The following is a 70,280-nucleotide window of genomic DNA, read 5'->3' as shown; positions in this document are numbered from 1 at the left end:
GGTGGCTATATTACAACAGAAAAACTTCAAAAACAGACTCCAAAGAGAGACTGCAGAGCTAGACTTGATATGCAAACTAGACACAATCAACTCCGGTTTGAATAAGGACTGGGAATGGCTGAGCCATTACAAACGTTGACTCTATCTCCCCTTGTAAGTACTCTCACACTTCTTATCACACTGTCTGTACTCGGCTAGCTTGATTATCACTTCAAAAGTTTTTTTTCTCTTAATTAATTGGCCTCTCAGAGTTGGTAAGACAACTCCCACCTGTTTATGCTCTCTGTATGTGTGTGTATATATATCTCCTCATTATATGTTCCATTCTATATGCATCCGAAGAAGTGGGCTGTAGTCCACGAAAGCTTATGCTCTAATAAATTTGTTAGTCTCTAAGGTGCCACAAGTACTCCTGTTCTTCTTTTTGCGGATACAGACTAACACGGCTGTTACTCTGAAACTTAAGCAACACTCATGACCCAAAAATGGGTAAAGATGGCTTTGTTTGTTTCCTGACCCCGGGATGGGTGGTTCTCTGGCATAATTTAGAGCAAGGGTGGGCAAACTTTTTGGCCCAAGGGCCACATCTGGGTGGGGAAATTGTATGCAGGACCATGAACGTAGGGCTGGGGCAGGGGGCTGGGGTGCAGGAGGGAATGCGGGGTGTTGGAGGGGGTGCAGTGTGCAGGAAGGCGCTCAGGGCAAGGGGTTGGGCCGGAGGAGGGGTGCGGAGTGCAGGAGGGAGCTCAGGGCAGGGGGTTGGGGTGCAGGAGGGGTTCCAGAGTGCAGTGGGGCTCAGGGCAGGGGTGCAGGGAGGGGTGCGGGGTGTGGCAGGGGTTGGAGGGCAGGGGGCAGGAGGGGGTTCAGCGTGCGGGCTCCGGCCTGGCGCTACTTACCTGGAGTGGCTCTGGGGTGGTAGTGGTGCACAGTGAGGCTGAGGCAGGCTCCCTGCCTGCCCTGGCCCCGCGCCACTCCTGGAAGTGGCCAGCACTACGTCCCTGCAGCCCCTGGAGGACAGGGGGGCACAGGGCCCCGTGTGCTGCCCTCACCTGTAGGTACCTCCCCCAAAGCTCCCATTGGCCGCGGTTCCCCGTTCCCGGGTGGCAATCCCGCGGGCCGGATCCAAAGCCCTGACAGGCTGTAGTTTGCCCACTCTTGATTTAGAGCAACCTAAATGGTCCCGTTATTGTGGGGAACTTTCCTGGCTTATGCAATATCCCGGTGAAGTGAGCTAGCGAAAGGATCTGAGTCCTCGCTCCCACTTCCTTTACCAGAAGCCTGTCTGACCTAAAGGGCTCCCCTTCCACTCTCCTGTGTGGCAGAGTCCTCGTAACCCCAACAAGGCTGGGCCCAGGATTCCTAGGGTGCTCAACCCCCAACCTTGTTGTTGTCACTTAGGGCAGGGGCTAGGGTGACCCCACTCCGGGGTGCTCTCTGCACTGGATGCTTCCCTGACCCTAATCGTTAAATACAGTTCAAAGCAAATACAATTTATTAAGCAGCAATCCATTTAAAAAAATAAGGAAAAAATGGGAAAGGTTAAAGGAAAATACATCACCCCGCTCTGTGGCACAGAGGCACCACAACCAGCGTCTCTGGAATGTCAGGGAAGTTCAGTCTGTTCCTCACAAGTCCCAGGCCTCCTTCTCAGGCCCTGGCTGTGCCGCAGTGACGTTGCGGGTTGGACACTTGCTCTGGCCGTGGCCACACGCTCTCAGGCTCTAGGTGGCAGGACCCTTCTTCCCTGTGTCGTCTCCGCCCCATCGGAGTTACGATCCCCCTCCAAGTCTGGCCTGCAGGGCTCCTTGGCTGGGGGTGTCTCCCTGTGCTAGGCCCGCTGCCTAGGGTCCCCCTCGCTCTCCCAGCTGCTCACCGCACCCAGCTCCGGACTGCTCCAGCACCAGCTCCAGCTCCACACTGCCTTAGCACGGCTGCTGCTCTGCCTTCAGCTCCCTGGACTGCTTCTCTGGCCCTTCTGGCTCTGGTTGCTACAGCTCTGCTCCCAGGACAGGTCTGTTCTGTGGGCTGCTTCTGTGACTCTGCTCCCAGCACTGACTTGCTTCCTGGGCTGCTTTTCTGGCCCCTCTGGCTGGCACAGCTCTGCTCCCCAGCTCAGCTCGGGCCCCTGCTTTCTCCTTAGCTCGGCCCCACTCTGTCTGACCCAGGTAATTCCAGCTCAGGACCCCCTGGCCTCCTGATTAGCCTGCTCACCCTGTCAATCAGGCTGACCTGGAGCATTGGCCTCTCCCCATTGTTCCTGGGGACTGTCAGTCTCAGAGTACTGATTTCCCATCGACCCCTCCCCTTTCTTTTGGTACTGGGAGCTAGCCAACCAAAACACCCCCACTGAGTTTTAGTAAGGGGACAAGAGTCCCCTTACATAAAGACAGTGAACAACAGTAAATGGGATTTAAGGAAGAATCCAATAGAAAGATAGTATGTTCTGTGCCCTATTTACGTGATATACAGTATAGTATTTTGGGTAGGGGAAGGGAGCATTACATTTGCCATATTAAACTTATCATTTTTTATATATAGGACATGCTTTAAGCTAGTCACACTATGGACTATAGGCTGATCTAAATTATGCCAGAGAAACTAAAGGTTGGTGTAAATTACACCAGCTGCCAATGGTCACTTGGGGCCAGTATGGCAACCAGGGATCACGGAGAAGGAACCATTATGTCAGCTCTGAAACTGATGTCTTAGTGGCATAGAGCTGTGTGTGGCATAAAACACACAGTGGGGTGGCCATAGTGCTGCTATGACTCAGTGCCTATTACTTCAGTCACATCACACTTTTTTTAACTCTTTCTGAATCAACTGATTAATTCAGCCATGCCCAACTCACCTATTGATCTTAACCACACCCTGATATGAATACCAGTAAAAATTCTGGAAAACATTACAAAAAGCAACATACCACTTTCAGACCTTAGGAGGAAATCTGATCCCTAAGTGTATCTCCTGATTGTCTGTGGATCTCTCTATACCCAGAAAGTGGCAGATAGCGGTTCAAATTCCTCTCCACGTGGCAGGTGAATCTTGTTGATCTGAATGCATGGCCAAAATTTCAAGCGCTATGTGGCTCGACAACGTAGTTACTGTTCAGAAAATAGCTTGCTCCACAGGTGGTGCTAGACTTAAGTCTCTGTTGCCCTGCAGGCGTGGCTAGGTTAGACTGATACAAAGTGATACGTTTCATCTGGCAAACAGTGTTTTCTCCAACAAGATCCTTCCCAAATAATTATACTGTAAGTCACACATATAGGACAGAGAACATTATTCTATTCCTTATAAGTGCCATTTACTGCTGCCTATAGGTTACTTCCCAAAATGGAGCACCATGGATTCATTGCAGTGAAATGAAAAAACACAACAGAACAGACATTATCCAAAATGTGAGGGGGCTCTGCAGGGCCAAGAAGGCTAACAGCATTTTGGGCTGTATAAGTAGGGGCATTGCCAGCAGATCGAGGGACATGATCATTCCCCTCTATTCGACATTGGTGAGGCCTCATCTGGAGTACTGTGTCCAGTTTTGGGCCCTGCACTACAAGAAGGATGTGGAAAAATTGGAAAGAGTCCAATGGAAGGCAACAAAAATGATTAGGGGTCTGGAGCACATGACTTATGAGGAGAGGCTGAGGGAACTGGGATTGTTTAGTCTCCAGAAGAGAAGAATGAGGGGGGATTTGATAGCTGCTTTCAACTACCTGAAAGGGTGTTCCAAAGAGGATGGATCTGGACTGTTCTCAGTGGTACCAGATGACAGAACAAGGAGTAATGGTCTCAAGTTGCAGTGGGGAGGTTTAGGTTATATATTAGGAAAAACTTTTTCACTAGGAGGGAGGTGAAGCACTGGAATGGGTTACCTAGTGAGGCTGATATTCTATGACAGCTGGTCCGCAAATGGATTTTTCCATCTGGCAAAAACACCAAAAAAAAGAGGGGTGTTTTTTTTTTTTTTTTTTTTTTAAGAAACAGAACAATCCTGAATAGGAACAAGAAGCCAGAATCTAAAGTTTGCCACAAAACAAAATTCCACAAAAACACAAAGCAAAAAAAACCCCACATTCATTTCAGTCAATCAAAATATTTTGATTTGATAAAACCAGAATGAAATGTTTTGAATCTGACTATTTATTTTTAGATAAAGTAAATTTCAAAATGAAACTTTTCCATGTCGAGATGTTTCAATATTTTCAAAATGTTTTTCCATTTTTTCCCCTAAACAACATTTTGTCAAATGGATATTACTGCACAAAAAATTAGGTGTAATCTAAACAGCATTTTCTGACCAAAAACTGTTATGATGAAAATTTTTGATCAGTTTTACTCTGCAGCATTTTGATGTATGTATAAGGCTGAAGCAAAAAGCATGTAACACACCAACTTTTCAGTTGTGATACATCACCTACAGCTGTACTATAGATATTTTCTAGGTAGATATCTATTTAACACAGTGACATACAACATGTTGCAACCATAAGCTGGAATATGAAATGTTTTTCTCTTAACTTGGCATAAAGACCACAAAATGCTGCAACATCCTTTTACATTTTGGATACTTTACTTCCATTCTGTTGTGTTTTTTTCATACAGAATTACAAAACGCCCACTCTGCTCAGCTTGAAATTCTGAAAGATGATCCAAAGGACTATTGGACGTATTGCCCAAGTTGATGCATGCCAAGAGGTGTCTCTTTGAAATCTCCTTGTGCTGGTCCCAGCAATGTGGGCATGGCTTCCCTTTTAATTACATGATATAGTTAGGCTTCTATCTACCTCAAGGTGCCAAAATGGAATTGAAATCTTCCAGGGATTGTCCCAAATCCACATTTTGTCATTAATTTCAAATATCCCCGTTTGAGCACTCTTACCTTCATAGATTCTAAGGCCAGAAGAGACAACTGTGATCATCCATGTTGACCTCCTGTATAGCACGGGTAACTGAACGTCCCCCAAATAATTCCTAGAACATAACTTTTAGAAAAACATCCAATCTTGATTTTAAAATTGTCAGTGATGGAGAATCCATCATGACCCTTGTAAATTGTTCTGATGGTTAATTACTCTCATTCTTAAAAATGTATGCCTTGTTTCCATTTTAAATTTGTTTAGCTACAACTTCCAGCCATTGAATTGTGTTAATACCTTTCTCTGCTAGATTGAAGAGCCCATTTGAAATATATGTTCTACGTTGTCCTGGGGGTATACCTGCCTTGCACTGGACAAGTTAACCCCATATTGTGGGCTGAGGAAGCCACACCCTGTCACCACTGCTGGGCATGCTCTGGCTGAAGCCTCAGTATAAAAGCAGCCCAGCTCAGTCTGGGCTGATCACTAAGGGGAAAGGACACACATTGCAGTCTCACTCTCAGGAGTGGTGGAGCCCCAAACCATGGAGGCCAGGTGCACTGAGACCCAGGCAGATACCTGGCTGCCCATGGAAGCCAAAGAGTGGATGGAGTCATCGGGAGCTTCACTAGCTGATGACCCTAGAAGACTGGTGGACAACTGCACGGGAAAACAGAGTAGGAAGTAGCCCAGGGGAATTAGACTTTTTCCGGTTGTAGAACTGGGGCAAAGTCAGCATGTTTCGGATGGATCCCTGCTGACCTAGTGGTGAATACAGTCACTGCTGACAGGGCCCTCCTCCTACCCTGGCTGCAGCCCACTTCCCCCCAGCCACTAGGCCACGCAGCCCTTCATAGGAGGGCTGCCATATTGACTCCAGCCACTGGGCCATGCAGCTTTGCAAAGGAGGGCCACTGTATTGACTCTGGTTACTGGGCCATGCAGTCCTCCATAGAAGGGCCATCTTACTGACTCTAGACATTAGGCCATACTGCCCAGAGGCTAAGGGCAGTTTCTTGGATTCAGACGTGGGGCTGTAACATCCCTTCCCTCTCCCCCTGCCCCGTGACACCCATTTCTTATAGACTACTTATAGACTGCAATCAAGTCACCCCTTAACCATCTCTTTGTTAGATTCAAGGGACTCAATCTATTTAGCTTATCACTATAATGCATGTTTTCTAATCCTTTAATCATTCTTCTGGCTCTTCTCTGAACTCTCTCCAGTTTATCAACACCCTTCTTGAATTGTGGGCACCAGAACTGGACACAGTATTTTAGCAGCAGTCACTCCAGTGCCAAATGCCGAGGTAAAATAACCTCTCTATTACTACTCAAGATTCCCCTGTTTATGCATCCCAGGATCACATTAGTGATCTTTTGGTGACAGCATCACATTGGGAGCTCCTGTTCAGCTGATTGTCCACTATGATCCCCAAATCTTTTTCAGAGCCATGGCTTCCCAGAATAGACAACCCAGTTCCAGTTTCTCTGTCCCCTCCCCCTGCAGAACCCAGCCAGATGCCCATACCCCTGGGTCCAGCAGCCCCTAGTGGTGGCAAGCAGCATTGCAGCCCATTACTGTGGGGGAAAAGAAAATTCTGCACAGAACATTAATTTCTGTGCAAACTCTGCATTGTGCAGTGGTGCAGAATTCCCTCAGGAGTAATCCTCATTTCAGCTGCTTATCTCAGCTTTGCCTACAGGAGTATTTTGCCCTTTAAAAGGGGATGGGAGGATAAAATGTTCTTTACTTTCAAGAGTAAGGCTTGTATTATAGCTATAAGGTTTATTTCTTTGTAGCAATATTCCCAACAAATGGCTTTATGACTGATTATTACTCACAGTGGTTGTTTATTGCTTTGTATACTACAAAGCAATAGAAATTGTCAGTCACTCAATGGTCAATCATCTAGCACATGCTGTCTAGCCTAATGATTAAAAAAATTAAATATATGGTTCATAATTGCAATAATCCCCATAGACTGTCTGTAACTGCAGTTAATAACTGGTTTGTCAGAGTTTAATGGTCTGAAACAAAATGGTTTTCAAGCCTGTTACTTAGCTGTCACTGCAAAAATCTGAATGATTCATTAAGCAAAAAGAAACATTTTGTTAACATATCATCTGTCCTTCCAATTATCCTCTAGCAATGCTGTATTCACCAAATTTAAGCCTGCTGATTACATAGCTTTGTTAATAAAGCATTACTTCTGTCACTGGAAATTACTGTATGGAGATAAATAGCATGCACCAAATTTCACCCAGTGAAATTCACCTGACCCACAAGCAATTTATGCAGGGAAATTGTGTGTGTGGGGAGGTGATGAAGTTGGGGAGGAAAATTCTCCCTCTAATGGACAACAAAGGTAGAAGACAGCAGTGCAGTCTCTCACTGACCACAGCTCCAGCTAGTAGTGTAGTCAGAGGTAAACAGAGTTACCAACTTCTCACTTGGGGAATATGGAGTGTGGTTTTGGTTAGTTTACATATTTTTTTTAACCACTAAACCATTGGCTTCAGCCTATAGGCAAGAGGGCTAGAGAAGCAGACAAGCTCTGTACTTGCATGGGGTTTAAGGGGTACTAGGTCTACATAAGCATGGATCCCATAGTCCCTCCCTGACTGTCCTCTACAATACTATGTGGGGCTGGTGTGGAAAAATCCCTTTCAGGTGCACAGGTCTCCCTCCATGCTTCCTCACGCTACCACAAGACAAGGCTGATGTAGCATGTATGGTGTTGTGCCAAACTACACACTACATCTCTCATGCACAACACCACATCTCCAAAATCTCTCACTGACATAGGAGATGAAGCTTTCCCAGGATTTAGAAAAAATATTTGCATCCATTGCTGTGAGGTACATATATATGGTATGGAGAAAGATAGGGGTTTTACAGGAGAAAATTCAAAGCAGAATCATAAAACTATTTAAGGGCTGGAAGGACAGATTTCTGAGCAAAGATTTAAGGAAATAAATATATATAACTTCGCTAAACAAACAGCTAAATAGAAGGAGGTGAAGGAAGGATGAAAACATAACTACCCACAAGTATCAATGGAGTACAAATATCAAGGAGGGAGAGGCATTGTTTAGAGTGATTCCAGGGGCTACAAGTGCTATGGGAAAGAGCAAAGGAAAAGTTAGGCTCATTATCAGGAGACAGGTCCTAGGAACAAGGCCTCCTAGACTGTGGAATAATCTACTGCCAGCTGGATCCATTTTAGAGCTGGTTGGAACATTTTTGACAAAATGAAACTTTGCCAAAAAATGCTGTTTCGTCAAAACTGAAATGTTGGGTGGAGAGATACCAGTTTAGACAATGTCTTCACTGAAGAGGGAGAGAGATCAACTCTCCCACTCTATAGCCTGGTGGTTAGGGCTAGTGGGAGGTGGGAGATCCAGGTTCAACTCTCTGCTTTGCCTGATTCGGAGTAATCTGGCTCTCCCACATGCTAGACCCGTGCTCTAGCAACCAGGCAATACGCATGCCCCTTACCAAATTGAACAGCTTAGGTTGAAATGTCCATATTCAGATCGAAATCTAACTCCATTTTCATGAAAACCTTCAAATGGGTTCGTTTCATTTCCAATGCAGAACAAAAACAACATTTAAAAACTTTCAAAAGTTTTCACAAAATGGAATTGTTGTCCTCTGGCCACCTCCAATCCACTCCAATGATTGGGACCTAGTGTTGCAGCAGTTGCTCTTTGCCTACAGGGCAGTACCACATCCCAGTTTCACCATTTGAACTTGTGTATGGCTGCGAGGTTAAGGGCCATTACAATTGGTGAAGCAGCAATAGGTGGGGTTTACGCCTTCTCCAGGAACTAACATTCTGGACTTTGTAAACAACCTACAAAACACCCTCCGAAACTCTTCAGCCCTTGCTAAAGAAAACCTAAAAGATGCTCAGGAAGAGCAAAAGGCCTGTGATAAACATGCCAGAGAGCATTCCTTCAAAGTAGGGGACCAGGTCATGGTCTTGAAGGCGCTCCAGGCCCATAAGATGGAAGCATTGTGGGACGGGCCATTTACAGTCCAAGAGCGTCTGGGAACTGTTAACTATCTCATAGCCTCAAACATAAAGCACTCCCCCACCTCAAACATAAAGCACTCCAATTCTCCAAAGACAAACCAACAGTCAAATCTGAAGCTTTTAAATCCACCATGATGTAACTCCATTGACTTCAATGGAAAGACACAGATGATGAATATGACCCTGGAATTTACTCAAAATGCTTTAAGACTGTTGTATTACACTCATTTTATATCAGATCCTACTGATGGGTGACCCTCAAATGTTTGCAGACCTGCCAGACTTGGATAAACATATCAAATCTCTGAATCTTATCCAAAGTTAATGAGATCTGGAAATAGGAAAAGAGGCTGTCTCATAAGAATTCCAGAGCTTCCTAATTTGAATCAGGCTTAAGTTGTCAGGCCAGTCTATTATATGGATTATTCCCTCCATTCCGGATCCAGCCTTAATCCTTAAATGACAGTCACACAAAAGTTTTGAGAAATTCACTAAAAAAGTTTACAGTTTTTTTTTAATTGGAAAAGATTGGGATTAGTTATTTTATCCCAGCTGGTTCGCCCCTCTATAATGAAGATCACAATAGGTGCAGAGAGAGTGACAGCAAAAGGATTCAAACATCACTGACCTTGAGAACAATATGAAATTTCCTTGATGGCAAAACACAGAGCTGTACTCACCTATAATTTCAGCAGTCATGAAGATGAGACAAATTATTGATGCTGCATAGAGCTTCCGCTTAGCTTGACATTGTTCTATTTTTCTGCTCTCATAGGCCATTGAGTGGCTATGGCAGTGGTAAAGTGGATTATCTTCAGCATCCTCTGATTCCTCCTGGCATTCTTCTTTGTTTAAATTATTCTGCTGCAGTCCCATCCTAGGAGATTGAAAGAACCAGAAGATTTCAAAGCTATTTCTATTCAGGGGTACACTCCTGAAATCCCACACATCTGTGCCTAATCACTGAAGTCAAAAGCCCCATTGAACCTCAGTTGGACTACTCACATGAGAGGTTTACTCACATGAGTAAGGGTATGCAGGGTCAGGTTCGAAGAAACCGTGGATCTTCAGTTTGTTCTTATGCCCCGCTTCAGTGCTCTCTTCATTACACACCTAAGTTAGACATGCACAGTGCAGCCTTCCTAAGATGTGCACATTATGAGCTGAGCAGAAACAAAACAAAAAGCTCCATGCAAATGTACAGCATGACTTGCAGAAAGTCAGAACTCGGGCAAATCCAAATCAAATTCAATGGAACATTTAAAGGCACTTCTCGACAAGGGCTAGTTCCATAGAAAATTTCAATGTTCTACTCCCAGCAATTTATTATTTTAGAAGGGGCCACAATTCCTTTTTTTATAATTGAAAAACTTCACTTATCCCACGCTCCTCATACTCAAAAATGGCTGAACTGTTTCTCAAACCTTCCATGTGTGCACACCCAAAAAAATCCAGCTTCAGGCAGAGACTAAGCATGGAAATTACCAGCCCAAAAGATGGAAAAAGCATGAGTCGCTATAAGCAGGGGACGCACGGTAGCCTGGTCCCCATCTATGCTACTCAAGTGGCATAAAAGGAGCAAACATTGAGCAGAACTTGCTGCTAGAGAATCCCCCCAACATACGACGGCTTCCTAGTAAATTTAGAGCTGCCAGAACACCTCAATCCTGTCCCCTCTCAAAGTCTCCAACATAGGGGATACCAGGGGATGGAAGGAAAGGGGTATGGTTAGGGTCCACTGTACTGCAGCTGTCCTCAGCTGCTGACTGGCCCCTGTGGCCCTTGTGCCAAGCATATTCTAGAGCAATCCTGAGACTGCTCTAATTTATGGTAGGGGCCAGGTGGCTCCAAGATGGTTTTGTAAGTGCCTTTGTTCTCTACTCCTTTATTCCTACACTGAGCAAAGCTTGGATGGAATAGACACTGGCCCAAGGGGGTTAGAATAGAATCCACTATGTAACTTCAACTACAGTATTTACTGCTGCAGCAGCTGCTTCTGGTGTAATAAATTCAACAATAAAACTCCCCTGCCATACTTCCTGAATTGCTATTGTAGGAGTGCAGTATGATAACCAACTATTTCTTCCCAATGCTACATATATAAAGTTTATAAAATCATTCGCTCTACCCATCTACAGTCTATGAATGTTGATGTGCCACATTACCGTCTTGGAATGTAATGTAATGAAAGTCTTGAAATGCAATGAACTGCCCTATTGTTTTGAGTCTGAAATTAGCTCAGAGATATGATGCAGACCTGGGTTTAACGGCACTCTGGTAATAACAGACTGTTTTCACATTCCCTGCACTGAAGGATTTGTCACTGGGATTAATATGTGTCTTGTAGATTGAGTTAAAGGGCCCCTAACTTCAGGAGGTACATAGATCTTACTGACTTTATACAGCTTTTCATGTGCTGTTTGTGAAACAGTAAGCCTGCTGTTCAGGACAAAACCCCTGAAACTAATTGTACTCATCATATGGATTATTTGATCAGATAACTTTTCCAGTAACAAGTGATCAAGGCAGAGGGACAGATTCTTTGCCCTGGTTCTTCCCCCTTTGTGTTGGCTGAGTGGTGCAGAGGGGCTGGAAACTGGCCATGCCACTTAAGAAGTGAGGTTTTTACTCACGAAAGCTTATGCCCAAATAAATCTGTTAGTCTTTAAGGTGCCACAAGACTCCTTGTTGTTTTTGTAGACATCTAATTGACAGTCATTATGCCTGCAATTATTTTGTTTAGTTAGGTTTTGTGGGCTGGCCACATATGAAACTTAACTCAGCTCATAAAATCCACCTAGTCATGGACCAGGATCTTATTGTGCTAGGCGCTGTACAAAGACAGAACAAAAAGACTATTCCTGCCCCCCACAACCTTACAATCTAAGTGTCAACCAAGAGACAACAGGTGGATACAGACAGACCGATGAACTTGTATTCGCCCTTTCTGGTTGCTGTAGCCCCCTGTTGTCTCTTGTTGTGTACTTGGATAGTAAATTCTTTGGAACAGAGGCTGTCTTTTCATTATATGTCTGCACGGTGAATATGCACAATGGGGCCACGATCCCTAATTGGGGCCTCTAGGTGGTACCACAATACAAGTAATAATAATAATAATTAATTAATTATAATAAATTAACTGCCAAGATTATAATCATAGACTTTATACCCACTAATAAAAAGATAAACTCCTCAAACTTTCCCCTCCCCAAAGCCAAGGAAAAGAGATGGGCTCTGAAGTAGTCCCTGATATCTGATTTTGGCCCAAAGAGGGAATGAGTTCCATGTTCAAGGGCTCCTGTAGAAGATGCACAATCACCTACAATGCTGCCTACTGGTTAGGCAGGTCTTTGGCAGGGTGTCTCCCTTTTGAAAAGCAGAGCCTGGTCCTTCACTGCCTCCATCCCAAAGGTTTCCAGTTCTCCCCTTTGGTGCAGAGATTTTACTGGGGGCTGAGCACTCAAACTGTCAAGGCCTTTTCCAGCTGGTCTTCCACCTCGGTGAACACTCTAGGTGTTGTAATGTCCTCTCTGAGTGGGTACAGGAACCCTGGCCCACTATCTCTCCACTAGCAGAAAGCTAGGATAGGAGGAACTAAACATACCCCACATCTTTGTTATTTAAAATGAGTCCATGTCTAAAAGAGTCATCTCACTAACTCTCCTCAGAGTCCTTAGGCCAGACCTTTGCACAGCGGTGTGAGCAGGGTGGGCAGGAATCAGTTACAAGCCTAAGGCCTATGGTGTTATTCAGGAACAGCTATAGCACTTTAAATTCACACCCCATATTAATCCAAAACAACTTTCAACTGTCAAGAAGCCCTAAGCTTTCTTCTCAGATCACCTGTTCTTAGGGTTGTCCCTCTTGTCACTGCTTCTGGTTTCCCCTACCTCTGAGAGCCACTTAAACCCTTTTATATTCTTTGGGTTGGCATTGATAAGATTCAGTTGTCCTGACAGCAAGATGAGTCCGCAAAAGCAACTCTGCAGCTCTATGCAAAGTTCTAGCACCTGATATCAGGGCAACTCAGCAGAAGAATTCTGCATTTCCACAGAGAATCTTAAAACTTACCGTCCATCACACACATTGAGTATTAGTCTACCCCTTAGGGGTGGATTTGCTCTTGCAACTCTAAATTTCAGACTTTCTCAGGGCAATCAAAACTTACTTTAATGTTGTCTCTTGATTTACTGTTCTTTGCATTTTAACAATAGAAAGAAACTAGATTGATGAAGCCTTGAGTCAAACGGCTAGAAAGCCATCCGAAATCCCATTGTAATCAATAGGATTTTGCACAGTGCAATAACTCTAATAAGCATATAAAATACATAACAGGAAACACATTCATCAGCACTGGATTGGGTCAACAAGTCATTGATATAACGAGTGTAACTGTTACACTCCTGCACAAATGACAGTATTACCGAGTAGGATATCAAATTGTTCCTGGGTACTCATTAACAGGGTGGATGCTCAGCACTTTGTGAAAAACAGCTTCCTTTAAAGTGTCTCAAGTTGGGCAAACAAAACCTGGGATCACTAGTGTCTGTTGAAAACCTGAGCCTATAGAAGCAGTTCTCAACCTGGGGTCCGCGGGCCACATGCAGCCCAATTACCCTGTTTCCCCGAAAATAAGACATCCTCCGAAAATAAGGCCTACTTACAGTTTTGCCTCTCGTTGTAATATAAGGCATCCCCCCGATAATAAGACCTCCCCGATAATAAGGCATCCACCGATAATAAGGCATTTTTCATTTCTGAAAAATAAGACATCCCCTGAAAATAAGACCTAGCGCATCTTTGGGAGCAAAAATTAATATAAGACACTGTCTTATTTTCGGGGAAACAGGGTAGCACACAGCTGTGGCCCAGCTATGTGCTAAAGGCCGCTGGACTGCATGGTGGGGTCCAGATTCCCAGATGCCTGCCCCACGTAGCGGGGGTCTGGGCTGCCGTTCAGTCCCGCGGGGTTGGGGTCCAGGCTACCACCCAGCTGCCCTACCACACGACCCCACACAGCAGGGTCCAGGGTCGGGACTGCCATCCAGCCCCACACAGCAGGGTCCAGGATACCTGATGCCCAGCCCCCCGCCCAGGGTTCTGTTCCTGGCCTCACTCTGTAAAAGGGTCTCTAGGAGGGAGGCATAGGGGTCTGTGGGAGGAGTTGGGGGTTCTCAACCTGCGGTCCAGGTAACACATTTTGGGCCGCATATGTGGCCCCCAATGATAAATAGGTTGAGATCCACTGGCCTATAGCAATACGTTCTCTCCAAAACATTGTGGAGAGAGAGGTTCAGGAAGCCAGACTTCCTAGTAACATGAGTATGATGACTAGGATTTTGTCATCAGAATAATATAATAATAATGACGGGGGGGGGGAGGGATAGCTCAGTAGTTTGCGCATTGGCCTGCCAAACCCAGCGTTTTGAGTTTAATCCTTGAGAGGGCCATTTAGGGATCTGGGGCAAAAACCTGTCAGGGACAGTATTTGGTCCTGCTGTGAAGGCAGGGGACTAGACTCAATGACCTTTCAAGGTCCCTTCCAGTTCTATGAGATAGGTATATCTCCATATATTTTTTTTAAAAAGGTGCTTACTAAAAAAAAAAAAAGTGTTGTAAAGAAGTAGCCAATTTGTCTGCAAAATAAATGCTTTTGAAAGCAATACAGCAGGGTTGTTTCTGCTAAACAAACACACAAAGAATTGAAAAATACAGTAATTTATCCCCAGGACTAAACTGAGATTACTACTACTAATCAGAAGTATTGGAGCATAAGCTTTCGTGGGTGAATGCCCACTTCATCAGACGCAGGCATTCACCCACGGAAGCTTATGCTCCAACATCTGTTAGTCTTAAAGGTGCCACAGAACCCTCTGTTGCTTTTTACAGATTCAGACTAACACGGCTACCCCTCGGATACTACTAATCAGTTTATTACACCTAGAAAACCATGCACACAGCCAGTCTATGCAAATATATGCTCATAATATTGTTACCCCATCCTCCCTGCACCTACATGTGTTTCTTTCCTCCAACTATTGTATGTTGTCACTGATCCCAATAGTAGACAGAGCTCAGTGTAGACAGCCCCCTGTGCCTCTGCTGAGCCCCACTGATTTCAGTACTTTACAGGATTAGGGTCAAAGATTATAAACTCTTCAGGGTATGGATTTTTCCTCCACTATAATAACAACAACGACTAGGTTTGTATATAGAGCTATTCAGCAGTTGATCTCAAAGGAGACTGGCATCATTATCCCCATTTTATACACAGGGAAACTGAGGCACGGAGCAATTAAGTGACTTGTCCAGGGTCACTCAGCAGGTTAGTGACAAAGCTAGGAATAGAACCCACATCTTCTGAGTCACAGTACTACTATATCCAATAAGATACACTGCCTTTCACAGCAGACCTGGGAGTCATTGTGGATAGTTCTCTGCAAACATCTGCTCAATGTGCAGCAGCAGTTAAAAAAGCTAAAAGAATGTTAGGAACCTTTAGGAAAGTGATAGATACTAAGACAGAAAATATCAATGCCACTGTATAAATCCAAGGTATGCCTACACCTCGAATACTGTGTGCAGTTCTGGTTGCCCCATCACAAAGAAAAATATTATAATTGAAAAAGGTACCTAAAAGGATAACAAAGATTATTAGGGGCATTGAACAGCTTCCATACAAGGAGAGATTAGAAAGACTGAGACTGTTCATCTTAGAAAAGAGTTGACTAAGGGGAGATCTGATAGCAGTCTATCAAATCATGAAGAGTGTGGCAAAAGTGAATAGGGAAGTGTTATTTACCCCTTCACATCACACAAGAGCTAGGGGTCACCCAACAAAATTAATAGGCAGCAGGTTTAAAACAAATATAAGGAAGAACTTCACACAATTCACAGTCAACCTGTGGAACTCGTTGCCATGTGATGTTGTGAAGGCCAAAAGTATAACTGGGTTCAAAAAAGAATTAGATAAATTCAGGGAGAATAGGTCTATCAATGGCTATTAGCCAAGGTGGTCATGGATACCCATCCTCTGGGTATCTCTAAACCTCCAACTGCCAGAAGCTGGGACTAGATGACATGGGATGGATCACTCAAAATTGCCGTGTTCTGTTTATTCCCTCTGAAGCATCTGGTACTGGCTACCCTCAGAGTAAGGATACTGGGCTAGATGGACTGTTGGTCTGACTCGGTATGGCCGTTCTTATGGGTTAATACAGCATCTAACACAATGGGGTCCCAAGCTGGTGGAGGTTTCTAGTTACTACTGTAATATAAGTAATAAGCACTTGTCCATGAAGAATTTTACAGATTAAAAAACAGGCGCAGCACAGAACTTACAGCACAGAGAGGGGAGCTTTGCTTTAAACCACCTCTATGTTGTCCTAATCCTGGGCTGTTCTGCAATTGTAGCACAATTTAAACAGCCCTGAGGATCTACGTCAATCTCCCAAGACCCCATGTGCTTTAATCCCACCCCCATCCATCCCCCAGCCCTGTCCTGGCACACCCCCGAACACCAGGGCTTGTGAGGGGGTGATGAGAAGGCAGCCTTATGGCTGTCTTCAGCAGTTCCTTTGCCAGAAAACTATTCCCTCAATCAGATTCAGGGCTTTTAGAGCCCCAGTGCAAAGCAGCCAGAGGGAGGGTGAAGCTCTTCCCCCAAGCTGTTTTAGCTGAATTGTAAACCACCACTGAGATTCCTTGGTAACTGATAATGAGTCCCATAACATGTGGGGAGTGTGATTTAATAGAAATATTATTGCTAATGTATATGTTCTTTTGGACAGCGTCATTTATATTTATGCAGCCAGGTAAATAATATTAAAGCAATAATCAAATATTTAAAGCACTAAGATACTGTGGTGGTGGGCACAGTGGAAAAACACAGAGCTAGATTTTCATTAGAGTGGACAGGTTTCCTACCAAGTTTCTGCCCCACACATTTTAAGAGAGCCAAGCAACAAATAAGCTGAAAAGCAGAGAGATAATGAAAATGTCAAGAGGTGCTAAACTGTAGCAGTGCTGCTATTTTATTTAAAATATTTGCTGCTCCTAAGCATGAGGAAGAATGAAAATACATTTCAAGATAAAGGTATTTCCTAGGAGACATTTGTACTCATTTTTTTAAAATTCCAAACAAAAAAACATTACCATTTAATTCACACAATCAAATACATTTAAGAATAAATACCCTTCAATTCTCAACTAATATATAGCCCAGTCCTTCATTCCTTGCCCATCAGAGCTTGAGGAAGGCAGGAAATACAGGATATGGCCCTAAATCCATTTACAAGGATTACCAAGTAAAGGCTTGCTCACATAAACCCTTACTCCCATGAGTAATCCTCAATCACATGAGTACATGCATTGACTTCAAGTCCAGTTGGCTAGTCATGTGAGTAAGGTTTTGTAGGATCAAGCCCTTAATGCCATCACATTTCTTTAACACCTAATAGATTATTTAGACATCCAGGCATGAAGGAGCCTGGACTCAAACACAATGTCAATAGCACTATTATGATTCAACCTAAAAGCACATTATAATCAGTGGGATTTTTGCATACTACCATAAATCATCTAAGCATATAAAATACATTGTAGGAGATATTGGCTTCAACGGTAGATTGGGTCAATCCATCGCAGATGCATTAGACTAATCTCTAGTATCTTAAACCAACATTTAATAAGAAAGTTTGGAAGGGGAAAACCCCCCCACCAAACCCCAAACAATACCATAGTGCAATGTGCATCCCATATAGAGTCTGAGACTCAGAGAAGTGAGTGCTTCAAATTCAGTAGTAATGTCTGCAGATTAACTGGCTCATTGTACTTTCAAGGGCAAAGCAATATAAAGTGAAATAGACACAGACAGCTGCGTTACCTGTCTAGAGCTAAGGAGTACTTCTTGGTGCCTCCGTCAGCCACAAGACAAGTTCTTTCAAGACCCTTTGCGGTGGCCATGATGAAAACTTTTTTCCTCAAATGCTCCTTCCCTTTTTGGAAGCAGGCAGGGGTAAAAATGCTCTCACAATGAAGGAGAAATCTCCGCCAAAGGTTTAAAAACAACACATTTGAATAATCTTGTCAATAAATCCACTACAAGGGGAGCTGCTGTCTTACGGCTAGTGGCGTCACCAATTCACCCAACAGTGGCTTGCTGGGTTTCTGATATTGGAGGTTTTGTGGCACTTTTTTCCCCCGTGATGATATGATGCAATCCTTGTTGCACACATGATGAGAAGCCTACTACTTTGCCCCAGATTGCTGACTCAGCCTGGAGCACGCAAACACACACACGCACAGAAGAAAAGTGATTAAAACAGCCTGATTTGCCTGCAACAGTCAAAGCACTGTTTCCCACCCTGCCTGCTCAGCCTTGAAAGAAAAAAAAACCCTCCTTTTGCCCAGGTTGGCGCAAGCCTCCTTAATCTAAGTGATTGCTGTAAAGATCCCTTTCTCCCCTCCTTCTCCACCACTGGAATTTCTCTACAAATGTTTAAAAAAAATTAGGGGACAAGAAGAACTATTCATTATTGCAGTTAACAACCTGAAACAGGTTACTGAGATCTGTATGTGAATAGTACACAGCTGCATTCCCTTTCTCCTTAGGATTTATTATTTCTATTTCAGTAGTGCCAACAGGCCTCAACCAGGGACTGGGGCCCTTTTTACTAGACACTGTACACAGTCCTCTACCCCTAAAACATTGCCTGTTTCCTTAGCTTCCATAGCTAGAATGCAGCTATCAATGCTGTATTTAGGTATCATCAAGAGTCAGCATATCCAGTCACAGAAGATTTTCCTTTAAAAATAGGCAAGATTTTTATAATTTAGATAGATAGATAGATGATTACACAGCCTGTCATGAGACAAACTCAGCAATAATAAATTCCCCCTTCTGTGTCTGCAAAACAGTGCCCGGATCAGGAGAAAATGTTCTGGAAAGCAATAAACCTTTAAGGAGGTATTTTTTCCCATTCCATTAGCATCATTGCTGTCTATTGACAGGAGATGAATATCATCATTATTTATTATTTGCATTACCATAGCTCCTAGGAGACTTAAATCAAGGACAGGACCCCCTTGTGCGAGATGCTGTATAAACACAAAACAAAAAGACAGTCCCTGCCCCAAAGAACTGAGAGTCTAAATAACAAGTATTTCAGCTTCACTATCACTCTCCCGTCATTCATCGCTGTTAACAAATGTGTTTTTCCCCCCAGTACAATTAAATGGGTGGAGACATAATGATAATAAATATTAAATCAATCAAAAAAGTACATGAAGGATGCAAAGTGAAGCACTCAGAAGCAAGAAAGGGGCAACCTTCACTCTGCCTCTCATGCATATGTATTACGTCCTACTTTTCATTTATAAAGTCTCTGGTTATTATCCCCACAGGATTGGTGCATTATTCAGCATGCGGGCTGCTGACCTGAAGGGGGATCACTTATATCCTCAACCTAAAAGTGATACCTAGGATCTTACCAAATTCACGGTCCATTTTGGTCAATTTCACGGTCATAGGATTTTAAAAAATCATAAATTTCATGATTTCAGCTGTTAAAAATCTGAAATTTCATGGTGTTGTAATTGTCGGGGTCCTGACTCAAAAGTGAGTTGGGCAGGGGTCGCAAAGGTTATTGTAGTGGGGGTTGTGGTATTGCTACCCTTACTTCTGCACTGCTGCTGGCAGTGCCTTGAGAGCTGGACATCTGGAGAGTGGTGGCTGCTGGCCGGGACCCCAGCTCTGAAGTCAAAGTTGCCACCAGCAACATTGCAGAGGTAAGGATGGCACGGTATGGTATTGCCACCCTTACTTCTGTGCTGCTGCCTGCAGAGCTGGGCCCTCAGTCAGCAGCCGCCGCTCTTCAACCACTCAGCTCTCAAGGCAGTACAGAAGTAAAGGTGGCAACTGCAGCCCCCCTAAAATAACCTTGTGACCCCCTGCAACTCCCTTTTGCATCAGAACCCCCAATTTGAGAAATGCTGGTCTCCCCCATGAAAACTGTATAGGATAGGGTAAAAGCACGCAAAAGACCAGATTTCACGGTGGGAGACCAGATTTCACGGTCCGTGATGCATTTTTCATGACTGTGAATTTGGTAGGGCCCTAGTGATACCCACAGGTCAGGGCTGATGCACATTGGTGGGGGAGAGTGGGAAAGTTTGCGCCACTGTTCGGCAGAGAAAGGAAGAAACTTTGCCTCTGGGGTTGGCAGTCTACATTTTTACCCATGCACTCAAATCCCACACAACATCTAGAGAGAGAAAACGAGCGCCTGCCAGATGCTCTTTCAGATAAAGAGCAGCACAACTCATCATTTCCAGCCTAACTGTCATGCCTCACACTGGGATTTCCCCCAGAACCCAACACACGCTCTGTGGGATGGTGGTGTCGTGCATGCTCTACCAGCCTCAATTGATTTTTACAGAGCCAGAGATCCACAAATTACCTACAAATATATTGTACTGTCAGCTGTCCCCGTGTATCCCCAATAAATAAGACAGCACTTGAGCCTGAGAACAAAGAGATCTCGTTAATAATGGCTTGGCCATGTTTCTTTACACCTGCTGGCAAATAGAGTGAATAAGTGAACAGTGCACCATGCCAGCCCCCACCTGCAAATGTACTCTTCCTCTAAGTCCCTTTCCCCAGACAAACTCTCACTGTGTGGTCCACTCCAACACTACACACACAGAGACTTTCGATGCTGATTGACTGCTGTGGCCTTCTCATCGGGTGACCAGACATCCCAATAAAATTGGGACTGTCCCGATATCGAGCAGTTTGTCCCGCATCCCGACCAAATTACGGTCGGGACGCCATTTGTCCCGATATTTTGTTTTGGGCATTTTAGGCGGCGGTGACAGGCAGAGGAGCGCCTTTTCAATTGTTACACTCACCTGGCACGTCCGGGTCTCGGCCGCATTTCGGCAGCGGGTACTTCCTTCTTTGGTGGCAAGGTTTATTACCTGCCGCTGAAGTGCCGCCGAAGACTCGGACGGGTGAGTGTAACAATTGAAAAGGCGCTACCCCTGCGGCGGTCCCAATATTTTGGAATTCTCATCTGGTCACCCTACCGCCTCAAGCAGCCATCCCCAGATGTTAAGGATATGGTCTTAATCTACCCCACATATATCACAAACCAGATGCCGCGAGCGATCAGTGTTTTCCCCTCTTTATTTGGTCCTTCAGATGATAAATCTTCTAAACTACATCTTCTTATCTATGGGAAAACGTTCCTCTTGGAACCTTGCACCTTTCAGTGCCCCCATTTAGCTCTTCCCTGGATCAGATCAAGCATGAAATCTAAGTGCTTGTGTAATTCACTGGTCAGTGCGTAATCACATCAAGAGAAACACACAAGTCTTTCATTCTGAACTTGGTGTGCTTCCTCCACACTAGGCCTAGCCCTTGATAACACCAAGAGCGGAGAAGTCGCATTTAATTTAAATATTTTAAAAGAAAATTATTAATTATTATTATTATTATTATTAGAAGACACTATTAGAATAATATCCTGCGATAACTGGATCAATGCAGCTGGCTGTGTGTGACATTTTATTTCATGACCACCATGTGCAATGAGAGCTCACATGCCGTTACAGATGGTGGGCGCCGCTAGAGGCTGCGAATCAGGCATCTCTGCAGGAGTCCTACAAAATGAAAATGCCAAGTTTCTCACCACCCGGGAATGACAGTGAAATACCAGTTTTATCCTCATAGCCGAGCTAGGAAGGGTCTAAAGCATATGAAAGGAAGAGTTTATTGTCTCCTAGATGGAAGGGTGACATTTGAAGGTGTCCAGCTGTTGCTATGCTATTGTCTGCTTCTCATAAGTATGTTTTCCTTTAAGTAGAAAGGACCACAGAGCAAAATACCCTCAAAGATCAGGGGTGTTGGGCGTATAAGTCTGGATCTGGACCCCACAACCATCCCTTATATCTGTAAAGGGCTGAATCAAAATGTCAGATCCAAGACCCTACAATTAAATCAAATTTAAAATCCATTTTGCAGTGCTACAGCTCATGCCCATTTCTGTTTAAAAGCACTGGGCGCCTGTAACTTTTGTTTCCATCATTTTGCAAAGGGGTCTCAGGCCTCAGCTGGATGCTAGGAAAACAGCCATAGATTATTCACTCTATTTAATCTACACCTTTGTTTTATGTCTACTGTTGTTTGTGCTGATGGTCATACCTCTTAGGAAGTGGGTTGAGAAGCATGTTATAAAGAAATCTTTTCAGATTTTTTTCACGAAGGCAGGGGTGTTCCTCTTTATACAGAATCCAAAGCTCATCAAGACACAGAAAGCAGAGAAATTCAGAGAAATTATTCAGACCATCTCAATAAATTCATCTCCCTCTTTCAGTAATAATGCATTTTGTTTTTCTGAGTCTATATTAAAAGTGTCACAAATCCAATCATAGCAATTCTAATGACCCAAGTCAAGGACATTTCTCCAAATTTGCATCCAACGGAGATAAGTGAGACATCACATTGGCTTTTGCAAATGAAAGTCCCTTATCATTATTATCATCCAAAATCTCAGCCAGTAAAAGAAGCATATTCTTGATCCGATTTCAACTCCAATCAAGCATGCTTTAAAATACAAAACTTTCATCCTGTCATGATGCGGGGAGATATTGACAGCTTAAATGTACAGTGCGAAATTTAGTGCATCTATTAATAGAAAATGCCAGGAAAGTCAGTCAATTTTACTCGACATGAGACATCTTACAGATCATCTGCAAGTTTTTCTTTGCCATTGTGTATCAGCAATTCATATGGCTCTATTCAGGATTGCCTTTAATGTGGTGATCCAGGCATTTTCCAGCTTGATTACTATGATTCTCTTCACCTACTGTAAGTATGGAACTACCTGTTAACCTATGTGGAGCTCTAGTGACTTCACCTGTCTCTCCATGTAGGTGTCATTTAGGACTGGGGTCTTAGACAGGACAAATCAGTAGAAATAGGGGTGACATTTTTGTGTGGCATTGAAAATATAGGGGCCCAAAGTATGAGACTAGCAGAGAGAATGTCTCCATCCTGACTTAGTGCCAATTTAAAAATCATTAATAGGATGCTAATGTTTAATATTTTAAAGTACTGAATTTTTAAACATTAACATTTTTCTTCTGATTTTTTTTTTTTTTTTGTAGTCAGTGCTCAGAGGATGAAAACTTTTGACAGACTCTTCCACTGAGCTCCCGCATTGCCAGGGCCACCAATGACCCCTCACTTCCACAAAGGTGACTGCCATCAGCAGCAAGCTATGAAGTACCTATTTTAATTAAAACTAGAGATCAGCTTGAAGCACAAAGTTGGGACACATACCAAAGCCATGGCTGGATTTCAGGTTCTACAGATTAGTTATAGCGAACAGCACTCTTTTACCTTTCAGATTGTGGGCTGAGAACATGGCATTCTTCTTTGTAACCACAATCTGGCACCAGGAAGGTATGTTACCAAAACAAACTATGGCCCCATATAGATATCATGGTAGTCAGTGACCTGACACCTTAAGCAGCAAGAGCACATGCTCCTAAAGAAGCAACTTTGCTGGCAGTTTGTAAGTAGCAGGCTCTTATGCCTGATGGGGCCAGTGAATATCAGGAGATACAATCCCATACACAGATGCTGGAGACTTGCATTTGGGAGTGACCTCAGACACCTGCTTCCAGCTCTAGTGGACACCAGCTGTGTTTTTCAGGATTGCTGAAGGGAAGTGGTTTAGCATATTGAGCTGAACACTTAGGGTCAAATTTTCAAAGCGCCTCAGAGCCAGGCATCCAGGGTCTCAACACCCACCATTGCGGCCAGATTTTCCAGAGATCAGCTTCCATTTAGGCAGCTAAATAAACACCAGATTTTCAGAAGTGCTCAACACCAGCTGTTCTCACTGTGATGCTGACACCCAGATTAGCTTCAATATGCTCAGCTCTTTTGACAATCTGGCCAGTTCTTTTAGTGCCTAAATGGAAGCTGAGCAGTTTTGAAGATCTGGTCAGTACACAGGGGTGTTGTCACCCCCAGCCATGTATTCCAACCTGTTGGCTAGAAGAAAGAGACAGAGGTGTGGCTGAAAAGTAAATGAGAATGGTTCTTTCAAATGCTATTGCAATAGTGTGTGTCAGCATTTCTTATTAAAAATATATTTTTTTCGAAACTCTTAATCAGTCAGTCTCTCTCTCCCGCTTGCTCTCTTTCCCTCTCCCCCTTCATTTTGCATTGTTATTGCAATGGGGGTTTTTTTGCTTGTTTTTGTTTTTATTGTGTGTGGAGTTGATTGGGGAATTAAGTCTGTAATTGCATTGCTAACAAGTATTTCTTAGATACATTTATTTTTCCTTGGGGAAAGGGACTGTTAGGAAAAGAATATACATGTTTTGGCTGCAAAAGAGATAATTATGACATTTGGTAGATAAGTTATTACCTGGATCTTGTTTTAATTGTTTTCTTCTTCCAATAAAATACGGAAACTTTATTGCATTATTTCTTTTATTACCACTTGCAGAATACATTTTGTTCTCATGCTACTTAAATTTGTAAGTACATTTGGGTAGTGAAGATATATTTTACACTAGATGTTGAGAGCCAGCTTGTTAAAGACACAGGGAGCTGTGCATTATTTCTCACTGGTGCAAAACTAATTGGCTGTTCCCAGCCATTGCACAAATATTTATTTTCCATTTTATCATCCTTATAGTTGCAATTTGAATTAGGAAAGGACACGGCAACCTGGCAAAAGCCTACACAGGTGGCATTGTACTTTAAGGCTTCTCAGCAACCAGGGTTCCTCAAGCCAGTCAGGCTGCTGTTGATGTTTAAACTGTGTCCATTTCACACTTGTCCATCCATTCACACTGTCCATTTTCCAAAGCATGTTTCTATTCACATTAAACTTCTTGTAAACTTCCCTTTTCAGTAACACCTAATGCCTAGGGCCCAAGACTGGTCTTGGTTAAAACCAGTGTAAATTGAGGAGTATCTCCATTGAAATCAATGACATTTGCTATAGCATAACAGAGCAGAATTCAGCTCCTAATACATATACTTGAATGGCCCAAGATCCACTGGGGAAGTTAGAGCCAGATTATGACTGGCCGGAAGCAAAACTAAAGGAGCCAGCCTAAATTGCGCTGGGGCTCAGAGAGACTACTCCATGCTAGCTTTAGGCATTGGTGGTTTCACCCTCCTCAGGGTGGCTACCTTCACTTGCCTCTTCCTCTAATGATTTCATCAGCAAATGCTATAAAATTCCAACAAAACAGCTACAAGCTAAAGTGAGTGAAGCAGTGGTCCCATAGCAATAACAGCATAAGTTTACACAATGAAAGACTATAATGCATCTGCACAAGGGGGCAGAGTCGTGCCTAAAGAGGCAACTTTCACCTTGGCCTTTTCTGATTTTTGAGTGCTTCACTTTCCAAAATTAACATGCTTTTACCAGTTTTTTCAAAGGGAATTTCTTAGGTTTTTCAAAAAGGAAACTAATAGACAAAATAAATTTCATTCTGTGGAACTATTTGTCAGACAGCACTAGAACGCTCTGCCCTACATGAAATGCACATACTGGTCCTGATCCAGCGCTCACTGACCTCCATGTGTTCCAGATGGACTCCAATGAGCTTTGGGTTAGGCTGTCATAGAAGCAGAGCCTTGCGTCACTGAGTGCACACTTTGTGCACTGAATGAGAGAGGCGCCCTCTCAATATAGTCCCTTAAAGATTGCCTGTGCATGTCTTCACATATGCACCTCACTAACCTTTTGTTCCTAGTTATGTTCTGGCCCTATCCTGACGGCAGGCAGAGTAAGACTATGATGTCATTCTCATCAGTGTTATGGGAAGACAAGCTACAGGAGATGGGGGTGTTGTATTGTGCCCTGGTCAGGTTTTCTGATGATCCTCTTGATAAAGTTAGGAATTGGTCCTGCTTTGAGAAGGGGGTTGGACTAGATGACCTCCTGAGGTCCCTTCTAACCCTGATACTTTATGATTTTATGATTGGTGGGGACCCTTAGCCATAGGCCAGCAGCCAAACAGGCTGGGTTTCCGGCTTACTATTCTAACCTATCATCTAGGAATGTCATTACCCCTGAAAGATCATCGCTTCATCGGGAAGTCTTGCTAGCAGTGGGACAGGTGGTCTCAGGCAGGGTGGAGAGCACTGAAAAGCAAGAGCAGAATTTTACACTTGCTCCAAGATTCAATAGGTAACCGTGCAATGATGGCAGAACTGAAATAATGTGCTTGTTCTGTACCAGATGGAATTTTGATGACTATGGATTCACCTCCAGGTGTAGGGTGTTTTAATAATCAAAGCTTGGAAGTCATGGATACAGCATTGCCAACCCCAAGCATTCAATAATCATGATATTTGTTTAAAATCAGGAAGTTTTATAAAATACATTTTTGGTTTCTTTTTGGTTTCTGGTTTCTAAACCTTTCACAGAGCGCTTGGGTCACATTCACAAGCTTTTCTCTGCAACCATGAGGGTTAGAAATGTAGAGGAAGGGTGTTTAAATGAAAGCTGAGGGTCTCACATGTTCAGATGACTTCAGGAGCTGGGGCTTTATGAAAACCACCAAATATCATGAGAATTGGCAACACATGCATGCACTGATGTAGCTAGGTCTGCATTCCATAGGATGGGCTGCAATCTCCTAGCCAGACAAAGGAACAGTGGTGAATTTTGCTGCTGCTATTGGGTGTCTATCATCAAGGAGCAGTCCAGGAGGACACCTCCATGATATGTTGCACACTACAAGAAATAGGCCTAGATCACCCTGCCTTTCTTGCTGCTGCTGCTGTGGCTGGTTCTGGAGGCCCATGGTAGATAGTGAGATTCCTTGGTACCCTGCCAGCATGAAAGAAATGGTGCACTGTAAACTGGAGCTATCCGGTTGTGACAATAGTTAATGAATTCTAGTTTGGAGAGGCCACCACACACACACAGTACAAGTTCTAATTTTAATGGCGTTTTCCACATGCATATAAGTTATAGATGCCTACCATATGCCTGTTTCCTGCTTGCATTCTCTGGGCACCCTTTACATTGTGCATATACAGCATCTGGAAAATAAACAAAGAATTAAATAATGGGTCTCTCATGGCTGGGGCATAGTAAAAATCATACAGTGAGTTTTTGTAACTTTTTAATACAATAAAGTTAAAAGAGACTGAATTCTGGTCTTACGATACAATCTTTTAAGATTGGTCCCAAGTCAGCAAACAAACAATTCATAATCCTTTATTATAGCATTGTCATGATGACTGTAATCAAGTCCCTCAGCTATCTGATGATACCATGGATAGTATGAAACTGGTAAATACTGATATTTTTCTATTTAATATGACATTTGAAGAGTCTATTAAAAGTCTGTTGATAAATTTGGCACCAGCTTCCTGTTTTCAATGTATTAAGGTTCTGGACTTATCGTTATAGCATTATCATTTGAGTGGATATAGTAAAATAAGAGTTAGTGTCTCTATAGCAAGGGTTTGTGGCCTCCCTCTGATATTGACAGGGAGGCACCACCGCCAGCCCCCTGGTGGGTGAAACCAGGAAGGCCAGGCCTGCCACACGGGAAGCGGAAGGGTGGGACAGGAAGTACAAAAGGAAGGCTGTGCAGCTTAGTTGGGCTGGAGCTGCCAAGGGAGACAGATGTCCCCACTTGCTGTTGGAATGGGAACCCAAAGAGGACCTCTGCTGCACCGAGGACTCCCCAGACCTACGAGAGCTGCCAGACACCGAGGAGCTGCTGGGACTGTCACTGGGGGTGTACCCGAGGGAGATGTACCCCAGGATCCAGGTACACCATGAGGGGAGGGAGGAAGTAGCCCAGGGACAAATGATTCTAGTCCGGCTGCATTGCTGCCTGAATCCAGGTCATCATGTTGCGGCTGGATTCCCCGCTGACACAGTGGTGGAACCCTCTGCCCCCGTCAGGGCCCTGGGCCTTACCCTCTGCTGCCAGCCCCACCCCTGAGGTGGCAGCCTCCCCACGGTTGCCTGATTTTATGGGAGATTAATAATATTGTTTAGATAATATGGGTTATAGGCTCGCCAATTAATCTGATAAAAGAATTTGCAGAGACCCTTGGGATGTATGACAAGGAAACTTACACTGAGAAGAAAAGGCAGCTCTAAGCCTTTTATTGAGATAAATAGAATAGTAATGGAGTAGTAATCAAATAATCAACCAATTACAAAAGCAATGATATTGTTCTAGCAGTACATGTAGTATTATATGCTATAAAAGATTCTCCATTAATATACTTGCACCCTTCCTTGATAAGCGACAAAGGACTAGCCTTGTCTCTGGCATGTCAAGTGAGTTTGATGGTCAAGGTTCTTCAAGTCTTGAGTGGGAGGTGAAGAACTTAGAAGAAGCTAGAAGTAAAAGCTATAGAAAGACTGGTTTCAGAGTAGCAGCCGTGTTGTCTTCATCATCTGGACTCATGGAAAAGAAGCCCTTGAGGAATTCCACCATGATTTCAATAATTTCCATCCCACCATCAACCTCAGCCTAGATCAATCCACAGAAGCGGTCCATTTCCTGGACACTACTGTGCTAATAAGCGATGATCACATAAATACCACCCTATACCGGAAACCTACTGACCGCTACACTTACCTACATGCCTCCAGCTTCCATCCTGGACACACCACACGATCCATTGTCTACAGCCAAGCTCTAAGATATAACCGCGTTTGCTCCAATCCCTCAGATAGAAACAAGCACCTACAAGATCTCTATCAAGCATTCTTAAAACTACAATACCCACCTGCTGAAGTGAAAAAACAGATTGACAGAGCCAGACGAGTACCCAGAAGTCACCTCCTACAAGACAGGCCCAACAAAGAAAATAACAGAACACCACTAGCTGTCACCTTCAGCCCCCAACTAAAACCTCTCCAGCGCATCATCAGAGAACTACAACCTATCCTGAAAGATGATCCTTTACTCTCACAGATCTTGGGAGACAGACCTGTCCTCGCTTACAGACAACCCCCCAACCTAAAGCAAATACTCACCAGCAACCACACATCACTGAACAAAAACACTGACCGAGGAACCTATCCTTGTAACAAAGCCGATGCCAACTCTGTCCACATATCTATTCAAGTGACATCATCATAGGACCTAACCACATCATCCATACCATCAGGGGCTCGTTCACCTGCACATCTACCAATGTGATATATGCCATCATGTGCCAGCAATGCCCCTCTGCCATGTACATTGGCCAAACCGGACAGTCTCTACGCAAAAGAATTAATGGACACAAATCTGACATCAGGAATCATAATACTCAAAAACCAGTGGGAGAACACTTTAACCTGTCTGGCCATTCAATGACAGACCCGCGGATGGCTATCTTACAACAGAAAAACTTCAAAAACAGACTCCAATGAGAGACTGCTGAGCTGGAATTGATATTCAAACTAGATACAATCAACTCAGGATTGAATAAGGACTGGGAATGGCTGAGCCATTACAAACATTGAATCTATCTCCCCTTGTAAGTATTCTCACACTTCTTATCAAACTGTCTGTACTGGGCTATCTTGATTATCACTTCAAAAGTTTTTTTCTCTTACTTAATTGGCCTCTCAGAGTTGGTAAGACAACTCCCACCTGTTCATGCTCTCTGTATGTGTGTATATATATCTCCTCAATATATGTTTCACTCTATATGCATCCGAAGAAGTGGGCTGTAGTCCACGAAAGCTTATGCTCTAATAAATTTGTTAGTCTCTAAGGTGCCACAAGTACTCCTGTTCTTTTTATAGAAAGACTAGAAATGCTAACTTAGAATTTACTTAAAACTAACAATTAAGAACTAACAATGACGAACTAACAATCAACAAGCTGAACCTGCCCAACATGGTGGGTTGCCCTATGATAGGGTCTGAGCTCTAAGTGCCCTTCTTCCATGTCCAAACTTAACTTCCTCACTCACAAAATGTTAGGGTACACTTACTCTATAGGCTGTCATGGTCATGCATATTAATGACATATTCGTAACTATTAGAAACCATCAGCTCATCCTCACTTCTGTTATTTCTGTCCTAACCGGTTATTTCCATTTTCTTTGTGGTGTACCTGTTAAGTCTGAAAAAGGCCATGAACTTGGGTGGTCTTACCTACCAACTTGCTTTAACCTGCCCACTTATCTTTTGAAATTCACAAACATATATACACTGTATGTTTTAGCTCATCGCAACCTATCTAAGATAAAGGTCTCAAACAGATATATGTTAACTTGCCTTAGTTTAACATACTGGATGTTGCTTGTAGGTTCTTTGCATTATAGCTAAAATATTCTAATACAAATTGATAAACCTATTATAATAACAAACAACAAACCTATAATGTAACAAACGATTAAACTCATAAGAAAAGATCTATATGGAAGCAAGCAAACTAGCTCTATAGGTTACACCACCTAAGGCCAGGAGGCCTGTGTTGGTCTACAGTCTGCCAGAGCTAGTACATTAGACTCTTTACTGCTTGGCCCTGCCAGAGGGCCAGAGCCCCCTAGACTGTTTGGCACCCCACCCTACCTGAGAGCCTGGGCCCGTAGACAAATTACTGCTCTGCCCTGCCTTAGGGTCAGAGCCCCCTAGACTGTTGGTGTTCCGCTGCCTGAGGGCTTGGCTCCTAAACTATTTACTGCTCTGCCCTGCTTGAGGGCCAGATCCCTAGACAGTCTGGGGGTTCACCCTGCCTGAGGGCTTGAGCCCAAGAGCCTGATTACCGCCCAGCCCAGCTCAGAGGCCCTGGATGCCAGAGACAGCTAATTTCCCCCTTTTCAGATTGCCTTTCTAGGAACAGGACAGCAAGGAGGCATGGCCTCCATCCTAGATTGACAGGGAAGGATGGCCACACACTCCTACAGTCTCCATGATAAAAATAACTCCCCACCACATCCAGGAGTTTTCAAACCTAGATTTAAAAAAAGTCATTGCATGCTGACATTGGGCAGAAAGGTCTCAGGGTAGCAACACATGTGTTATTACAATAGTCAGATGCACCCTGCAGCCCAGAGCCTGTGCACCACATCCACTTAAACACTAGAAGTAGGGCTTTAAATGCTGCATGACCCTTAGGCTGGCCTTCCACTTAATGCTACCCAGTTGAAGTAGGTGCCAAAGTACAGATTTAAGTGCCTAGCTGGTGAAAAACTTTGGAAATTCCCTCTACCAATTAACCCCCAGCTCCTCTCACAGGCTAAAGGCAGTTGCAGGTAGGGTCCCATGAGACTACTTTTCCTCAGGGAGCCATATTCTGATTGGTATAAGGGAAGGCATGCAGGAAGTAGCCCTCAGCTTTTTCCTCCACATCTATGTATGAAAACATGGGAGAATTTTCAGAATGCCTCCATCCAATTGCCTTCTGAAACCTTACCCTTTCCGCATTTCGAGTGGGAGGTGAATTCCATATATGCCATCACAGAGTTCCCAATCCCCTCTGTGGGGTTTTCCTGCAGAGGGATTTATTTGATGCCAAAGGACATATCTGTAAAAGATCAAAAGATTCCAATTATTTTTCATGGGAAATTAAAAATAATTAATCATGTCCTGTAATTCTTTTTTAATTTTTTGACATTCATGAAACCCAAACCCAGGAATTGTTTTTTGTTTTCCCAAAAAGCTTTCATTTTCCAGTGTTGGTCCAAAAAATGGAAAATTATAACTAAAATGAAAATTTTCTGTGAAAAGTTTTGTTGTGGACAAGAAGCCATTTTTCATTGGAAAATCAATGTTTTAATGAAAAAATTGCATCCTGTTCTGATTACATCATCCACCAATGAAATGTAATCACCTCTGGTGTGACAGCTTTGGAACAGCCACAGAAACATTTAGTTTAAGATGGGAACTGAAGCAGTATGAAACTCAGACAGTAGCAATTTTTGGAAAGCAAAATGTTCTTATGTCAAATACAATAGACCAGGACAGTGCTTTTAACTTCCACTTTGAATTTCGTAGTCTGCATTGTTCTGCGTCACAAAGAATTTATCTTTATTTTTTGTTGTAATAATGTCAGTATGGCTAAGCAGCGCACCATTTCATCTTGTGACATTGCAAATAATAATGGTTCAAGCCTGCTATATTAAAGGGCAGCATATAGTGCATTCTACGGCTAAATCTGCAATTGGAATAGTTGTTGTCCTTTAATATGGCAGTTGTATAAGGAACAGCCATAAAATATCGATTTTCCTAACACCAAATTTGCAGTAGTTTTATGTTGTTATAAACTTTTAAGCGCCGTGAGAGATAATTTATATGATCTATATGAGACAGTTAGAAAATTCGGTGATAAAAATGAACTATTGATTTCAGGAGATTCTAATTTAGGTTAGCTCACTTAAAAGCGTAAAGAACTAAAACACTCTGCAGAGCTCATATTTTGAATGACTTATCAGGGAGTTTAAAAAAAAAGCCAGCCACCTTTGCCAGCAATAACTAACTGTAGTAGTAGCCGAAGTCCCATATTTGTGCTGGGCAGGGCTTTCACAAATAATTCAGGCAAGTATTTAACAACTATTTGTATTTATTATTTGTATTATGGTAGCACCCAGAGATACCAGATAGGATTGGACCCCATTGTAGTGTTCCTAACACAGACACATAATAGAAGAGAGTCTGAAGAGCTCAAGTATCAGAGGGGTAGCCGTGTTAGTCTGAATCTGTAAAAAGCAACAGAGGGTCCTGTGGCACCTTTAAGACTAACAGAAGTATTGGGAGCATAAGCTTTCGTGGGTAAGAACCTCACTTCTTCAGATGCAAGTAATGGAAATCTCCAGAGGCAGGTATAAATCAGTATGGAGATAATGAGGTTAGTTCAATCAGGGAGGGTGAGGTGCTCTGCTAGCAGTTGAGGTGTGAACACCAAGGGAGGAGAAACTGCTTCTGTAGTTGGATAGCCATTCACAGTCTTTGTTTAATCCTGATCTGATGGTGTCAAATTTGCAAATGAACTGGAGCTCAGCAGTTTCTCTTTTGGAGTCTGGTCCTGAAGTTTTTTTGCTGTAAGATGGCTACCTTTACATCTGCTATTGTGTGGCCAGGGAGGTTGAAGTGTTCTCCTACAGGTTTTTGTATATTGCCATTCCTGATATCTGACTTGTGTCCATTTATCCTCTTGCGTAGTGACTGTCCAGTTTGGCCAATGTACATAGCAGAGGGGCATTGCTGGCATACGATGGCATATATAACATTGGTGGACGTGCAGGTGAATAAGCCGGTGATATTGTAGCTGATCTGGTTAGGTCCTGTGATGGTGTTGCTGGTGTAGATATGTGGGCAGAGTTGGTATCGAGGTTTGTTGCATGGGTTGGTTCCTGAGTTAGAATTGTTATGGTGCGGTGCGTGGTTGCTGGTGAGGATATGCTTAAGGTTGACAGGTTGTCTGTGGGCGAGGACTGGCCTGCCTCCCAAGGTCTGTGAAAGTGAGGGATCATTGTCCAGGATGGGTTGTAGATCACTGATGATGCGTTGGAGAGGTTTAAGCTGAGGACTGTAGGTGATGGCCAGTGGAGTTCTGTTGGTTTCTCTTTTGGGCCTGTCTTGTAGCAGGAGGCTTCCAGGTACATGTCTGGCTCTGTTGATTTGTTTCTTTATTTCCTTGTGTGGGTATTGTAGTTTTGAGAATGCTTGGTGAAGATCTTTTAGGTGTTGGTCTCTGTCTGAGGGGTTGGAGCAGATGCGATTGTACCTCAGTGCTTGGCTGTAGACGATGGATCGTGTGGTGTGACCGGGGTGGAAGCTGGAGGCATGAAGGTAGGCTTAGCGGTCGGTGGGTTTTCGGTATAGGGTGGTGTTAACTCTATCCAACTACAGAAGCAGTTTCTCCTCCCTTGGTGTTCACACCTCAACTGCTAGCAGAGCACCTCACCCTCCCTGATTGAACTAAACTCATTATCTCCATACTGATTTATACCTGCCTCTGGAGATTTCCATTACTTGCATCTGAAGAAATGAGGTTCTTACCCACGAAAGCCTATGCTCCCAATACTTCTGAAGAGCTCAGAATCAAATTGTAATGGTAGCTTTGAACGATCGTAGTTTGGAATGTTGCATCAAAGATGCACAGTAAAGTTAGAAGACCGAACATTTTTTCTGTCAGTAGCATGCAGTGATAAACATTTACAAACTGAAGGACCCCAAATCTTCCTACTGGTACTAGATGTTTGTCTATAGCTGTGGTTAACTAAGCATGAAGGAATAAATCCTGTCTCCCATTAGCCCTCAGTGAGAAAGCACAAAAGATAGCAGAATCAGCGGAGTTCTGGTGCGCACAAGTGGAGGCTGGGATCTGAGAGGGAACCAGAGGAGGACCATGCAACCTCATAGTATCATGGAGCTGTGTTCTGTAGGGACTGCATTTGCACCAGAAGAGCAGGGGTTTTGTGCCGGGAGTAGAGGAGAGGAAGTGGTGTGGTCAGTGGATCTGTGACTTCATAGATCCAACCAACTAAATCCTTCTATGCAGATGGCAGCCTACTGCAGCCCTAAGATTTAGAGCAGTTCCACTGATACTTTGCAGCCTGGCATGGAGAATTTCCTCTTTCCCAACTGCCATGGTTCACCCTTTCTCAAAACCCAGGGATAAGGGAGAGAAGCTGGGTAGTTTCTAAGGGAACAGGAGTCAGCTGGGGGAGAGAGTATCTTTGCCACTAGAGAAGCCAGAGGTGAGTCAGAAAGGAGGTAGGCAGACAAGCACAAGCAGAGGGATCTAGAGTGCAAGCACACCCAGAGAGTCTCCACTCCAGCCTAGGTAACTATATTGGCCAATAGAGGGGAGCAGCCACCGCTCCATGCAGCATGTTAAATGGCCTATGGCAGTACTGTAGGGTTGCCAACCCTTCAGGATTGTCCCGGAGTCTCCAGGAATTAAAGATTAATCTTTAATTAAAGATTATGTTATGTGTTGAAACCTCCAGGAATACGTCCAACCAAAACTGGCAACCCTCCAATAGTGTCAGTGCTACAGTCATTTCATCAAAGACACTGTTCCTAAAGTGTCATTTTCGGGTGGTAGATACTTTGGAATTAACAGGTTAAAATTACACCGTTCATATGAAAACAGATTTTAGAACCTTACAACGACCATAAAATTAATTGCATTCTTATACAACACTCTGCATTCCTACATCTCAAAGCACTTCACCAAACGAGGTCAGAATCATTACCTCTGTTCGGTAGAAGGAGAAGCAGAGATGTGAAGTCCTTTCCCTATGGTCACACAGCAGGCCCGTGGCAGAGCCAGGAATAGAATGGAGCTCTTCTGCACCCCAGTCCATTGCCTTACCCATCAGATCATTCCTTCCCTCTTTTCCCTCTGGAGAATCCAGTTAAAGGATTGCGGAATTCAGGGGGCCTGGATGGCTCAGAATATTCAGAATGAGATACAGAGTTGTAAGTTAAGGCATATTTTAAGTCATTTAGACATCTCAATACGTGACTGTTCGCACAGATCAGGTACAGAAACATGTAAAGATCTAAATTGTGTCCACAAATAACTGTGAATGCAAAACTTTAAGTGGAAAAAGGGGGGCCTAGTTAAGAGCAGGCTGAAAATTTTGTACCAGTATAACTAGTCCTGTTAAGGGTGTGGGTTTTTTTTTACCTAAAATAGTTATACTTTACAACCTGTAGTGAGGATGCAGCTATGCCAGGATAAAGGTGCCTTTTACTGGTATAGGTTATTCCCCTTGTATAATAAATCAGAGCCAAGACTTTCCCAAGTCATTAGTGGGTGCCTCACCCGAGACAACTTAAAGGGGCCTGATTTGACCAGGCCCTTTTACAATGACGCAGAAGTTGGGTGCCCAAAATCACTAGTCACTTCTGAAAATCTTGGCGCCATGTATTTATAACAGTCATAAAAATGCAGTTTTGTTTAGTACTAAGTAAACACAAAAACCTTTGTAGAGCTTACTGCAATACAGACATGCCTGCTCGACAGAAAGACAATCCCATTTCAAGTACGTCATATCCAAAATATGGTGTTTTAGAAAACATAATTCAGCAAACTCAAAAGGGATGCTTGATAATAGATTTGGAAATAAAAACACTCTGATTTAATTTCAGAATTGTGATAAAAACTACTGTTTGCAGATCAAAATAAGAACTATTAATTAGCATTGACAAGTCATTAGCATGACTACTTTATTGTGCACACAGTTAACTTAGGCTAAAACTTCCTGTCTTGCCTAACGGTCCCATTCTTCCACTAATCTGTCCATCTCATCTGCCTGTTAACTATTAGCTTACAGTCTAAATAGCTACTTGGGACAAGGACTATCTATCTATCTATCTATATCTGTACAGTGCCTACCACAACAGGGTCCTGGCCTGGTGGGGGACACTACTGAACATGACCTCTTCAACATCATCCATATGCCATGTCACATTCCCATGTTATGTGACTGTGTCATGAAAACTCTATGCAAAAGTAATGCATCCCATAAAAGGCGGAGGAGTACAGTTGCCGTAGGTGCTTTGGTCCTGATTCTCTTCTCACTCACACTAGTTTTGGCATTATGGGCCACATCTTCAGCTGGTACAACTGATTTATACCAGCTGAGGAACAGACTTCAGTAGAGTTACTCCAGATTTACACCAGAACAAATAAGAACAGAGCAGGAGCTTGAATTCCAGATCTCTTCTCTTTTGTATGTTTCATTTACCACGTTAACAATGAATTAACATGGGAGGATTTGCACTGAATTTACCATGGGTTTCTTTAGACTCCACAGCCTGGTATGTTAACATCATCTTTGCTATCCTGGCTTAACATTGTGAGCCAGATATATTCAAAGAAAGAGCTGTTGCTGAATCTCCAGAGGATAAATGATTGGAAGAGCTGAAACTCTAGGTTTTGTCAAACATGTGTGGAGGTTTAGTGGAAAAAAATTAATCTTGAGTAATTAGTTTTATTGTTAAAAATCTGAACAGCAAAGTAGCTATGGCAGTCAATTTCCCCTGCCCACAGATCAGTTCTAAACTCCTACCTGCCTATTGCACAGTTCTTCATTTTAAATTGAACATATTTGTTACGTTCTTGCTGGAAAGGTCCTTTATAGCTTCCTTTGCCCTCTTCAGAGGTAGCAGCAAAAGGCTACACAGTAGCTGACCAAATGCTGTAAGAAAAGGAAAATGAGGAACTTTCTTTCCTCCCTACCTCCAATTATTATTAAAAACAGTAAAAGTAAATGATCAGTCTAACGTGTAAGTGAAATGTCCATAAAATCATATAGATTATTACATTATATCAACAAAGGGCACAAGCTTCCATGTCTCAAAGATAAACGGAGCGAGACCTCTACGGTAAAATGTTCAAAAACATTGATGAGCCTAAATCATTTTTAAGACATATGAGCAAGTGCCTAAGGACTGACTGGCATAGCTATAGCAGAATAATTATACCACTAAAGCTAAACTGATAAAATACCCCATGTCAACACTCTATTCTAGCATAAATGTGACTTCATCTCAGTATAATTAATCTGCTTTAGGGTAATTGTTGAACTATGGAAGTGGACTAATCATACTGGAGTAAAATATATAATATAAGGAATAGCCACAGTAAAGGAGATCAGAACTTCTGGTTTCCCTGAACACAAGACTAAGGGGGCATTCAATAAAATTAAAAGGTGGGAAAATTCAAAACTGATAAAAGAAATTCCTTCACACAGTGAAGGACTGTGGAACTCACTGCCATAGGAAGTCATTGAGGCCAAGAACTTTGCAAGAGTCAAAAAAGGTTTGGACATTCCTGTGAATACCAAGAATATCCAGAATTATCATAATTAACGATAAGAAACCTTTTGGAAGAGTTATTAAATCTCATGCTTCTGGGCATAAGCCAATTGGAAACCAGAATGAAATCTAACACTAGGTGGGGGAGGGCAGATTATCCCACATCTGCCTATTATGGGGTTCTTACACCTTCCCTCTGCAGCATCTGTACTGTCAGAGACAGGATACTGGACTAGATGGATATGATGGCTGATCCAGCATGGCAGTTCCAATGTTCAAACAACTCAGGAGTTGTTGGACTAGCAGAGGCAGTGAATTTCAAATTCAAGAGATCTCCACTGAGAACCTTTGGCTACCAGGCCCACAATGATGAAAATCAAGGGAACACTAATCCCAGCTGAACTCAGCTGCCATGCTATTCACAGGGAGATGATACTCACACAGCTAGGGTCCAAACCAATTATAACATACTTCAAAGTTGACACTTGAATTGCACCTGGAAGCAAATAGAAAACCAGAGCAGCTGTCACAGAATAGGCCCAATATGTCACTTAAACTGTGAACAGTGCTATGCAGTCAGGCAGACACATTCTGCACCAGCTGTAACTTTCATCTCGTTTTCAAGTGTGTCCCTATGTGGAGCATATTACATTGATCCAATGCAGAAGCTACAAAAACGTGGATAATAGTAGCATGATGTCCAAGAGGAAAGGCTACAGATGTCTCAGCAGAGAGAGATAAACTTAAAGGAACTTACCACTACCACTGCTATGTGTAATTCCAGGAGGAAATGAGAATCCAAAACCACCCTGACTGAAAAATTCCTGAATGATTCTTTCTTGAATCTGCCAAAGAAGGAGAAGTGTTCAATTGCCACTAAAGAGTTTAGCAATGATAAAACAAAGATATAAAGAGAAATCAATTTCTGCTCTTAATTACTGCAGTGTTACTCTGGAATAATTCCACTAACTTCATTGGAGTTACTCAAGGGTAACAGAGCAGAATTTCACCCATTCATGTTATTAGCTTGGAAATGGACAGTCCCAGGTTTGAAGTGAATGTGCAGATTGCCCACATGAAGGTGTAAAGATAAACTGCATTCTCAGACAACAATACATCTGGAATCACTCAGTTTCCATTATGTCATTCCAGCCACATATGTTGTGCTCAGTGAAAAAGGTGACATTTTGCAAAAGAACTGTGAGTGCAATTGCATACTGGCATTCCTGGTACTATCCTGTACAGGGCTTTCCTTTCAGCCTGGCCTTTGAGCATATGGGACCAAACTCTGCTTTCATTTGCCCCTGTGAGATCCCCCTGACACACTGGGTGTCAGAGGAGAATTCTCCTGTCTTGGGATTGTGTGGGTGTGCACCACAACAGAACTTGGCTCACTGCGTGTAGCTTTCTCTCCAGTGCTTTTTCTTTTGCATGATACTGGGAGTTTTGCCTGAGTAAGGACTGTGTGTAATACTTGTCTTGGATTCTGAGGGTTAGATGCTGGATTACCCTATGCGAATATACAAGGGGGGAAAGGCTACAAAGATCATTCACTTCTTTGTACCCCGTACCAAGGCCAATCACAATCCTACTCTTGATGCTTGGAACATCCAAGAACAGGGAGAGGCTAGAATGCTGCTGGCACTAGAAACCCCAAAGGAATTGCAAAGGGGAACATTGATGAGTCCATGGCTTTGTTCCCCTTCTGCATTAACCAGAAGAGCTGATCCTGGGCAGGGGGAACCAGACATTTTACCTTGTTAGAGGGTTTATCAGTGGCTGCTACCATGCATATTCTCTTAGTGCTCCCAGATGCATTGTACCTGATTCTGGGGTGATCCAAACCACACACCTATACTCACAAAATGGAGTCTCAAAAGAGCTGACTATGAGTCTATTTCTATTAGTTTTTGTGATGGTGCTTTTACTATTAAATTTCTTCCTCCCAAGAATTCCTTTGTGCTTTCAGTATTTGTCATCATGGAACTGAGGCTCTTTGTTAAGGGCTTAGCTTGCTAGACAAAACTAAGAAGCATATAAGCCTGATGAGATAGCAATTTTCCCACTTAATTATAGCATGCCTGCACCAGACAGTAATAGAGATGTTCTAGTTTAAAATGAGTATTTCAGGGCTGGGAGATAAAGGGCTGCTCATCTCACACAAGGATGTAAACTAAACTTCCTAACCTAAGTAGAGTGCTGGTTATCGCAAATATAAAGGCCTGTCTGTATTTTACTAATAATTCTTTTATATGCAACTCTCAGACTCCTAGGACAGATCGTATATCTCCCCCACCGCCTCTGAGGATGCTATTCATGCTGCTGATGGTCTCTCAAGACTTTCTCCAAGACCTACTAGCATATTTAATGTTACATTTAATGGAAAAACATATGGTGTTCACAATATTTTTGGATCCTACTTTATATCCCCTTCCACCAGCCTTTAGAAGACCTTCAATTCTACCTTTTATCTTTATCTATGTAACTAGGTGAGGCTAATGTCTATCCCAAGGGGTCTCAACATTGGGGGATGAAAAAAGTTTCAGGACATCCTGCCCATTCTGCCCTTCCACATTTCTGAATGGAAGGAGGGTCCTAGCGAGATGGGAGGAGAGGTCTAAGTATGAAAAAGGGGGTTGATATGTGTAAAAGGTTAAGAATCAGAGATCTAGGCAATGCTACCCTTTGAAAGGAGAATAGACTGGTGCCAGTCTTCTCACTCACCTTTCCTAACCAGAAACCAAACTAAAAAACATTGTAACTTTACTGGAGTGCATTCTGATTTCACTTACATTAATGAAACGCCCATTGGCCCTAATGTGAACCAACTCAATGAATACATGTAATCTCTCTTTACCTGACAATTCATATCCTATGGCTATCAGCAACTGCTCATCTGGAATGACAAAATTCCTCAAGTAGTCTTGTTTTAGATCCTGCTTGTTGGAAACTTAATGAGACAGGGGGTGAGGACCGAGAACTCTTTTCAAATTTAAATTTTATTGGTCAGGAGAAAATATCTGTAATAAAGCTTTGAAAGATTTTGTTTCCCCATCTGTTCCCTCCTTTCTAAAGTGCTCAGAATCTGCTGATGAAAAATGCTATAACAGCCAGATATTATATTATTATTTATTATTTATTACTTATTAAAAAAAATACAGGAAACGTAGTATGGTACAGATTGGGAAATCCTATTTGTCAATCTATCTAAATATCTACTCATTGACTGTCATCTGACTACTTATAATAGCTGGTTGAAAAAGTTCAAATTTCAAAATGTCTGTAAATTAAAAACACAGGATAAATTTTGTGCAATATCTTTTGTTATTTTTCCACTTTTCCTAAATAGCTCTACTATTTAGCTATCAAGGTATTCATGCTGTACTCAACATCATGGTACCTGAATCGAGAATTTAGTCTGTAGCTGCATGACTACAAAGAACTTCCCATGTGTTACCATCCTGCAAACTATGTCCATTCAAGACATCATGGCAACAGCAACAGCAGGGACAGAGCTTGTGTCCTGAGTCTTTCCAATGACTTCAGTGAGGTTTGGATCTGCCTCAACAACAGAGGCCATTTGAACTAAAAGCGAATCTTCTTCAGCTGTTGCAGTATTAGGACCTCTTATTTAATCATGGAAAACAATGGAAGCTGATGGTGTTCAGCAAAAGAGGTGGGTGAACAACTGCTTTTTTTGGTTGGGTGGCAATTCCAAAAAAATTGAAAACACATCGATTCGGATTGAACTTGAAAATTTAGAATTTTGGGTGACCCAAGAATTGAGAGTCTATTCTGGGTCTGTTCCGGGGCTGGGGAGGGATGTTGAATCGGGGTCTCATGTTCCTGAGAGTGAGCTAAAGTTTACCCGGGGAGGTTGGGGGTGGGGAGACAGCAGCATCTACTTCTTCACTGACTCCTCTACCTCTACCACCACCACCACCACCCTCCTCCTCCTCTCTCCCTCTACCCATTTTTTTTTTTAAATAGCCAAAGCTATTAGTGTCAAATTCACAAATAGTTTCAGGTCGACTAAAATTGCGTTTTTAATTTAAAAAAAAAAACAACAACAATCTATTTGTCCAAAAAAATTTGCCCAGTTTTACTCAGCACTTTTTAAGAATATATTAGAGACATAAAATGCACAAAAACAGCAGAAACTGTTTTGGCCCCTTACTCCACAATATTGCCATCTCACTATAGTAATATTGTAATACTACAGTGATACTGCATGGCCTCTGGGACTTCGTAAGTGCATAAAGTTCCAATAAGACAGCAATGAGTTTTGCTAACTACTGATAATCTGATGTCAGTAGTCTGTATGAAATAGGTTGATGGCCATAGAGAAGTGCCTAGTCGACAGGCAGGCTTCCAGATTCCAAAGCCATCATTATAACTGGCAGTCTCAGCAGAGAGACGGAGGATTGAATGGGCATGGAGACTGAAACACACAAGGTGGTCCCTGCTGATTCATATGGATAAACATTCTACTGTCTCTTTTGTGGTTCAGAGTATATTAGGCTCCAGGGTGGTGAATCCAGCATCTTTTGTGCACACACACAAAAAAAGGGTTATAATTTTGTAAGGATAAGGGTAAAAACAATAGTGTTAATATTTACCTGACCGAAAAAGTCACTGGTGCTTGCAGAGTTGTTGTAGCCATGTTGGTCCCAGGATATTAGAGAGATAAAGTGGGTGAGGTAATATCTTTTATTGGACCAACTTCTGTTGGTGAAAGAGACAAGCTTTTGAGCTAATATCCTAGTTTCCAGATTTAAGGAGGATTATAACTACTTCACCTATGAAAAACATGTTCTTTTCCATAGTACAAGCAATTGACCAGTAGTATCAGGTTGAATTTCTGAGTCATCTTGCTCCATTTCCAATGGGTCCTATTGGGAGGTGATTCAAACTCCTTATAAGGAGTATTTCAACATAACAGTCTGCCCTGCTCCCCTGCAGCTTCCACCTGCTTGTCTTTATGAAACATTTACTGCAGAAATACTGTTAGTTGCTGTGCTGTATAATGTTGAGTGGAGCTCTCTCTACGCACTGCTTCCACATTATGGACCATATTATAATCTCGCTTACAAAAGTTCAACTTGACTGAAATCACTGGGGTTGCACAGATGTGAGAGAAGAATTTGGCTCTGTCTATCTCCACTCCTTCTATGATGGAGTCATTGAAGACCTTAAAGAAACTTGGGAAAGAAAAGTTATTATCAGTGATTAACTTACAGACTAGACAGCTTTAATTGCTTTCAGAGGAGTTATGTACTGCTCAGAGAGAGCTTTTCCACATTTTACTGATTTTTATTACCTGTACTCAAGCTGACCACATCAGCGTACTGACCTATGGATTTCCAATGTCTCTTTTACACTACCTTCGTTTTTACAATTATGCATATCTTCTGCCTTGTTGTTTATCGAGACAAACTGGGTGAGGTAATATCTTTGTTTTACATTATACAACATGTTTTTTTATATTTGTTACTTATCGTTATCTTAAATCCCAAGGTGTCCATTTTATTTTGTCCTAATTACTGCTATGTCTTTTTATATCAATATGGTTTTTTTTTCCTTTTAGAAGGCGCTTACATATAGGTCTCACACATACAGCTGTACGTGAAATATATTCTTACTTGGGGACAGATTCTAATTTTATTTTATAACAGTTTTACATCAGTACAACTCTATTAACTGACTTACAACTGACCCTGAATCAAGCGCTAGGGTCAGATTTTTTTGAGGTGCATAAAAGGTGCAGACAGACAGCGAGTGGGATTTTCAAAAGCACCTAGGTGCCTAACTTTCATTGAAGTCAATGGGATTGACAAATATATAGCAAATTCAAATGTAAAATGCCAGAGTACAAACAGGAGAGATAATTTTCCAATAAGCTTTCACTTCCATAATATACATATACAGTTTACTGCATGAGATAAACCGCTAGGCTCATCTTCCATGGTTCGTTCAGATGTAGCTCAGTGCGTCCCAAGTCAGGTCGAAACTGGGAGGGTAACTTGTTGTCCCAGTGATAATGGACTTCTTTGGAATGGTGGATGAGGTTGCTAAGCATGGTGTTTAGCAACTGGGGAATCCACATGCAGGGGAATCACTTTTGCCAGTTTCAGTAGCAGCCCATCCTTCCAAGTTGTCATATGCCACTGACAGACTGATAAAAGCAATACCGGTCTTGAGTTTTCATTGGAATCCGGCCTCGATGTTTATAGTGAGGGCCAGGACCTGGTCGCAGCAACTTCTGTACACTCAGGAACCAGCTTGCTCCTTAGGTAGCCTAGCATCCACAGCGGGCCCAGTTTTGGTTCAGAATCAGACATTCCCCTATCACCTGGTAGGTGGTACTCAAGAGGGAGCTTGAGCTATAGCTAGAAGGGTCATCTGCAGGTTTTCCAGGCTTTAGGAGTGCAATGACCTTGGCTTCTCTCTACATGCAGGGGATTTCACTGGTCTCCAGGGTGTTGGTGAAAAGCTGCATCATCCACTTCCATGCCAGTGGACCCAGGTTATATAGGAACTCAGGATTGGTGCCATTTTTCCCTGCTGCTTTTCCCAGTTTTGTAGCTGCAATGATCTTCTGACTTGCAAATGGTCCAGACCATTGGGATGATGGCACACATAAGGACATCACCTACCAGCGTTGATGCCAGACTTATCTCCAATACTTTATCCTCTGGCTGTTTTGATGTCCACAAAAGTTTAGAAGCAATGGCATTGGCTTTCATCTGCAGCCTCATGTGTGGGGTTTGCAGCTCCCAGGTGTCTCAGCAGGTTCCAGGTGCATCTGCTTGAGTGTGTGAAGTTTAGATCTTATATGCATTCAAGCCACCTTTTCTGCTTTGCTGCATCCAGTGCCTCCACGAGGGCTTTTCCAATTTCTGGGTCTCTACATTTGTCATATTTGTGGAGGAGCTCTTGGCTCTCTGCATTACAGCAGTGTGTGTACAATGACCTCTGTCCCCGGGGGATGTTATTCTTTGCAGTGGAGATTAAGAGTTCAGGAAAACAGTCAAAAGTCTTCAGCATTGGGGGAATGCAGGAGATTGTATTCTCTACAGTCATAGTGAAATTGGACCACTCTGCTTTTTTTGAAGTTCTAGCATGGTGGCAGGTGTGAGCAGGGAACTGGGATTAAAATGCTTATTTGGGTCAGAACTGGTCTGTGTTGGTTGTTCAGGAAGTCACCAAGGACAAGCGGCAATGTGGGTATCAGTGTGCCTGTATCATCTTTAGAGATGAACATCAGGCCAGGGCAATACCTTCTGCCCCATCTTGCACAGTGGAAAGTGAAGCACTGTTTTGCATAAATAGTTTATAAAGGGTTAATGAAGTCAGTAGATGTGTTATAAGGGATTAACCAATTGTTCTAGATTGTTGTCAAGTCCAACAGGTAAACTTTAGTAATAAGCAACAGCCATCTATAACACCTTCTGTTGATTTACGGATCATCATCACTAGCAAATGCCACTCATGTCTGTAATATGCTTATAACATCTATTAATTATTTATTAATCCTTTATAAAAAGGCACCTTACCAAACTGTGACCCAGTGTCATAACCGCTTACACCTTCAGTTACGTCTGTGCAGTTTCCCTGCCTGTACGGGTGTTGCATGGGTGTAAGTGAGAGCAGAATTGAGTCAGCCATAGCTAAATCTGTTCCTGGTGAGGTTACTGACCTAGGGCTGGTCTACGCTATAAAGTTAGGTCAGCTTAACTACATTGCTCAGGGCAGTGAAAATGTTCACCTCCCCGTGCAATGTAATTAAACCAGTCTAAGCCCCAGCGTAGACGCTGCTAGCGCAATGTAACAAGTCTTCCATTGACCTAGCTACCAACTCTGGGAAAGGTGGATTTACTACAGCGACAGAAGAATACCTTCCATTCAGGTAGTAAGTAGGACCAAACTCATGGAGGACTGGAAATATCAGTCAATAAGACAATACTAAAAAAAAAAAAAAAAAAAGCAAGCATTCTGGGATATATTAGCAGGAGTGTTGTAAGCTAGACATTGGGTGAAACTGTTTCAGACAGATCTCTGATAACGCTGTCCTCGGGAGCCAAAAAATTTTACCGTGTTATAGGTGAAACCGCGTTATATTGAACTTGCTTTGATTCGCCGGAGTGTTGAAACTCCCCCCCGAGCACTGCTTTACCCCGTTATATCAGAATTCATGTTATATCAGGTCGCGTTATATCGGGGTAGAGGTGTACTTAGTTCTCACATAGCACTTTTCATCGGTAGGTCTCAACATGCTTTATAAATAAGAGATAATTATCTCTGAGGCACACAGATGTGAAGGGATGTTCCCAAGATCACCCAGCAGGCCAGGGCCAGAGCCAGGAATAGAATCCAGGTCTCTAGAGTTGAACACTAGACTTTTTAACTTCTGAATTAATTGATTGTGAATTAACTTGAGGTAGTTAACACATCTGTGAAGGCTAGTGGGGGGGGGCACTCTTCAACCATTTTTTCCAGGCCATCAATATTTGCAATATAGAGCAAAGAACACAAACACTACAAGGGTCTGTCCACACAAGGAATAATGATGTATTTTAACATGGTTTGAGACAAGTTGGACTTTAATATGTGCTAGCTGGTTTTGTTGTAGTAGAGACTCCCCACTAGGATTCACCTTGGCTGGTGAACAATGATTTACAATACAATCTGCCCTGTATGGTAGGATTTTAACACATGTCAGAAAGATATTAAAACATCTTGCTTTAAAAATACACCATTATTCCTAAGCCTTGTCTCCACTAGGATAAAAAGAATGTGGGTGTTTTTTTTAATTGTGCTAGCCAGCTTATTTTAAACTCTAGTGAAGGCAGAACAAGTTGTAGTTTTAACATGTTAACTGGTAGGAGCCTTGGGTTCCCTTTAATCAGCTAATGTGTTAAATCTACAATTTACGTTGCCCGCACAAGGATTTTAACACATTAGCTAATGTAAAAAATGCATCTTTATTCGTAGTAAATAAAGGCCTTTTAGAGTGAGCCTAGTGAAGATGTCAAGTGACTGATCAAAATCTAAACACTGTATGTACATGTTTATCCACAGGAATTCATCTAGCAATCTCAGATACCAATAGCCATTAAGCCAAGGCAACATGGGCTGCTTCAGCCTGTGCTGCCATGGCTTCACTGCTACTGCTAGATTATAGCTAGCTCAGGGACGTCTACATGTGCTGCAATCACATCTTGGTTTGCAGTGTAGACCAACTCTTAGTGGCAAGTTTCCCCTGCAGAGTGTGGCAGATCCGAGGTAACATTCACAGAGAGTCAATGCGGTTATCTCCCATTGCACACTCTGGCAGAAGCAGAATGCAAGCTGGGGGACAATAGGCAATGGCAACATGGCTATTAGTCTTGCTGTGCTGCCATGTGTGGTAGGGAGACAGCAGCTGTATGGATGGTAATCCCTCCACACAGCTCCCTCAAGGCCACAGGGTTAGTTGCCAGGATTCCCATAGATTCCGGACTCCCACTCCCATTTTCTCAAGCCCCATCCCTGCCTAGTCTGCTCTCCTGCCCTGCAGATTCGGGCCCAGAATGTGCAGTCTCCATTGGTGCAGTAAAACTTTTGCATTCATTTCTTCCCCTCCACCCATTTTTGCACAGAGGAGCACATGGAATAAAGTTATTGAAAGGGAATTTTGTCTTGCAAGCTTAAGAGCTGATGGCCCTAAAACATGGCTGCAGCATAGAAGCACATAGGGCAATTCAGGAGAGGGTGCTAGGGTGGCCTAGTGGTTAGGGTGCTAGCCAGAGACCTGGGTTCAAGTCTCTGCTCCAACACAGACTTCCTGTGTGACCTTGGGCAAGTCACTTAGTCTATCTGTGACTCAGTTCCTTATGTGTAAAATGGGGATAATCGCACTGCCCTACCTCCCTGGGATGTTGTTCAGGAAAACACATTAAGATTGCAAAGTGCTCTGATGCGATGATAGTTGGGGACATACAAGTACCTAGGATAGACAGGATGGCTTTTGTGACATTCGCACTCATGCAGTCCTAGCTGACAATGCACTGGGCTGTGTCCCCAGCACAAGTTGTTAAAGGAGCCTGAAGGCTGCTCTAACATGTGACAGCTGCCAGTAACCTCAAGGGGCCAGTATAGCAACTGGGGATCACCACAGCATAGGATAAGCCATAGCCATACCTCCGACTTGAGGGGATTGAGTAGGAGTTGTTATGCCAATTCCTGAGCTCCATGACAATGGAGGGATCCTCCCAAACCAGAGTGATACTCCCATAGCCAGCTATGGTAGCTTTACATCTGCTTTTGTCTGATGGAGCGGCTGAAAGTGGCCATAACATAGTCAAACATAGGGTCCCATATCTCAGTTATTTAATTCATTCGAAATGTATTTTTTAAATAAGCAATTAAGCGAAAAATCAATCCTGGGTCCAGTGTCTACTCAACAGTCTACTGAAACTTAGGTAAACAGTCAGTTGCATCTATCAGTGGCATCTACATGCCTCACACAGCACCTAGATACTAGAGTGAAAGGCACTTGAGAAATGTGTATGAAAGACAGATGAAACATTTTTAAAATATAAAACATTTTAAAAGGGATTTGTGGTCTAGAGGCCACACCCAACAATGAGAAACTAAGGAGTCCCAATGTATGTAGCTGACGAAAGCCAAAGAAACTATTAACTGTGATCTACAAGAGAAGATTTCTGATACCAGAGAGCTTTTCAACCTTTAATTTAATACCAGACAATTGCAGAATAATATCCAATGGCTGGAAGTTTACTGAAAGCCAAGTTCAAACTGCAAATAAGATGCAAATTTTTTAACAGAGAGGTGAATCAACCATTGGAACTGGGACTGGTCAAAAGTTTTCCATGCTACTGTATTTTGACCAAAAAATGGGTTTTTGAATACACAAAATATTTAAAAAAAAAAAAGTTTGTTTTCCATGGAAGTTATCAAGTTTTCATCAAACAAATGAACATCCCAAACCCAAGAAGTATTACAGTTCAGATATGCTACTACTGCAGCTCCTCATGGTAGCTCTAATTTAGTTGCCTTATGTCCTCATGGTCCTCTATGGGCCAGGCTATACAGCCACACTCCTATTTCCACAGATGCACCATGGCCAGGGGCTCCTATGATGCATCACCTCTCAGCAGATGGGAGACTGATGCATCGTGGGAGATGTAGGCTGACTAGGTAACCCAGCCTATAGAAAAGAATTGGAAAATGAGGCGCCTGAACTACAACCCCCATAAGGCCTCACAGCAACATCTCTGAATCAAACTATTTCATTTTTCAGCCAAAATATCTTGCATTTCAATTTTTTAACCAAAAAGTTGACTTTTCCATGGGAAAAAAACATTTTCTGGACAGGCTTCCTAACTGGAACAGACTACCAAGAGATATGATAAATTCTCTATCACTTAGTTTTTTAGTCAAGACTGGATATCTTTGTAAAAGATTTGCTCTAGTTCAGCCACAAGTTGTTGGGCTGGATTCAGGAATCACGATGAAACTATGATCTGGACTATCCAAGAGGTCGGACTAGATGGTCTTGTGTGGCCTTAAAGGCTATTAACCTATGAACATAAAAAACTTGTTTTTAGTGGGGCCTCAGAAGAAACAGAAGCCCTAGAAGGGTTGGTAATATTCTGAACAGCTGACCCAGGCCATAATTTCTCTCAGCCATATTGCTAGGAAAGCTATGAAAGAAGATGAAAGATATTTTAGTAAGCAAGGGACAAAAATAAGAAAGGAATATGAAGGAAGGGCAATTAAGCTGCTAGAGAAGCAGGCAATTTGCAAAATGAGAAGCGAGAAAGCAAATGGGGGAAGAAAGGCAAGGTAACAGACCATGTGGGAAGTGGGCTAAATCTTAATTTCCCTGCACATTCAGATTTTTTCCTTGGCACTGTGTAGGAACCCCTCTTGACTTAGTTCTTAGAAACCCTCCAAGAAAAAAGTTACACAGATGGCAGAAATTGGGTACAAGAGGAGTCTACTGTCATTTCTCCCATTAATTGATGGAAATGTAAAATTCATTAAAAAGATTCCAAATTTCAAACATCCCTAATGATCATGCAACTTCCCTCATCAATGCATAATAGAACAAAAGGGAGAACTGTGCATTAAGAGTGATTTTTACCATTTTCCATTGCCTTTCATTAAAATAGCTTTTTTGAAATAAACTTTTGCAGCAGAAGTTATATCCCACCAGAAGCTATACCCCAGATCTGCTTAGATGGGATAAATGCATTAGGAAAAAATATCAGACATCCCTTCACTATGTTTGGCCAATGCCCAATTACCCATATAAGCTTGAGTTATAGGCAAAGTAAAAACATCGTCATGCTTGGTTTTGCCTTTCATTGCTACTCAGTAAGTTACAATTGCAAAATCAAGAGTGGTAGGTCTTTACCTCTTTCCTTCTGGGAGGGGACTTTGCCAAGACTTTTGGAGTATCTGAACAGTGTGTCACACAAGATTAGAATCTGAGCTGCTGCTTTCCTTCCTCCCACCTGAGTGGCAAGGGGATGTTGAGTCTCTAATTGTGGGTTTCTCCATGAATGCTGCTTTGCATACCATTTCAGCTTAATTGTGAAGGATCTCCTGGGATTTAAAAAGAGAATGCGGATAGGATGCTCATTCCAGCCAGTATGATCTAACAGGTCTTGTTTGGCACAACATCTTTAACGTCCACCTTCATTGTAACAAATATAAACCTTTTCTTATGAGAGCGTGGCCAGCAGTGAGGAGATACTTAAGTGACTGGCGCTTTAGAAGTAGAGGGGGAGATATTCAAGTAGGAGTTAAACACCCAACTCTCAACAGCTTCCAATGAAAGCTAGATGCTTAACTGCCCTTTGTGCCTTTGGAATTGTTTCCCAAAATTGATTAGGCAGGTATAGGTAGCATCAACTAATGTATGCTTTGGTTTCTATAGTAGTGGGGCCTCAAAAACTTCCTTCCTTGTCAGAGTCCTCTTCTTCCAAGTACATTTCAGGCTTCCTCTCAACTTCAGTTTAGCTTTTGAAGAGGAACAGTCTATCCATAACACATAGCACAGACTTCCCTTGAGCTAGAGAAAGCTTAAAAAAAGAAATCACCCTTGAAAAATAGCATGAGCTTAAATTATAGCAAAAAAAGGTTTGTGAACTTGCACTAGCTTTGTGAACTCTGCAAGGCCAGAAAACAGTGAAAGATGTTTACAAATCATGCTTGCTCCCTCATGGCATGTTCTTTCTTATTTACAAACCTACAGTGCACTGTATTTGAAGGTTATCAGAACATTGTTCACACGTTGCACAATGTTATAGAATCATGTGTTACAGAACAGAGCTGTAGAGCAGTTGGATCACTGTGGAGGTGGTGACAACAAGAGTTGAGCTAATAGCAAGACCTCTTGAACTACTGTTTTTTTCCATGATTACTTTGCCTTTGAGATATGAATTTTATTTTGTACTCATTTGTTCCATTTTATTTTATTGTTGGAAAATCAGGCAGGCCAATTCTGGTTCTGAGAGGGTCAGAAAGAACAAGGGAGATGGAAGATGAAAGGCAGGGAACATGATGAAATTGGTTGAAATGCTTTTATTTTCTGTATTTGTTCTGCTATAAAATGAATGTGGAGATAAAGCCTGGGTGTTGGATTTAAAAGTTAAATAAGATCAGCTGAAAAATAGCCTGTACCATGCTGGGAAAAACATCAATTTTTAAGGTTTCTGCACCTGGATTTTGACTTGTTGAAGAGGAAAGATAGTCAGAAGGACATAACTGAGTAGGCAGGGATTTAAATTCAATCAGATTTCAAGAGAGCAAAGATCTCTGCAAAAAGTTCATGAGACAGGAGAGCCTTTGAGGAGTAAATTATTTATTTCTGTCTCTGGATTTGTGAGGCAACAAAAGAAATAGTCACTGTGTCCCTGCTGCAGTTTATACCACTGATAGTTTGTGGCTCCGGAGCCACATGTGGGGCACCAGAAGTGAAATCCCTGGGATTGGTTTGAATCCTTGTGTTCTCAAGAACACATGCGAAGAAGCACAAATAGTGATGAATAGACTAGAGTCACCAGAATCCCATTGCAGGACACAATTAACTCCCATTGGTTACTCATATACTCATATCCTGCCGTTAAAGGACTGAGCGCAGGATTTGTGAACCTCCGCAAATAAAAACTGAAGGAAAGGTCACACAAAGCTCTGCAAGCTCAGCCCAGGAGTTTCATACAAATATCAAGGCTTCCACATGCAGGGCCCGCACCTGGTCGAAACACTTTTGTTGAGACAGGTTTCCACTGGAAAAATGTAGTTTGTCTAAATCAAAGTGCTTTGTGAGCACGTGTCTATTTGCACAACATTTTTGATGGGACAAAGTTGAAACATTTCAATACATTTGTTTCAAATTGTATATATCTTTTATGGTATAATGTTTTCACATTATCAAAAAAAATGTTTCCACATTATTGAAATGAAGTGATTCTATTGTTCTGAACTGAACTTTTTCAGAATTTTTGTTCCAGGGGAAATTTTGAAATGTCAGCTTTTTGTTGAGATACTAAATGAAAACAAATTTCCCTGTAACAATGTGGCCTGTCCTTTTAAGGGACCAGGGGCCTTGGGCCAGTCAGCCCTGTTCAATTAGCCCTGCCCAGCTATACCTGTGCAGGGTTGGACTTGAGAGGAAGAGGCCAGCAATGGGGACTGGCTGGAGGGGAGAGCAGAAAGTTGTGAGGAGCCAGAGAAGAGCACAAGGCAGGCAAGACCTAGGGAAGTCTCCAAGCAGGAAGGCCTGGGATGGTTGCTTGGGAAGAAGCAGGGAGCAAACCAAAAAGGAGCCCAGGAGGGACTGAGGGTAGAGATAGAATGGAGCCCAGGAAGAGTGAAAGCTGATTCCAGAGGGTGGGCAGAAGAGTGCTTGAATCAGAGGATGGAAGACAAACCGGAAGGAGGGTGGACCCAGTTCGAGACTAGGACAAAGACTTTCTTTGTCTTGGTCTTGGATGCCCAAGTCTGTTAATGACTTACATCTGGTGCTGCAGTGACTTGATCCTGTAAGTCACCAAAGCAGCCCAAAAGGCATTGGTCAGTGGGCGGAGTCAAGGAAGACCATGGGAAGCTGCAACATCCCACTGTGTCAGGAGAGGATACCCCAGGACAGTGATTTTTGCTACACTCACATGGAACAAATATTTCAATTTCTGACCCGCTGTAATTGCAGCAATGACTGGAGAGGCAATCTGAAAGAACAAACAAACAAACAAACATTTGGAAAAAATAGGCAATGTTCTCAAAGCAGTGATGTTTACAATATATTTCTGGTAAGCATGGTAGCTCACTCTATTTTACCATGCATTAAGTTGGTACTCCATCACTGTGTAAAACAGATTCACCTATCTACAGTATGCTGATATATTTCCCCTACTGCCTGTCTTAGGTGATAACACTGCTGTCCATCAACAAAGTATCTGGCACATAAAACCAATATGTAATAGGGAAGTCCCTACTGGAATTCATGTAGTCTCTGGCATTTCTCTCTTCCCACTGCCTACAGGAAGGCTGACACACTGGGCTTTCTTCTGGATCCACTCTAGTTATTATTCCTGTAAATTGTTACCCATAATTACTATGTTACAAATATATTTTCCTTGCCTACTCATCCCGGAATTCAGCTCTATATTGTACTGAAGAAACCCTTAGTGCAGGCAGAGATGTGATAGTTATTTATTAATCACTCATTGCCTAAGTATTGTTCTAAATAGCCTTTATATATCTGCCTAGTTAAAAATAGAGATTACTACAAACAGTTCTCTATGACTATTCATTTCAATGTTTAAGCTAGTTCCATTAGGCCCTGGTCAACCCCCTTTTGTCTGTGCTTTCTGCAGGCATTTGAGAGACTGAGTATTCCAGGCTGAATATTCATGAAAAGCAAAATCTAAGCAGCCTTACATAAGCTATAATACAATTATACATACAAAATGATGGGTTCTAAATTAGCTGTTACCACTCAAGAAAGATCTTGGAGTCATCAGGGATAGTTCTCTGAAAACATCTGCTGCATGTGCAGCAGCAGTCAAAGCTAATGGATCGTTAGGACCCATTAGGGAAGGGATAGAGAATACGACAGAACATAATATAATGCCACTATATAAATCCAAGGTAAGCCACACCGTGAACACTGCATGCAGTTCTGGTTGTCCCATCTCAAAAAAGATATTAGAATCGGAGAAGGTGCAGAGAAGGGCAACCCAAATGATTAGGAGTAAGGAACAACTTCTACATGAGGAGAGATTAAAAAGACGGGCACTGTTCAGTTTAGAAAAGAGACAACTAAGGGGAGATAGGATAGATGTCATGTAAAATCATGAATGATGTGGGGAAAGTGAATAAGGAAGTTTTGTTTACCCTTTGACATACACAAGAACCAGGAATCACCCAATGAAGCTAATAGGAAGCAGGTTTAAAATGAACAAAAGGAAGTAATTCTTCACATAATGTAATGCAGAGTGGACTTGTGGAACTCATTGCTAGGGGATGTTGTGAAGGCCAAAAGTAAGATGGTCAGGGATGCAACACTATGCTCCAGGTATCCCTAAACCTCCTACTGCCAGAATCTGGGACTGGATGATAATTGTCCTGTTCTGTTCATTCCCTCTGAAGCATCTGGCACTAGCCACTGTTGGAAGAACATAAGAACCGCCATACTGGGTCAGACCAAAGGTCCATCAAGCCCAGTATCCTGTCCTTTGACAGAGGCCAATGGCAGGTGCCTCAAAGGGAATGAACAGACAGGTTATCATCAAGTGATCCATGCCCTGTCACACAATCCCAGCTTCTGGCAAACAGAGGCTAGGGACACCATTCCTGCCCATCCTGGCTAATAGTTTCATGGAAGATAGCCATTGATGGCCCTATCTAGCTCCCTTTTGAACCCCGTTATAAGTACTGGCCTTCACAACACCCTCTGGCAAGGAGTTCCAGAGGTTGACAATGCATTGCGTGAAAAAATACTTTCTTCTGTTTGTTTAAACCTGCTACCTATTAATTTCATTTGGTGGCCCCTAGTTCTTGTATTATGAAAAGGAGTAAATACCACTTCCTTATTTACTTTCTCTATACCACTCATGATTTTATAGACCTCTATCATATCCCCCCTTAGTTGCCTCTTTTTCATGCTGAAGTGTCCCAGTTTTATTAATCTCTCATCATATGGAAGCCATTCTATATCCCTAATCATTTTTGCTGCCCTTTTCTGAACCTTTTCCAATTCCAATATATTGGAAGACAGGATACTGGGCTAGATGGACCATTGGTCTGACCCAGTGTTGCCATTCTTATGTTCTTACATTAAATACTTGCATAAAGCTATTTTTACTTTTGCTTCCAGCAAGCATTTCCACAGGAAACTTAATTACAGTCCCCCAATGAGGAAACAGAATCAATGCCATGTAATTCATGTCTGTGATCAATCACGGTTAAACAACAGCTCAAAGAGCAAGGCATGGGGAAAACAAATTATTAAAAGTTTGAGAATTTAATAAATTTGAGGAAAAATGTAGATCTGTTCATAGACATTCCGTGAACAGAAAAGGAGGTAAAATGTATCAGGTAAGTTTGTTATGCCATCATTCAGTCCATTCTGGTGAAAAATGACTATGAACTGATAAAGAAATATCTGCAATTATATATTCTGTCTGACACAATCCTTCAAAGTGAGGGTGAACCAATCAAGAATATCCACCAGTTCCTTAGGCATGAATAAGCTGAATAGACAGAAGGTCAATTTAATTCAATAGGAAGGTTCGGTTTATTGTGTTAGTTCTCTCCCTGCAACCCTTGAAAAGAGAAACCTGCCTCCACAGCTGCAATATATATATATATATATATATATATATATATATATATATATATATATTGTATATATATAGAAACATATATATATATATATATATATATATATAGTTTCTATTTCTATGGTATTTCACATCTGAGGCTCTCACTAATCACTAACCACCCTAATCTCTGCTTAGAGTTGTCTGGAACATTTTGACAAATGAAATTTCAATGAAAAACAAATGAAATTTCATGCAGATTTTTGCAATATTTCCTTTCCCCATTTCCACAACTCTCTCTACAGAGTAAATAGTCTATGCATTTTCTCGGTGGGCAAACAGGATTTGAGGAGTGAAATGGCATGCCCAAAATCACGTAATAAATCAATTGCAGAGCCCAGAATATAATCCAGCAGTCCTGACTCCCTGTCCCCTGCTCTAACCAACTGAAGATGCAGGCTAAAGAACTGCCCAAGAAGAGAGGTGCTTATGCACAGCTTTAAGCTAGAGTAATTCTTCTCTGTGGCTACATGTTGGAGAACAGCTAACTTCAATTCTGTCCTATGATATCCTCAAAATCTATCCTTGCTGACAGGTACATTCCCCAGGTCAGCCAAAGATAGACATTTAGCATTGGTTCTTACCTCCCCCACTCCCCCAATCAAAATTAAGTAAATAAATACCAATCCATGGCAAAGTGAAACCCTTGGCTCATCTCGGGAATGGACCTTTCAGTCAAGGAAATGCACAGCAGTTTTGGTTCTTAGCATCTGTATTGGTCAGCCTGACAGACAGCTGGCCTAATGATCAGGCAGTAGCTTCACAGTTCTTTCTAGATTGCTCATTCTAGAGAGGGTCCAGTGGACTTCAGTCTCTCCTGTATGTCCACTCTTCAGGGTTCTGTCACACAGGGAAAGAGAACCCAGGCCCTCCTACTCCACCGGGTCTTGACCCAGGGCCCTAAAGAGATGTTGCAATGCCAGACCACCCATTGGTCAACCCCAGATTTCACTCCCCCAGGTCACTTCCTACCAAGCTGTGACTCCTCCATCTGGGGCATGGTCCCAGTCTTAGCAGTGCCAACTTCATCTGCCAGGGATCGATGTCCCATTCTTCAGGGCCTCTCATGAGTTTCCAACTCCAAAAGTGGGGGGGAGGGGGAGAATATAGATCACCATTCCCCGAGTGGCCTTACCAATGCTGTAGTTACTCTGCCAACAGCTCCAGGCATCGGCCTCACTTCTTACTGCAGAACTGTAACTCCTTCCCCCCATCACTCGCCTACTGGTGCCCTTTTAAACAATCCCACCACCTGGAGCATTCCCTGCAGCTGCTAAGGGGCAGGGCCTCCTCTATGGCCCAGCACTGCCCCATGCCTTGCTGTGGTTTACAGTGGGGTCTGTAAGCCCCAGCATAGCATCCTTAATGTTCTTCTCAGATATTGGATCAAGGACTCTCCAAGCAAACTCAACGGAGGACAGTCTCATTATCCCCATTTTACAGATGGGGAAATTGAAGCACAGAGAGGTGAAGTGACTTGCCAAGAACACCCAGCAAGCTACTGACAGATCCATGAGTACAACCCAGTTCTCCCGAGTGCCAGTCCAGTGCTCAATCCACTCAGTGACACTCCCTACCCTTTATAAGGGCAGGAGTCTGTCTGTTCCTTATGAGGTGCACAGTGGAAGCAATCAAGATGGGATTACTTATGGAGGAGATGGTGAGAAAGGGTGCCAGAATCAAGACCAGGCAAAGTAACCACCTTTATCCTAAGTCCCTCTCCAGCCCCCCCACCCTCCCCAAAAAATCTGAAGAACATTTAACAGTGGTATACAAATGCTCTGGTTCCCTGTAGACATGCGCTCACAAAAGGCCACTGAGCTTACTCTCACACGCATTATACAATGTTGGCATTTTAACAGAGACCTGCCTTGCACACATACTCTTTTGCATCTGCTTTGCCATCTGCAGTTTGCAGATGGGCCATTTTTTGCTCCTGAAAACTATATTAGTTTCAGCCATGTTTATATTTGAAAACCCTCTGCCACTTTTCAGTAAGGGACACCCACCAGGTGTGTACAAGAACATGGTTCATTTGATAATTTTCTCCTACCTTCAGAGAATAGGGAGATTTTTTTCAGAAGAGCTTAAATGATGTCAGAGGCTACGTCCCACTCACTGTCAGTGAGATTTAGGCTCCTTGGTGCCCAAGTCACTTTTGAAAATGGACTTATGTTCTTAAGTCATTTATGTGCTATTGAAAATGTTGCTTTTGGCTAAGGTCCTGGATTGATTATAAGGAGATATTCACTTCATGAATACAGACTGCGTCTCAAACAGGTCACATCTCAATACAACACAAGGGATGGGGTGGGATCCTCACCCCTTCCCTGGCCCATTTATGTCTCTACCAGAGAAGCGTAGAGGGACCCTAAAAGCCTAGTTCTGGCTAGGGGAGAACTCCCTTGGCACAAGCACTGTAGGAGACAGATGTAAAGCTGAAAGCGCAAACATGGGAGACATAGACAGAGCCCTGGCTGGGATGATTTAGTTGGGAATTGGTCCTGCTTTAAGCAGGGGGTTGGACTAGATGACCTCCAGAGGTCCCTTTCAATCCTAATCTTCTATGAGTCTAGGATAGTGCAGGTCCAGGGGATATCTTAAAACAGTCATAGAGGCCTATCTAAGGGTACATCTACACTACAGGGGGGAGTCGATTTAAGATACGCAAATTCAGCTACGTGAATAGTGTAGCTGAATTCGACGTATCGCAGCCAACTTACCCCGTTGTGAGGACGGCGGCAAAATTGACTTCTGCGGCTTTCTGTCGGCGGCGCTTACTACCACCTCCGCTGGTGGAGTAAGAGCGCTGATTCAGGGATCGATTGTAGCGTCCCATCGGGACGCGATAAATCGATCCCCGAGAGGTCAATTTCTACCCGCCGATTCAGGCGGGTAGTATAGACCTAGCCTAAGTTATGTTACATCAGGGATCTCTCCTGCCCCCTAAGCAGGCCAGAATCAAGAGGGTACAAATGGGGCTTAAAGCTATCTTAACATACCCCACTGCTGAGATGCAAGCTCTGTGCTTGCACCTCTAATAGGCCCACATAGGATCACTGGGGCTCATTTTTTACAGAAACATTCAGTTATATTGTACAACAGAAACACTCCCATTTACAGAAATACTCCCATTTCAGAGAGGCTAGTTTACCTATGGTAAATTGTGGAATGAGAGTAGCATAAGAAAGAGGAGAGAGAGCATATTTAATGGACACATTAGCTGGAGAAACACCGAACAAGAAGCCCAGAGTGGAAGTGACATCAAGAGATTAAATCAAGATGACATCCAAAAAGCGACAACAGAGATCCTGCTGCTCCTGTGATTGCTGCTGCTGCTATTAGGACTCATGCCATTCAGCCAAGCAACTGCGGCTCCCTTTTGGGGAACCAATTTAGGATCTGCTTCAGTGGCTGTAGTTTAAGAGTAAGGGCAGCAGGAGTTGAAACTGGGAACTTGGCAGGCATACTGCAGAGAAGGGGACTTTTTGTGAGTGCATGTGTGAATCATTAAGCCTTCACATTCCTGCCACATCTCTTCTTTTCATTGTCATCTTTTCCTGTCTAGGGGACACAGAATATAAATGTCAAATGTGACTAGTGGGTATCCAGTATATTTTAAAATAATCACAATAGTTTATCTTCCACTGCAAAGTTTGCGAACTAGGGAGCTGGAGGAATAAGGGGTCTGATCCTGCAGCCCTTATGGATGTTTCTGTAGGGGGTGCTTCAAATACAAAGCCCTGTGAAATCTAGGCCATTTAGTTATTTACTTAAATATGAGGATTTGGATACTTAGCATATGAATCATAATTAGGGCTGTCGATTAATCGCAGTTAACTCACCTGATTAACTCAAAAAAATTAATTTTTAAACCTCGATTAATCACAGTTTTAATCACACTGTTAAACAATAGAATACCAATTGAAATGTATTAAATATTTTGGATGTGTTTCTACATTTTCAAATATATTGATTTCAATTACAACACAGAATACAGAGAGTACAATGCTCACTTTATATTATTATTATTTTTTATTACAAATATTTGCACTGTAAAAATGATAAACAAAAGAAATAGTCTTTCCATTCATCTCATACAAGTACTGTAGTGCAATCTCTTTATCATGAAAGTACAACTTACAAATGTAGATTTTTTTTGTTACATAATTGCATTTAAAACAAAACAATATAAAACTTTGGAGCCTACAAGTCCAATCGCTCAGACAAACAAGTTTGTTTATAATGCTACCCTCTTCTTATATACGTCACCTGAAAGTGAGAGCAGGCATTTGCATGGCACTTTTGTAGCCGGCATTGCAAGGTATTATGTGCCCGATATGCTAAACATTTGTATGCACCTTCATGCTTCGGCCACCATTCCAGAGGACATGCTTCCATGCTGATGATGCTCATTAAAAAATGTGTTAATTAAATTTGTGATTGAACTCCTTGGGGGGAGAATTGTATGTCTCCTGCTCTGTGTTTACCTGCATTCTGCCATATATTTCATGCTATAGCAGTCTCAGATGATGACCCCGTACATGTTGTTCATTTTAAGAACATTTTCACTGCAGATTTGACAAAACACAAAGAAGGTACCAATGTGAGACTTCTAAAGATAGATACAGCACTCGACCCAAGGTTTAAAATCTGAAGTGCCTTCCAAAATCTGAGAAGGATGAGGTGTGGAGCATGCTTTCAGAAGTCTTAAAAGAGCAACACTCTAATGTGGAAACTACAGAACCTGAACCACCAAAAAAAGAAAATCAACCTTCTTCTGGAGGCATCTGACTCAGATGATGAAAATGAACATGCGTTGGATCACTATCTAGCAGAGTCCGTCATCAACATGGACGCATGTCTTCTGGAATGGTGGTCAAAGCATGAAGGGACATACGAATCTTTAGTGCATCTGGCACGTAAATATCTTGGGATGCCGGCTACTACAGTGCCATGCAAACGCCTCCTGTTCTCACCTTCAGGTGACATTATAAACAAGAAGTGGACAGAATTATCTCCTGCAAATGTAAACAAACTTGTTTGTCGGAGCGATTGGCTGAACAAGAAGCTGAGCGATTGGCTGAACAAGTCCGAGTGGACTTATAGGCTTTAAAGTTTTACATTCTTTTATTTTTGAGTGCAGTTATTTTTTTGTACATAATTCTACATTTGTAAGTTCAACTTTCATGATAAAGAGATTGCACTACAGTACTTGTATGAGGTGAATTGAAAAATACTGGTTCTTTTGTTTTTTACAGTCCAAATATTTGTAATAAAAAATAAAGTGAATACTGTATATTTTGCATTCTGTGTTGTAATTGAAATCAAGATATTTGAAAATGTAGAAAATATCCAAAAATATTTAAATAAATGGTATTCTATTATTAATAGTGTGATTAATTGAAATTATTTTTAAATCATGCAATTAATTGCAATTATTTTTTTAATTTATATATATATAATTTTATATATATTTAATTTATAATATAATTTTTGCTTGACAACCCTAATTATAATGAATAATCACCAGGACAGGGCTAGTAAGTGAGAGTGACTGTTGCCAGGGCACTCACATGGGCTGTGAAAGACCCAATTTCAAGTTCCTGCTCTAATGACTAATTATTTCTACACAGTGGAGCAACAAGTTTGAGATAGTCTTACCCCTTATTGTTTTACAGCCCACTAGCTAGGGTGCTTTCTTGCAACGCAGAAAAGCAAGTTCAAATCCCTTCCCTACCCCAGGCAGAGGGAAGGGAACCTGGGTCTTTCACCTCCTAGGTAAAAGGACTAACTATTAACACTAAGCATTAGTTCAGAAGGAAAGTCACCTTACCCACCTGGAAAAATCCATTTCAGAACAAACTAAATGTGTTTTGTTTGATGAAGATTTTTTTTTCAATTGGCCAAAACTTTTCACAATTTTTGGCTTCAGTTTGACCTGAACTGAAAATTTGTTCTTCATTTTTTTCACAATTGCCACCAAACCAATAAATAAATAAAATCAGTTATTCACCCAGCTGTAGTTTCTATGAATTGGCATTTTCCCACAGAAAAACATTTAGGTGAAAAATTCCCAGCCAGCCCTATAACTGAGGTTAGAATTTGTCCTGTTATGTCTTGCCTTTCTCAAGATATCTGCATAACCCATGGAGAGAAGACCTAGTTCGTCCTGTCAGCTTTGACTCACTGTACATGACCTTAGAAACAAACATGAAGCCCTCTCCAGAAGGGCTCCGTCATGCATCACAAAGGCTCTTACAACACTATACTGAGCTTTAAGGAAAAGAAAACAGAAACACAAGTGACTTAAAGCACCAGTATACCTGCAACTGATATTCCATTTCAAATAAACATTTCATTTAGTCTGCCATGGTGACTGTGACCTTTTCAACAGTACTTTGGCTCTAAATTTCTAGTCACTGAGAAAAATGCTTTTCAGGTCACACACACCAACACACACACACACACACACACGATGAAGTAGGGCCAAAGCTAGAGACTCATTCTGTCAAAGGATGAAAATAGCTCCATGGTTTGTCATCTCCCTGTTTTGCAGAACTCTAGCAGGGAGCATAATAAAAAGTAATGATGTGGAAGAGCTCATGCTGTTGCTTTCTAAGGGTCAAGTCTATTCTGCTGGTGTGAAGTCCTGGCATTTCCACTCTTCGTTGAATTAGAAAATACTGATGGGCAGTGGTCACTTCATATGCTGAAGATGCACCACACAGATATGCTGCCATCAGTCTCAATAATATAAAGGTGACCTTTGCAATGCAGCAGAAGTGTCCTCCGATGTGCCAAGTTAGGAATAATGTTAAAATCACAGAGGTGAGTACAGCTCAGGAATGAGGTTCCCATCACTTATGTGGATTATTAGCTGCTCCTGTCATTAAAGTCCTTAGATCTTTCCATTTAAGTAATTGTTTAGGGCTCTCTGTGAAATGGGGACTTGAAATTAGACAAGCTTTAAATGGAGCAGTCCTTGAACTAAGAACAAACTCCTTGCTTCAAAAATGCAATGCATGTTTCATTAAGATTTGTCATACGTAAAATACAATTGGTCATATGCAATAGCCACTCATCTCTGCCTCCAAGTATCAGCTCAGTGCACAACTTTGGTGGTTTCCTCCTAGCTGCCCGTCTTTCACACCACAAAACCTCCGGACAGTCTGCCATGATGTAACACATTTGGCAGTCTTTGATCAAGACCACAATGACAAGGATGTTGCTAGTCAAGTATAAAGAACATCGCCAGAGATCTGTTGGGGAAGCTTGCAAGGCACCTGGCCTCCTTTGCTTAGCTAAAGCCTCTTTCTTTCATGAAATCCAAATTCCCTCATGCCAAAAAAACCCACACAGGTTTTAAATATGTCATTGTAGGAGTTAGCCCTTCTCCATGAATGCGTACGATTAAATTGGTTGGGATGAAATAACCGAGCAAAACTGTCACCATCCCTTATCATAGAAGATTAGGGTTGGAAGAGATCTCAGGAGGTCATCTAGTCCAACCCAGTCTAATCCAAGATATATCACGTCCACTGCTTTCCCCATATCCACAGAGCCAGTTGTCTCATCATAGAAGGCAGTCAGGTTGGTCAGGCATGACTTGCCCTTGGTGAATACACGTTGACTGTTCCTGATCACCTTCCTCTCCTCCAAGTGCATCAAAATGGTTTTCTTGAGGACCTTCTCCATGATTTTTCCAGGGACTGAGGTGAGGCTGACCGGTCTGTAGTTCCCCGGATTCTTCTTCTTCCCTTTTTTAAAGATGAGCACTATATTTGTCTTTTTCCAATCATCTGGAACCTCCCCCAATTGCCACGAGTTTTCAGAGATAATGGCCAATGGCTCTGCAATCACATCAGCCAACTCTCTCAGCATCCTCGAATGCATTAGATCTGGACCCATGGACTTGTGCATGTCCAGCTTTTCTAAATATTCCTTAACCTGTTCTTTCACCACCAAGGGTTGCTCACCTCCTCCCCACACTGTGTTGCCCAGGACAGCAGTGTGGGTGCTGCCCTGGTCTGTAAATACCAAGGAGAAAAAAAGCATTGAGTACTTCAGTTTTTTCCACATAATTTGTCACTAGGTTGCCTCCCCTATTCATTAAGGGTCCCACGCTTTCCCTGACCTTTTTCTTGTTGCTAACTTACCTGTAGAAACCCTTCTTGTTACCCTTCTCATCCCTTGCTAGCTTTAACTCCAGTTGTGTTTTGGCCTTCCTGATTACACCCCTAAATGCTTGAGCAGTATTTTTATACTCCTTCCTAGTCATCTCTTGAACTTTGCTTTTTCTGAGTTAAACTTTCCCATTACTTTCCACTTTTGCTGCATTCCTCTGGATTTCCTAGTTCCCAGCAGGAGTGAAGGCCTGACCTAGGAAGGTGCTCTAATCCCATTAACATCAATAAGGTCACCTCTACACTATGGGGACTACAGGGAAATAGCTCAGATGCTGTTGCTAGGCCAGCATAACCTCATAGTGCAGACAGAGCTTGCAGAGATGGAAGGGTATTTCCATTGGTGTAGGAGCACCACCTCCCTAGATGAAAACGGCTAGGTTGACAGAAGCATCCTAACATCTACACACCAGGAGTTAGGTCAGTACAGCTACATGCTCAGGTGTGTGGATTTTTCACACCCCTGAATTCCCTTAACCACAGTGACATTATTCTTAAAGAACCTAGAAGTTACAGATCTGTGAAAACAACAAAAGTCCTAAGATAGGGTTACCATATTTCAATACTGAAAAAAAGAGGACACTCCACGGGGCCCAGGCCCCACCCCAACTCCGCCCCTTCTCCAAAGTCCCCGTCCCAACTCCGTCCCCTCCCCTGAGCACCCCGCATTCCCCCTCCTCCGTCCCACCCCCCGGGCTCCGGCTGCTGCTGCGCTGGGGAAGTTGCTTCGGCCCCTGCCGCGGTAGACAGCGGCAGGAGCAGGGAAAGTTGGAGCCCGGGGAGGAGGCGGCTGCGCGCTCAGATGCCGCCCACCGCCTCTGTGGCCCTGCAGATCGGGGGAGTTAGTTTTGCTGCAGCCACTCCACTCACACTCAGGGTCCCCCAAGTGTCTTTTGCCAGAGTGCGAGTGGCTGCAGCAAAATTAACAACTCCCCCGATCTGCGGGGGCACAGAGGCAGCAGGCAGCATCCGAGCGTGCAGCCGCCTCCTCCCCGGGCTCCGGCTGCTGCTGCGCTGGGGAAGTTGCTTTGGCCCCAGCGCGCGGTGGAGAGTGGCGGGAGCCAGGAAAGTTGGAGCCCGGGGTGGAGGCGGTCCCCTTACCATGCCTCCCTATTTTCCCAGACATGTTCGGCTTTTTGGAAATTCCTCCCGGACAGGGATTTGAGGACCAAAAAGCCAGACATGTCCGGGAAAATCCGGACGTATGGTAACCCTACCTAAGATGTCCCCTCCCGCTGTCTGATCTCACCTTTCCTGAGAGTCCAAGATTGGCAGAGTCCCTCCTGAGAGTCCCCTGGGCATGCTTCAACTTTCCTTTATTGTTTACAATATGTGCAGGGGTAGCAGAGATAACTGAAACAGCCTAGCCCTCATATGCCCATCCACTTCCTATTTATCCCTTACTCCCTCCCCACACTAGCAGGTCCCTGGAGGGAAGGGAGAAATCTTTACCCAAAAGTACTTCAACCTGTATGGATCTTAAGGGCATGGTCTGGGATAGAGGTGCAGAATTACAGCGTATAATCAAGTTGCACACAATGGATAAATCGTTGCAGAGTGGCAGAAGAAGAGCTAAGAGAAACATTCATCACTACAATGAATGCTTATTTATCTACTCTCAGATATTAACAGTTAAGCATGTCTGGTATTCATTCAGATTCCGAAAATGAACAAGGGCGATATTTTCTATTCTGTCCATGGATCCAGCCTACCAAAACAGGAAGCACAAAATGCCAAAGTTTAGCCCCAGGAACATGAGGATATAAATGGTAAGGGCTGAAGTGAAAGATCACAGCTGCTGATGGGGAAGAGTCCCACGTATGGAGGAGAAGCTTTGAAAGATGTAGCCAAAAATGCTAAAGAAGGCAGTTTCTTATTGCACTTTTACTGTTCAACATACTGTTCTCAGATATACATGGGCCAGTTCTGGAACTGCACTGTGCATACAGTTCCTGTTGAAGTTAAAAGGATTTCCATGCTCAGAGCAGCTATGAAATCAGACCCAGTGTAAGTATGGTATCTCTGAAAGAAATATCCTAAGTAGAGAAGGGAACAAAGGGAGAATAGGGTTCGTTAACAAGCACACAAAACCAGTGCTTCTCCACTAATCAAGAAGGGAAAGCCATTGATAAAGGATGCTTTAGAAATTCACAGAGGAGAAAGATAATGATACACAGTATCCAAGACTTTCCAAAAGAGCTTCATACAGCCATAGTCACATGTGCATCGTCTTGCAGTTTTGGAGCCTGTAGACTGTCAATTTGCCTATATGCTCCGATTGTAAAAGTGATCCACAATAGCCACTGTACAGGTAGGAGGATTTGTTTTAATGAAGAAGGGGGAGGAGAGTAGGCTTTGCCTCAAGCCTACTTAGCATTCAACATCAACTTGTCCTGCTCCCCCTTCAACCTATGCTATAGCAAACAATACTGCCATGTCGAAGTTATCCAGTGCCTTATTTCCCCTTTGAGAAACAGACTTGAGCTCATGTCTCCCTTCCATTTGGCTTTAACTCAGAAGCTACAGATATGTATAAAGAACAAAGGAAAGATCTGTGTCCCCACTAGCATGCCCAAAGCTTTCCACTCATCCCTGAACTTCGGACAAGTTTATGACTGCACTGTGTTCTTTTCTGTGTAGTTTGCAAATCATTTCCTTTCCTTACTTGCATGTTTCTATTTTAGAGCAGGCAAGGAAAGTGTAATCTCCCTCTAAACTTTCAGCCCTCACCCCCACTCTTTAGTAAGTTCTTTAGTCTCTTCACAACATATTCCTGTACAGATCTCAGGAACATTCAACAAACTGTTTATAGCTCTTTGTGACCTCAGGCTATTTTTCCAATATTGGGATTCCCTCATCCCCACCCCCAAAAAGAAATACTTCTTAAACCTATTGCCATTATTGTTAGGTAAAAAGCAAGTCCTCACTCACCTCTCCAGCACCCGAGTTCGTGCGGAGTTGGTATGGGGCTCACAATCTGTCAGAGACCAGACACCAATTCGTTGATCAACGGGCTCACACTATCCTTAGCTTGAAAAGCTTCAGAGTAAGTGTGGCAAGTTTATTAGGGGTGAGCATCAATATTTATACACAGAAGTAAACAAAGTGATTAACAGATCATAATGGTCATGTATAATCAATCAAGATTCTACAGGATAAAACAGGTTAAAATGTAAATTCAGAAAGAGAAAAGGGGAGATGACTACTTAAGGGGAGGGGGGTGTCATGAGTAGTTCGCAGGTCAGAGCTTTGATTAAAAGTTCAGACAGACATCAAGTCTGGGTTAAGTTTAAGCTCATCAAAAGTTCAGACTCAACATTATCATAAAAACTGCCAGGAGCTTTCTTTTGCAGACCCAGGCTGTGGATGTGGATACTAGCACTCCCGGGTAGTTAATAGGATGACTACATACAAGAAGCAGGCAGCTGTTAATTTGTTTTAGAGACCAGATATTAAGCAAGCAAATTGACTGTCTTGTGGATGTTCACAGCTTTGGCGTTGTCATGTTTTGCCAACACTAACTGCTGTTAGCCTAATTAGCTTTGTGTTTCCAGAGATTTGAAGAAGGGCCACCTATGCGGTCTTTGCCATTGCTAGGTATAGTAGCTGCTATTAATAAAAGTCAGCATTTGTCAGCAGTTAGCAGACAGTGGGGTTTGAGATAAGTGGTTATATCTATACTTAAAACAGGACCCCACTCTGATAAATATGTGGCATCGATTGATAAATATTGGCCTTTATTGGTAATCACTAATGGTAATTTAATATTTCTTAGGATACATTTACATTATTTCTATTTATTATGCATTTTTATTATATTTCTAATTCTCAAGCCAACCAGTAGCATATATTATTTCTATAATAGCTAGTAGTTTGCCTGACACTTTGCAGAAAGGTAGGAAAATAAAACCCCTCTGTGATGGCTTCCTTAATGCCTGACCTCAGGGATTGAAGCAGGAACACTCCAAAGTTAAAAGCATGATCTGTACCAGCTTGATCTAAAGAGCCTAGCCTCTGTAACTAGGGGCTATCACAGCTCATACCCTCTGCTGATCAGCCCTAAAGGGAACTTATAGCACACACTCACCAATAGGTTACACCCATGGGTTACACCCGCACAAGAAAATTTATAATCAAGGGGCTAAATTGTGGCAGCAAGTTGTCAAAGGGTCAGAGCCTCTGGCTCACCTTCAGCCCACCCCATTTCACTGATGAGTGCCACTGGCAGTACTCCTTGTGCTCCTGGGAGCTCAACAAGTGCAATTATGGCTGGGCCCTTGGCTGAGAACACCAGGGGGATCTGAAAGTGGTTAAACACACACTAAGGCCTTGGTTACATTGGCGCTGTACAGCGCTGCAACTTGCTGCGCTCAGGGGTGTGAAAAAACACCCCCGAGTGCAGCGAGTACGGCGCTGTAAAGCGCCAGTGTAATCAGAGCCTGCAGCGCTGCACGCTCGCTCGCAGCGCTGCAAGCTATTCCCCTCGGAGAGGTGGAGTACATACAGTGCTGCAAGAGCTCTCTCGCAGCGCTGGTGGCGCGACTACACTCGCGTGTCACAGCGCTGCCGCGGCAGTGCTGTGAAGTCCCGAGTGTAGCCAAGGCCTAAGGGCTGTATAGCATTCTGGGTATTGTGGGAAGACAGTTCATGCAGGGGACTCATGGAAGCTTTTTCACTGGAGGTTTTCAAAAGGAGGCTGTCTGGGATTTTAGACACAACAAATCCTGCATCTTAGCAGGGGGTAGACTGGATCAGTGGTCCTCAAACTAGGCCCGCCGCTTGTTCAAGGAAAAGCCCCTGGCGGGCCGGGCCAGTTTGTTTACCTACCGCATCCACAGGTTCGGCCAATTGCGGCTCCCACTGGCTGTGGTTCGCTGCTCCAGGCCAATGGGGGCTGCAGGAAGCGGCGCGGGCCGAGAGACATGCTGGCCACCCTTCCTGCAGCCCCCATTGGCCTGGAGCGGTGAACCACAGCCAGTGGGAGCCGCAATCAACCGGACCTGCGGAGACGGCAGATAAACAAAACCAGCTCGGCCCGCCAGGGGCTTTCCCTGAACAAGCGTAGTTTGAGAACCACTGGACTAGATGACCCTTGCAGTCCCTTCTAGACCTATGATTCTGTGATTCTAAGTAGGCAGCCATAATTTGTCTATCTGTGCTCACGTGGACCGAAGAGGAGGACCACTCTGCAAGTGCTGCTGGCCCAGAGAGGGCATGTCTTGGTGGAGCAGGTGCATGGCCATTATCCTATCTTCATGCAAAACTAAGCCTGGAGGTGGGTGCTGGGAGCTCCCCTACTACCGTAGCAAGGGCCTCTAGTGAGCACATTTCAGCTAAAGGATTGGGAAGCACAATGCATTCAGGTATTGCTACCTGGGCAGCATCCCTCCTTACAGAGCTGCTCAAAACTCTTGGGTAGGGGTTTCCACAGGCGCCTAAGGGTGTAAGACATCCAACTCCCATTGAAATTCAGGGCAGCCCAGAGGATTCAGGGGATCTGGGGCAAAGCAATTTCAGGGGCCCCTTCCATAAAAAAAAAGTTGCAATACTATAGAATACTATATTCTTGTGGGGGCCCCTGCAGGGCCCGGGGCCTGGGGCAAATTGCCCCACTTCCCCCCCTCCTCCCCTCCGGGTGGCCCTGTTGAAATTTGGGAGGGTAGGGTTGGGTGATTAACTCCCCAGAGGTTCATTGGAAAATCACAACCTAGACACCTTCCTTTGATCCTAATTAGTCAAACCTTATATAACCCTTCTGACATATTCATGATTTTACAGCAGCATACAAGTGGTCCAGAGGAATTCAATAACTTTCCCAAGGTTAGACAGCAAGCAAGAAGCAGAGCCAGAACGCAAACCAAGGAGGCCTGATTCCCTGCAATGTAATTAGTTTATACTTGCATCATTTTTTGAGGGAGAGTTCTATTAATCACAGCTCAAGGGAAAATACAAATATGCTTATGGGAAAAAAACCCAATCTGTAACTAGACAATAGCTTTGGTTACCAAGAGAATAAACACTTGTTTCTAAAGATTGAGGAAACAAAGGAAGAGTAGTGCAGGGAATAAATCAAAAGAATACTACACATTATTTACTTCTTAATAATTAGTTTATGCCGTCAAAGAGCTTCACAAACATCAGTTAGTAAACCAGACAATACTATTGTTGTCTTGGGAAAGTACTTGCTGTTCAATGCAGTAAATACACAGCCAATTCCACTGATTCACATTTGGGTTGTAGATCTCAGGGACATAACCAGAGAGTGTGTAACCAATAATAGTGGGAGGATTCCAGCAGGCCCTCTGCCTCCAGTTTTATTTGCAACACAAGATGGCAGCACCTGTCTACGTTTTAAAGGAAATGTGCAACAATACAACATGTGTCTGTCCAATGATTTTTTTATCAAAGGCATTTTCCACTTAATTTTCCAGCCATTTTATCATGATAAATATTTTGATGAACATCTTTCTACTCACGCAGTATATTTTAGTATTCTGTTTGTTGGGGT

The 70,280-nt window shown here is 42.8% G+C and overlaps 1 long non-coding RNA gene across 1 annotated transcript; it reads right to left on the bottom strand.

Annotated features, from left to right (window-relative positions):
• Nucleotides 1-9,605: 9,605 nt before the first annotated feature.
• On the bottom strand, nucleotides 9,606-37,012 carry LOC117871676. Its single transcript, XR_004644329.1, has 4 exons — nucleotides 35,118-37,012; nucleotides 31,331-31,441; nucleotides 26,928-26,987; nucleotides 9,606-9,779 (listed from the first exon to the last, which is right to left on the bottom strand). It is a non-coding gene; the product is annotated as an uncharacterized LOC117871676 (long non-coding RNA).
• Between the last annotated feature and the right edge of the window lie 33,268 nt (nucleotides 37,013-70,280).

This window comes from Trachemys scripta, chromosome 2 (assembly GCF_013100865.1).
Source record: "Trachemys scripta elegans isolate TJP31775 chromosome 2, CAS_Tse_1.0, whole genome shotgun sequence".
Classification (NCBI taxonomy): domain Eukaryota; kingdom Metazoa; phylum Chordata; order Testudines; family Emydidae; genus Trachemys; species Trachemys scripta.
The sequence above is the reverse complement of the archived record's forward strand: the minus strand, read 5'-3'. Positions and strand labels throughout refer to the sequence as shown.